This window comes from Pseudophryne corroboree, chromosome 1 (assembly GCF_028390025.1).
Source record: "Pseudophryne corroboree isolate aPseCor3 chromosome 1, aPseCor3.hap2, whole genome shotgun sequence".
Classification (NCBI taxonomy): Eukaryota; Metazoa; Chordata; class Amphibia; order Anura; family Myobatrachidae; genus Pseudophryne; species Pseudophryne corroboree.
Genome location: NC_086444.1, coordinates 553742446 through 553814534, shown reverse-complemented (window position 1 = coordinate 553814534; position 72089 = coordinate 553742446). Strand labels below are relative to the sequence as shown.

The window sequence follows — 72089 nt, the reverse complement described above, 5'->3', positions numbered from 1 at the left end:
GCCAGCAGGTCAGCCTCATAATATTTGTTAGTGTAATGGGCCCTACACACTGGCTGATTACACTGAAAGATATGAACGATCTCGTTCATTAATGAACAAGATTTAATTCATATCTTTCAGTGTGTAAGCACCCATGATGAACGATACGCAGCCCTGCGCTTGTTCATCGTTGGTGTCAGCTCTTTTATACCTGCAAGCCAATATGGACCATATTATCCGGGCTACGGGGGAGTGAAGAAACTTCCCTAACCCCTTCCCCCTCCTTCCCCTGCCACCGAGTCATCCGTCGGCCATCGGGCACCTTGTCGGCCAATCGGCCAGTGTGTAGGGCCCTTAAGATAGGCTGATTTGGAGTACTGCAGTGCAGCTAATAATTTTCTTGGCCTCTCTTTCAAGTTTAAGGTTTTCAACCGTTCTTGTTGTCAGGAATCATTGGCTTTAAATGTTGTATTATTTTATTTATATTTTCTAAACTAATCAATTGCAGACAATTTATAATGAAATAATTAATCAATCAATCAATCAATCAATCAATGCTTTACCTGCCTGCCACTACATATTCCACCTTTATTTCCCTGTACAGCCCTGGGTCCTCTTCTTGATTAATGAAAGCATTCTTTTTATGGGGTCGTATAGTTTATTAAACTGCCATCATTTTTGCCACTGCTGTGCCTCAATGTTTGAATAGATGTGTGAAATAATTTAAAAAAAGCTGCCACGTGTTTGTGCTGCTGCTCTGTTGCTTAGCTTAGTTAGCCAGCCTTTGGCCAATATCGGCAAACAATATTGGGTTCTGTTAGGTGGTCAAAATTGACTGGAAATACTGCAAATGAATGTTATTGAGGTTAGTAGTACTGTAGGAGTGGGATCGGTATGAGATCCCGCCGGCTGGGATGCTGAACATCAGCATCCCGAGCGGCGGAATGCCAGCAGGGGGGCAAGCACAACGAAGCCCCTTGCGTGCTCGCTACACTCGCCGTGCTATGCTCGCCACATTATTCTATTCTCCCTCTATGGGTGTCATGGACACCCATAGAGGGGGAATTACCTACCTTGCCGGTATATCGGTGGTGGTATGGTGGCCCTGTCAGGATCCCAGCATCTGTATTGTGACAGCAAGGATCCCGACTATCGGTATGCTGACTGCATACAATATGAGTAAATACAGGTCCAAATGACATGATTTTAGCTGTTTTTATCAATTTTCAAGAAATGTAAAACCAAATCCAAATCTACACTAAAACACTTGAAGGTGTTTTTTCCAAACTGAAAAAAATAACCAAAACACTGAGGGTGGTTTTGACAAAATCAAAAGCCAGTGGGTACTGCGCACACCTGTAATATAAGAGTCACAGTGCTCTATAAATAATGAAGTATATCTATAAATTGTGTACTAAACAGGAGGGGGGCTACTAGATGTGCAATTTCCACCAGCTGTGGATAGTCTGTGAGAAGGTTAATATAGTCTCTGCAGAAGGTTAGGGTATACGTGTAGGGATGCCTTTATGATCTGTTGGTTGTTGTTTTGAATTACTGATATGATGAGACTGCAGCAGGTAGTAAGTAATTCACAGTCATATACTTAACTGGGATTGAGGGAGTAAGTTAAATTTGCAGCGGTCTGGTGTCCTAAGAGACCAGTGTCCTGTGTCTCAGCTGACCACCATCTTACCCGATATCAACCTATGGGACTGTTTAGATAACCCCATCTCCTGGTGTTGCTCCAAAATTATTGACAGTGTTGACCTACAGGTTCCTGAGTGCGCTGATGACTGTGTCTCTTGTGATGGGGACTTTCATGGGAACTGTCCAAGTCTCTTCTTCCTGGTCCTTCAAATGGTGCCAGTGGTAACTGCAATGCTCACCAGATACGTCTGAGACTTCCTTGGAGCCCAAAGCATATTTTAGAGACTGGTCTCACCACTCAGTACAGTATTTCCCCCACTGGTGTATGTGTGTGAATGCATTTCGATGAAATAATAAATAGCAGGAGGAGTTTCATTAGGAGTGACTTCTGGGAAGGTGGAGATTAGTCAAGATATATAACCATGGAGCCCATATAGTAGAAGGTGTCTACTTGTCTTATAAATGGTAGCTTTCCTTTTCCATACAGGCATGAACCATATGTTGGATTTTAGTGATTTGAGTAATGAGCCAAGGATTTGAGTGATGAGACAAGGGGAGGCTGTCCCTGTTTCCATTATTAGACACTAGATCTATGTGAGGCTGGTTTTGCAGAGTGCTTGTCATCTTAGAGCATGTAGCAGAGAATGAAGGACAAGGGTTCCTTCCGAACGGCACATGGCATGATCAAGTACAGGAAAGAACTGACTTTTTCCCAAAAGAAGGATGTCTTTGGTCAAGACTATCACATATGTAGAAATGTTCTTGATTTTCAACAGCCATGTCTGCAGAGTTAGGTTACATTTTAGCAAGTTTGGTGTGAGGTACCAACTATAAAATGGAGCAGGTTTTCATCCAGGATGTCTCTGTACATTGATGCATATCCTGACTAGTCTTCCAGTTCCTGCCACTGAAAAACATCCCCACAGCATGATACTGCCATCACCATGCTTCACTGTTGTGATGGTATTGGCCTGGTGATGAGCAGTGCCTGGTTTCCTCCAAACATGACACCTGGCATTCACGCCAAACAGTTCAATCTTTGTCTCATCAGACCAGATAATTTTGTTTCTCATGGTCTGAGAGTCCTTCAGGTGCATTTTGGCAAATGCCAGGCGGGCTGCCATGTGCTTTTTACTAAGGAGTTTCTTCCGTCTGGCCACTCTGTCATAGAGGCCTGATTGGTGAATTGCTGCAGAGATGGTTGTCCTTCTGGAAGGTTCTTCTCTCTCCACAGAGGAATGCTGTTGCTCTGACTGAGTGACCATCGGTTTCTTCTTGGGGGAGAAGGGCCCTTCTCCCCCAATCGCTCAGTTTAGATGGCCGGCCAGCTCTAGGAAGAGCCTGATGGTTCCAAACTCCAAACATTTATGGAAAATGGAGGCCACTGTGCTCATTTGGACCTTCAAAGCAGCAGATATTTTTCTGTACCCTTCCCCAGATTTGTGCCTCGAGACAATCCTGTCTTGGAGGTCTACAGACAATTCCTTTGACTTCATGCTTGGTTTGTGCTCAGACATTCACTGTCAAGTGTGGGACCTTATCTAGACAGATGTGTGCCTTTCAAAATCATGTCCAATCAACTGAATTTACCACAGGTGGACTCCAATTAAGCTGTAGGAACATCTCAAGGATGATCAGTGGAAACAGGATGCACCTGAGCTCAATTTTGAGCTTCATGGCAAAGGCTGTAAATAATTATGTACATGTGATTTCTTATTTCTCTATCGTCCTAGTGGATGCTGGGGTTCCTGAAAGGACCATGGGGAATAGCGGCTCCGCAGGAGACAGGGCACAAAAGTAAAGCTTTCCGATCAGGTGGTGTGCACTGGCTCCTCCCCCTATGACCCTCCTCCAAGCCAGTTAGATTTTTGTGCCCGGCCGAGAAGGGTGCAATCTAGGTGGCTCTCCTAAAGAGCTGCTTAGAAAAGTTTAGCTTAGGTTTTTTATTTTACAGTGAGTCCTGCTGGCAACAGGATCACTGCAACGAGGGACTTAGGGGAGAAGAAGTGAACTCACCTGCGTGCAGGATGGATTGGCTTCTTGGCTACTGGACATCAGCTCCAGAGGGACGGTCACAGGTACAGCCTGGATGGTCACCGGAGCCTTGCCGCCGGCCCCCTTGCAGATGCTGAAGTAAGAAGAGGTCCAGAATCGGCGGCAGAAGACTCCTCAGTCTTCTAAAGGTAGCGCACAGCACTGCAGCTGTGCGCCATTTTCCTCTCAGCACACTTCACACGGCAGTCACTGAGGGTGCAGGGCGCTGGGAGGGGGGCGCCCTGGGAGGCAAATGAATACCTATTTTGGCTAAAAATACCTCACATATAGCCTCCGGAGGCTATATGGAGATATTTAACCCCTGCCAGAATCCGTTAAGAGCGGGAGACGAGGCCGCCGAAAAAGGGGCGGGGCCTATCTCCTCAGCACACAGCGCCATTTTCCCTCACAGAAAGGCTGGAGGGAAGGCTCCCAGGCTCTCCCCTGCACTGCACTACAGAAACAGGGTTAAAACAGAGAGGGGGGGCACTAATTTGGCGTTAGAAATATATAAAAAAGATGCTATAAGGGAAAACACTTATATAAGGTTGTCCCTATATAATTATAGCGTTTTTGGTGTGTGCTGGTAAACTCTCCCTCTGTCTCTCCAAAGGGCTAGTGGGTCCTGTCCTCTATCAGAGCATTCCCTGTGTGTGTGCTGTGTGTCGGTACGTGTGTGTCGACATGTATGAGGACGATGTTGGTGAGGAGGCGGAGCAATTGCCTGTAATGGTGATGTCACTCTCTAGGGAGTCGACACCGGAATGGATGGCTTATTTAGGGAATTACGTGATAATGTCAACACGCTGCAAGGTCGGTTGACGACATGAGACGGCCGACAAACAATTAGTACCGGTCCAGACGTCTCAAAAACACCGTCAGGGGTTTTAAAACACCCGTTTACTTTAGTCGGTCGACACAGACACAGACAGGGACACTGAATCCAGTGTCGACGGTGAATAAACAAACGTATTCCTTATTAGGGCCACACGTTAAAGGCAATGAAGGAGGTGTTTCATATTTCTGATACTACAAGTACCACAAAAGAGGGTATTATGTGGGATGTGAAAAAACTACCGTAGTTTTTCCTGAATCAGATAAATTAAATAAAGTGTGTGATGATGCGTGGGTTCCCCCCGATAGAAAATTATGGGCGGTATACCCTTTCCCGCCAGAAGTTAGGGCGCGTTGGGAAACACCCCTTAGGGTGGATAAGGCGCTCACACGCTTATCAAAACAAGTGGCGGTACCGTCTATAGATAGGGCCGTCCTCAAGGACCAGCTGACAGGAGGCTGGAAAATATCATAAAAAGTATATACACACATACTGGTGTTATACTGCGACCAGCGATCGCCTCAGCCTGGATGTGCAGAGCTGGGGTGGCTTGGTCGGATTCCCTGACTAAAAATATTGATACCCTTGACAGGGACAGTATTTTATTGACTATAGAGCATTTAAAGGATGCATTTCTATATATGTGAGATGCACAGAGGGACATTTGCACTCTGGCATCAAGAGTAAATGCGATGTCCATATCTGCCAGAAGATGTTATGGACACGACAGTGGTCAGGTGATGCAGATTCCAAACGGCACAAAGGTGTATTGCCGTATAAAGGAAGAGGAGTTATTTGGGGTCGGTCCATCGGACCTGGTGGCCACGGCAACTGCTGGAAAATCCGCCGTTTTTACCCTAAGTCACATCTCTGCAGAAAAAGACACCGTCTTTTCAGCCTCAGTCCTTTCGTCCCTATAAGATCATATCTGCCCAGGGATAGAGGAAAGGGAAGAAGACTGCAGCAGGCAGCCCATTCCCAGGAACAGAAGCGTTCCACCGCTTCTGACAAGTTCTCAGCATGGCGCTGAGACCGTACAGGACCCCTGGATCCTACAAGTAGTATCCCAGGGGTACAGATTGGAATGTCGAGACGTTTCCCCTTCGCAGGCTCCTGAAGTCTGCTTTACCAAGGTCTCCCTCCGACAAGGAGGCAGTATGGAAAAAAATTCACAAGCTGTATTCCCAGCAGGTGATAATTAAATTACCCCTCCTACTACAAGAAAAGGGGTATTATTCCACACTATATTGTGGTACTGAAGCCAGAAGGCTAGGTGAGACTTATTCTAAAAAATTTTTTGAACACTTACAAAGGTTCAAATCAAGATGGAGTCACTCAGAGCAGTGATAACGAACCAGGAAGAAGGGGACTATATAGTGTCCCGGGACATCAGGGATGCTTACCTCTATGTCCCAAATTTGCCCTTCTCACTAAGGGTACCTCAGGTTCGTGGTGCAGAACTGTCACTATCAGTTTCAGACGCTGCCGTTTGGATTGTCCACGGCACCCCGGGTCTTTACCAAGGTAATGGCCGAAATGATGATTCTTCTTCGAAGAAAAGGCGTCTTAATTATCCCTTACTTGGACGATCTCCTGATAAGGGCATAGTCCAGGGAACAGTTGGAGGTCGGAGTAGCACTATCTCGGATACTGCTACAACAGCACGGGTGGATTCTAAATATTCCAAAATCGCAGCTGATCCCGACGACACGTCTGCTGTGCCTAGGGATGATTCTGGACACAGTCCAGAAAAAGGTGTTTCTCCCGGAAGAGAAAGCCGGGGAGTTATCCGAGCTAGTCAGGAACCTCCTAAAAACAGTGCATCATTGCACAAGGGTCCTGGTAAAAATGGTGGCTTCCTACGAAGCAATTCCATTCGGCAGATTTCACGCAAGAACTTTTCAGTGGGATCTGCTGGACAAATGGTCCGGATCGCATCTTCAGATGCATCAGCGGATAACCCTATATCCAAGGACAAGGGTGTCTCTCCTGTGGTGGTTATAGAGTGCTCATCTTCTAGAGGGCCGCAGATTCGGCATTCAGGATTGGATGCTGGTGACCACGGAGCCCAGCCCGAGAGGCTGGGGAGCAGTCACACAAGGAAAAAATTTCCAGGGAGTGTGATCAAGTCTGGAGACTTTTCTCCACATAAATATACTGGAGCTAAGGGTAAATTTATAATGCTCTAAGCTTAGCAAGACCTCTGCTTCAAGGTCAGCCGGTATTGATCCAGTGGGAAAAACATCACGGCAGTCGCCCACGTAAACAGACAGGGCGACACAAGAAGCAGGAGGGCAATGGCAAAAACTGCAAGGACTTTTCGCTGGGCGGAAAATCATGTGATAGCACTGTCAGCAGTGTTTCATCCCGGGAATGGAAACTGGGAAGCAGACTTCCTCAGCAGGCACGACCTCCACCCGGGAGAGTGGAAACTTCATCGGGAAGTTTTTTCCACATGATTGTAAACCGTTGGGAAATACCAAAGGTGGACATGATGGGGTCCCGTCTGAACAAAAAACGGGACAGGTATTGCGCCAGGTCAAGAGACCCTCAGGCAATAGCTGTGGACGTTCTGGTAACACCGTGGGTGTACCAGTCGGTGTATGTGTTCCCTCCTCTGCTTCTCATACCTAAGGTGCTGAGAATTATAAGACGTAGAGGAGTAAGAACTATACTCATGGCTCCGGATTGGCCAAGAAGGACTTGGTACCTGGAACTTCAAGAGATGCTTACAGAGGTCTTATGGCCTCTGCCGCTAAGAAGGGACTTGCTTCAGCAAGTACCATGTCTGTTCCAAGACTTACCGCAGCTGCGTTTGTCGGCATGGCGGTGGAAAGCCGGATCCTAAGGGAAAAAGGCATTCCGGAAGAGGTCATTCCTACCCTGGTCAAAGCCAGAAAGGAGGTGACCGCACAACATTATCACCACATGTGGCGAAAATATGTTGCGTGGTGTGAGGCCAGGAAGGCCCCACAAAGAAATTTCAACTCGGTCGTTTCCTGCATTTCCTGCAAACAGGAGTGTCTATGGGCCTCAAATTGGGGTCCATTAAGGTTCAAATTTCGGCCCTGTCGATTTGCTTCCAGAAAGAATTGGCTTCAGTTCCTGAAGTCCAGAAGTTTGTCAAGGGAGTATTGCATATACAACCCCCTTTTGTGCCTCCAGTGGCACTGTGGGATCTCAACGTAGTTCTGGGATTCCTCAAATCACATTGGTTTAAAACCAGTCAAATCTGTGGATTTGAAGCATCTCACATGAAAAGTGACCATGCTCTTGGCCCTGGCCTGGACCAGGCGAGTGTCAAATTGGTGGTTTTTTCTCAAAAAAGCCCATATCTGTTTGTCCATTCGGACAGGGCAGAGCTGCGGACTCGTCCCCAGTTCTCTCCCTAAGGTGGTGTCAGTGTTTCACCTGAACCAGCTTATTGTGGTGCCTTGCACCTACTAGGGACTTGGAGGACTCCAAGTTGCTAGATGTTGTCAGGGCCCTGAAAATATGTTCCAGGACGGCTGGAGTCAGGAAAACTGACTTGCTGTTATCCTGTATGCACCCAACAAACTGGGTGCTCTTGCTTCTAAGCAGACTATTGCTAGTTGGATGTGTAATACAATTCAGCTTGCACATTCTGTGGCAGGCCTGCCACAGCCAAAATATGTAAATGCACATTCCACAAGGAAAGTGGGCTCATCTTGGGCGGCTGCCCGAGGGGTCTCGGCTTTACAACTTTGCCGAGCAGCTACTTGGTCAGGGGCAAACACGTTTGCTAAATTCTACAAATTTGATACCCTGGCTAAGGAGGACCTGGAGTTCTCTCATTCGGTGCTGCAGAGTCATCCGCACTCTCCCGCCCGTTTGGGAGCTTTGGTATAATCCCCATGGTCCTTTCAGGAACCCCAGCATCCACTAGGACGATAGAGAAAATAAGAATTTACTTACCGATAATTCTATTTCTCGGAGTCCGTAGTGGATGCTGGGCGCCCATCCCAAGTGCGGATTATCTGCAATACTTGTACATAGTTACAAAAATCGGGTTATTATTGTTGTGAGCCATCTTTTCAGAGGCTCCGCTGTTATCATACTGTTAACTGGGTTTAGATCACAAGTTGTACGGTGTGATTGGTGTGGCTGGTATGAGTCTTACCCGGGATTCAAAATTCCTCCCTTATTGTGTACGCTCGTCCGGGCACAGTACCTAACTGGCTTGGAGGAGGGTCATAGGGGGAGGAGCCAGTGCACACCACCTGATCGGAAAGCTTTACTTTTGTGCCCTGTCTCCTGCGGAGCCGCTATTCCCCATGGTCCTTTCAGGAACCCCAGCATCCACTACGGACTCCGAGAAATAGAATTATCGGTAAGTAAATTCTTATTTTTTTTATTTTTAATAAATTTGCGAAAATCACAAAAAAACTTTTTTTCACAATGTATTTATTCCAGTTTGGAATAAGGCTGTAACATAACAAAATGTGGAAAAAGTGAAGCGCTGTGAATACTTTCCGGGTGCACTGTATATAGCAGGCTTTTTCAACCAGTGTGCCGTGGCACACTGGTGTGCCGCAAGCAGTTGCAAGGTGTGCCGCGGAGCCAGAGCAGCTTCCTGCACCTTCAGAGTGATCTGTTGGCCCGGGCTCTTCTTAGAGGATTAGTCGTGCTGATATCATAGGTCACGGCCGCCACGTCTCACCAGCCAGCCAGCCAGCCCACCCGCCTACATACACATCTTCCAGTTCCTGCCTGCAGACACAGCTTTCCTTGCCCACCCACATCCACACCTGACTGACTGCCCACTGCTCAGTATTCGCAGCTCTCCACTATGAACAACCCCCACCACTGAGGGACAGGGAGGAGGACAGCTGACCAGTAGAGGCTAATATTTGTTATTTTATTTCTCCTGTGGGGAACAATAGGATTTATGTGGGGAGAATAAGGATTTATGGGGGGAACAATGTGAATAATTCATGTGGGGCGCAATAGGATTTATGTGGGGAGCAATGCTATTGTTTTTCTGTGTAGGCCAATGTATGTGTGGATTTTTTTTTACTGTGAGGGCCAATGTGTGTGTTTTTTTTTTGTGGGGAACTTATGGTGTGCCTTGGCAATTTTAAAATATTGTTCAGTGTGCCGCGAGTAAAAAAAGGTTGAAAATCACTGGTATATAGTGTAAGAGCAAATGGAATCTAGTAAGACTAAGCAATGATTACTGATAAGAACAGACAGTACATTATATAGGGCGGGATGTACTATTAGACATCGCCGCCCCTCGCCGCCTACCGCAGCGATACTAATCGCATATGTACTAACATATGCAATTAGTATCGCAATGTGGTATAGGAGGCTCCCAACGATGATGTCTGCCAGGGTCAGTGGGGGTCGGTGGGGGTCAGCGGGGGTCTCCGTCACCTCCCAGACTCGGGAGGTGACGTGTGCAGGGAGACCCCGGGCTCCTCCTCCCCCCCTCCCTGCAGCCGGAAGGAGACAAGGCTGTGATGCGGGGGAGAAGGAGGAGGGGGGCCACACCAGCAGCAGCTCAGGTATGCTGGGGGGAAGAAGGGGTCGTCGTGAGCGGTGCGGGGCGGTGGAGGGATGCGGCGGGATCCGGCGGTGGCGGTAAGAATCCCATAGACTTCTATAGGGTATCGCCATAAAAAGATGGCGATACCCTATGGTGCGAAAAACACAGCGATCGGGAGTTAGTACATATGCGAATGCGGTAAAACGGGGGTTTTACCGCATTTTCCCTTTAGTAAATCCCGCCCATAGTGAGAATAGACAAAAGCAAAAGAGCGAGGTCAGATAGTATTTAATGTATATATTATAAGTCAATATCTTATACAGCTGTTTTTGTTTTATTTGTGTGTGCGTGCGTCATACTTGCCTACCTGACCCTCTCCATGAGGGAGAAAATGCTCTGTTCCTGGACTTTCCTGGTAATGTTTGATTGCCATCACCTGTGGTGAGCTAGTTAATTGATAAGAAAGGTGTTTCACCACAGGTGATGGCAATCATACATTACCAGGAAAGTCCAGGAACAGAACATTTTCTCCCTCATGGAGATGGTCAGGTAGGCAAGTATGGCGTGCGTGTGTGCGTGCATTCGTTCGTGTGTATGCTGTGCGACCCAATAAAAATTTACTATAAAATAAAAAAAAATACAACAGCTCTACCCCAAAGTCCAATGCAAATAATAAAATAACAAGCCCTTAATATTTGAAGCTCCACCTTTAGAAACATGCAAGTCAGCAGCCACCCTGATTCGGAATAAGACACCCAAAATATAGTGTTTTAACGCAACACAGATATTAATAGGTTTCACATGCAGTATCAAAAAGGCTTCTCTTGCGTTTCTGACAACACCTTATACTGACTTTCAGAAATATTTTAGACACCTCATCATTTCATTTGGTAAAGCCGAATCTTCTGACTCAACATTCCCTTACATATCAAGTTTGGAAATAAAAAAAACCCGCATTATTCCCAACCATGGCCATTAAGACACACTCAATCTAGGTGTTAGTGATATCCATGCTTGAGCACAGATGGTATACTCAAAATAACTTAGGTACTAATTAAGTCACCTGTGCTCAAGTGTGGCTATCCTTAAAACCTGGATTGTTAGTGTACCTTGAGGACCATGGTTGGGAAACCCTGCAGTATGGTATGAGTTCTTCCAATAAAGCAGTATGATGCATAGAATCTTCATGAATTTAATTCAGAAGTCCTAATATACTATATTATTTTAAGATACTGCGTTATATTTATGGAGAGCTTAACACTTAATGTGAATTACGCATTACATTTTTACCTCAAATCTGCTTACAAAAGCCACCGCTTCATAAATATAGCCCACCATGATACCATTTTCCACCTATAAAATCAATTTTATGCCACATCTAGATATACTGAGGACAGAGGTGGATCAAGAGAGGTTAGGGCCCTGTGTAGTCTCTATGTTTTATTTAATTTTATTATTTATGCAGATGGAGGATTTAATTTAATTGCTACTTCCTCTAACTACTATGTTAATATGTTGTACCAATTACGAAGCATTTAAAATCATGCCCTAATATACCTATTTATTTACAAATACATAGTATTTTGATAATTATATTGACATTTAAATTAACCTGTTTTTCATTTAACGTTCCTAAAATTGTCTCTTAACATTTTTTTTGTTTTACAATTTATTAAAGAGATATGTATTAATTAAATGTGTTGTTGCTGACCTCAAGTGGTGTATTAAGAAATAGCATAAACACACAGAAAAGTGAAACTAGCATATTATTAGCTGAAATCTGGAGCATTAACCATATATTATCTACAATATAATACAATAATTGTATTGATCGGGAGATGCAAATTCATTGATGTGACATAACAAATTTTGTGCCCGTTATGGTGCCCATACACTTGTGAGATATCTGGTACAACCCTTTGATTTCGACTACATCGGTCCAATAAATCGCAGGATTGTATGCACATCGAATGTGTCCCCGATGCGATGCAAGGGCACGCTGGTCAAATATTGCATCTCAAGATATTATGTGCTGAGCTTAATATTTATCGGATCGCACGTGCGATCACATGCTGTTTTTACCACATTCGTTTTTTCACACTGCGATGTGTGTTTTCTGAGTTATTTAGCTCGCTTCCTGGACACTCCCCTCCACCCATTTCTGGTCACACAATTTCTGGTTGCAAGGGGCATGCGATAAATCGCAAGATTGTATGCGTATCAAATGCACAAAAAAAGCACTTTCGATGAGATTTATCACATGGGGAGCTTCAAGGGAAATCGAAGCGCAATATCGACACAGTCATTAGGTCAACATGAGTTTTTCAATTTTTTTTGTGTTTTTTTCTTTGTAAAGTGACTGGGAACCCCAATTAGTGCACCGTGTCCCCTTGCATGGCTCGCTTTGCTCGCCATGCTTCGGGCAAGGTGCATCTTTTTGCTACCGCTGTGCTCGCACAGGTTACTTTTCCCAATCATAGTCCACGTGGATCGTAAAGGATGAAAAAGTTAAAAAAATTGCTGTTGTTTTAAAAAAAAACCTCATGTCGACATTTTCATGTTTCGACCTTTGCCATGTTGATGTTGTGACCATGTTGACATAAAGATCATGTCGACCTAATGCATGTCGACCAATAGTGGTCAACCTAATGAGTGTCGACCTAAAGACCGGATATCCTGGATAGGTTCCCCACTAGATGGAAAGATACATTGAATATCCTCCATGTTACAAAAATTGAGAACAATGTTTTTTTCAAGTTTTAATAAAAATCTGAGAATATTAGGTCTTCTAACGTGTACCCATTAACACAGACTAATTAATGCTTTAACCTTACCTTTTTATTAAAAAGAAAATATCATTATGAAGATTTTACCATCAACATAAATTAAATTAGCCCAGTTTCACCCCTAATATGTAAACAATAATACCTATGACACTACACATTTTTTATATATATAGTCTGAATTGTGTGACTGGCATAGTTATATTACCCTTACACTAAGATACTGTATGTGTATTTGATATTGATTTGATATTGCTTTATTTATATAAATATGTATATATATATATATATATACATATATATATATATATATTATATAGTCCTTGTTTAAAATGTTGAAGAGAGGGTGCACTCACCAGTCTTGAACACAGAAGCTGTGGGTTTATTCAGGTAAGGTATATAGCAGGATAAACCACTATCTTTTATGGTGAAGACTGGTGAGTGCACCCTCTCTTCATCATTTTAAACTTGGGCCATTCTACCCCTCATATGAGTTGCCACCGCAGCAAGTTAAACATGGCCGAGTCTCATATTATGACCACTTTCTAATTTTTACTTCGGCAGCACATAGCCTGTGAAGTACGTCAAGTGTCTTGTGCTGGCTTGGTGGGTATATAAGTTGTGTGATAGGCCGTCTACAAACAAATCACTTGTTGCTATAATGGGTAAATGGGGCGAATAATCCGAGTTGCAAAAAGGGATGATTATCTGCTTTCCGGTCAAGGGTGGCAGTATTTCTGAAACAGCGCAGTTTCTAAACTGTTCGCTTGCTGCTTTGGTGAAGGTGTATTGTGACTGGACAAATGGCAGTACTGCAAATAACTGATGTGGAAACTGCAGAGCACCACATGCCACAGATATGAGAAGTGAACATCAGTTATGAAAGTGCATGAGGGCCGACTGAAAACGCTGCAGTGGAGCATCTCACCATCAAAATGTACCTGTGCCAACCTACCAGCACCTAACTGAGTCACTCCCAGCCAGTCTAGATGCTGCCCATGCTGTACACGGCGGTTACTCTGGCTGTTAGCTGGTGGTCATAATAATGTGACTCGGTCATTTATATATATATATATATATATATATACACACACACACACACATACTGTAGCAGCTTGGAGCTGCCACTCTAACCATTGTGGATCCAATGTGCCTGTGTGCCTTCCATAACAGGGGTATGATAACAACATACCGTCCAACTGTCCCGATTTCAGCAGGACAGTCCCGCTATTTGGGCACTGTCCCACAGGTCGCAGTGTCCCATGGGCGGTGGGGCAGTCAGGGGAGCCTTTGATCACCCACTGCTCTGCTCACAAAGCAGCGAGTGATCTCTGAATACATGCTGTGTGCACACGCACGGTATGTATTCACTGCTGGGAGGGGAGAAGGGGGCTGCCTAGCTGCTCGGGGAGCGATGGGCATGCCCCCAAAATGAAGAAAAGCAGGTCGGCGCCACGTGACCATGCCCACCATTGTAAGCCACGCACCACCCTCCAAGGTCACGTCCCCTTTTTTTGGGTCTCGCGCAAGCATTGAAAAGTTGGGAGGTATATAACAGCAATGAAGGAGGTGGCACTCTCGGATCTCAATATAATGCTTTCGGTGATGCAAACATGTACATATGCAGCTAAAGTGTCATCAAAGTTTCAGTTTTATTTTAAACTTTTGTCAGGATACAAAAACAAGTACGCAATCCTACTTTTATAGTGAAAGGCACCCAATGTGAAGAACCACCACTCCCTCATACCGGCTGTTGGGACAGATGACATCACAGTGCCTACAACGTGCACTTCCTGGCGCTACCCATGGTCCCCTGCAGTCGCCTGTGTAAGTGAAAAATACATTTCCATCACCACACACATGCTGTTAAGATCTATGACCACTAGATGGCAACATGTAATCAAATACAATATATGCTCACAATGCAGAGGCTCATGCAGAAAAATCATGTATAACAAATGGACAAAAATAACTATGTATCATAAGTGTAGACAAACAAATATTGCCATAGTGTTCATGGTTCAGCGCAACAAACACTAAAGATCTTATGCAATATTAAAGTAATGGAAAAACATAATGAATCATCAACAAAATATTGACCTATGCTGCAGAGTCTCAGCCCAGGGCAACCACATATGTAGCCAAATCCCTAAATGGATAAGTGAAACCAAAGGCAATGTGGAAAAATAAAAATAAATTCTTAAAATTATCAGAAGTATTCTAAAAAGCAACCACAGTTGTTGATCTCATTCAGACCATGGGTTGCAATGGTATTTATTGTGTATCCAGCGGGATTCTTACTTCAATAGTTGCTTAGCCTTATTGCCCCCTCTGATGATCTTGGGCACATGCAAGGGCATAGCTACCATAGGTGCAGAGAGTGCAGCTACTATGGATAGCAGTGGTGAATTTCCCGTTAGGCAGGTGAGGCACATGCCTAGTGGCGGCACTTGAGTGCTTGTGTTGGTACTGTCAGCCTGAAATGTACCAGTAACTGCAAAATATTTACACTGTACTGTACCATATGCCATCTTGAATGTATTGTAAATGGGTAGAACATGCGCATACTACCCCTGCAAGCTGTCCTGCTTAGTAAATAAATAAATAAATAAATAAATATATATATATATATATACACACACACACACACACACACACACACACACATGTCATGTCTGAGTATTGGGTTTGGCTTGAGCAGGCACTTGTGGATGGAGCTGACACAGAGATGGTGTGAATGAAACGAGGAGGCTGTAACCAGGTTTTGTGCATGGTGCTTGATACATGTACTAGAAGAATTGTTGGTGTTCTAGTAGTGGTAAGTCTGAAGGCGCACACTGGAAGTCCTGGAGAGAAGCAATAGTTCTTTACAGCAATGGAGACCAGAATGGAACTGGAACGGACTGGAGTGCTGACTGTGCTGAATCTGGAATCTTGACATTGGCGAGTCCTTGGAGAGATTGCAGAATACTTTAGAATTTACTAGACTGGAACTGGATCAGAGCAATGCAGAGTACTTACAAATGACCAGACTGGAATTGAATCATAACAAAGTCACTGGAATGGAAAAGCTCAGTACAGAGCTGTTACTTCCTAAGAAGAGACTGTTCTACTGGCGATTTCTGAGAGCCAAAGGCTGGAAGATATACCCCTGGGTTAAATGGGATACGCTGAATGGAATCAGGTGGTGCAGGGAAGCTCAGACAGTCACATGATTGGCTGTGCTGCAGTCAGGTGATCAGGTCTTGTCACAGCAGTAATCCAAGCTTAGGCACTGATGTGGATTGATTAGATGCTGTGATCAGCTGACGAAAGGAGCTCCAAGATTGGGCAATGAAGGATCAGCTCATGGAATCCAATATGGAAATGCCCATGTCCAGACTTAGAGGGAAACTCTGACTAGGCCCAAACACCAGGAAGTAAGCATAATGGAGAATGAACACTGAAACAATGAAATACAACGCTGTGAAGTGCTATGCACAGAGACAGCGGCCGCTGCAGGAGACCTCATGCAGAATCAGAGCCGGTGAACCTCTGGAAACGATATGTGGACACAGTATGCATGGACCTCTACACCAGCCAAGATACCGCATACTGTAGGTTAAAAAGTGGTTTTAAAAGTCTGAAGTGTGACAATACAGTAATTAAACAGAAAAAAAAATGTCAGTGCCTTTTTTTAATTAACTATAAAATTGTCTATCATCAAATGAGAGCTTATAACCAATCAATGAAAATAATAAAATTAGGCAAGAGGCTTCCTCATCAGGAATGCACGTCCTGCCACAGGCAATTAAAGGGGTACACTTGTATCTGGCCCCAAGACTCCTAGGGACCCTGATCCCCAAGAATTTCGAGAAATCAGTTCCTGTGTCCCCCTTGCCTGTGCCACTGCCACGTATTCAGTAGGTGAGACGTGAGCCCAGTCGGCCACTGGCAGGAAGCAGCAGGACAATAAAGTTTGTCTTGTGCTGACTCAGTGCACATAACATCATGATGTCACACTGCTGGACAGCAGAGGAGCCAAGCCACCTGCCTATGAACTGAAGACAGCACAGCAGAATCTGCAAGTATGAAGCAGGAGATAAGTGTGGTCTAGGGTGACATAGGTCTGGTGGTGGTTTGTAAGGCTTGAGATGTAGCAGCATGGAGAAATTTAGGGGGATGTATTGGAGAGACAGAGCATGATGGGGCTGAAAAACTCAGGGAGGGGAAGGCTGGGAGATACAGAGTGAGGCTACAAGACTGAGTGGGAGGATGAGACACATAGAGAAAGTCTGAGAGGCATAAGGACAGGCTGAGAGACACAGGAAGAGGCTGATAGACACGGGCAGGCTGAGAGACACAGAGGGAAGCTGAGAGAAATAGGAAGGGGAGATGGGGAAGCTAAGAGACACAGGTGGAAGCTGAGAGACACAAGGGGAGGCTGAGAGACATAGGGGGTATATTTACTAAAATGCGGGTTTTTAGAAGTGGAGATGTTGGCCATAGCAACCAATCATATTCTACCTATTATCTTCTAGAAGGTGCTGGATAAATGATTGTTAGAATCTGCTTGGTTGCTGTAGGCAACATCTCTACTTCTAAAAAGTTGCAGTTTAGTAAATTTACCTAATAGTGTGAAGGGGGAAGAGACTGAGAGACACAGGGGGTGAGACTGAGAGACACAGGTGAGATGAATGGATGGCTGGAGAGACACGGGGGATGAGGCTGGAGTGATATCGTTGAGGAGTGACAGGGTGAGAATAGAGAGAGACAAGAAGGGTGAGCCATTGGCCGACCATCCTAAACCTAAAGGCGAGGCATGAGGGGCCAAAATTTCTGTTGTCAGTCTCGCAGGAATTTTTCTGTATTGGGAGGCTGTAGAGATTAGAGGGTATATTTACTAAAAGTCGATTTAGGTCTATTTTGATATTTTGGTCCAAAAAAAATGGAACCATCCTGTGAAATTCGGGACATTTGGGAGGCATGATGATGGATGCTTATCACTATCAATAGATGACATTATATGCTGCAGATGTGCTATTAGCTGATAGGTAAAATGCTCAGAGTAGGAGAAGACTGAGATAATGCTGGACAAAGGAGTGGCTGCAGTAGATGGATTCTCTCTCACATGCTGCTGCTTATGGAGATTCTGGGTAACAATCCCAGTGACTATTGCAATTTCCTGTGTATGGATGCCACCTTCCAAGAGTTGCTGAGTCTGCTACTAGTACGGGCATCAAGTGGGTATGAACCTGTACAAGGTGAGCTCCTGCTAACAGAGGGTGGACTGCGGCTGTAGCAGGAGGTTATGACCCCGCTACCCACAGAAAGGCAGCAGGGAAGCGGCAGCAGGAGTTCCCGCTGATAACAGCAAAAATAGGGTAACCACGGCTGCGTGAGGCTGCGCTATGCCATGATGCATATGCATTGCGGGAACATCACAGTAAGCAGCCTCCTGCAACCAATATATATGAGGACACATCTGTATAAGGGATTCTTTAGCATTGTTCTGATGGCTGTGGCCAATGCCAAGTATGAACTATTTGTGGATGTAGACAAGAATGGTCATGCTTTGGTCATAGTCGGTTCTTAAAACAGACAATTTTGTACGAGAAGCTAATCTCCAAAACCCTTAACTTGCCATCTGTTGAGGAAACCAAGCACATACTTAATTTTGTGTTTGTGGCTGACGAGGCCATTGCGCTCCATGAGCACATTATGAAACCATATGTGCAAGGGTGTGGATCATAGGATCGACCACACTTAAGTCGATAGTTATTAGGTCTACCACTATTGGTCAACAGTGACTAGGTCAACACCTTAAATAGGTCGACATGGTCATTAGGTCGACATGAACAAGGTTGTCATGGAAAAGGTCAACATGTGGTTTTTTTTTTGGTGTCTTTTTCTTTGTAAAGTGACTGGGAACCCCAATTAGTACACCGTGTTCCCTCGCTTTGCTTGCTTTGCTGCAGACAAGGAGCCTCGCTCTGCTACTGCTGCGCTCGGCACAGGTTATTATTCCCAATCGTAGTCCACGTGGATCATAAAGTATGAAGAAGTGAAAAAATTGAAAAAAAATTGTGAAAAACTCATGTCGACCTTTTCCATGTCGACCTAATGACTGTTGAGCAAAGTGTGGCCGACCTAAAGACCGGATACCTATGTGCAAAGAGGACTGATGAAGAAGAAGCATATCTACAACTATAGGATTTCCAGAGCACGCTGTATTGTAGAGAATGCGCAATTGTCTGAGCAATTGCTTCAGAATCTTCCACACAGCCATCAACTTACGTGTGGACAAGATTGACTTGCTTGTCGTGGCATGCTGTGTCCTGCATAATTTTATAAGGTGCAAAACTCACCCACAAAGGACATCAAGCACAAGTATGCCAGATATCCCAGACCACCCAGAGGACATGGGGGCTGATTCAGACCTGATTGCTAGGCTGCAAAGTTTGCTGTACTGCGTTCGGATAGTCACCGCCTCCAGGGGGAGTGTAAATTCGCCATGCAAGTGTGAGAACCCATGTGTACACAGAGCTGCAAGAATACACTTTGTGCAGTCTCTACGCAGCCCAGGACTTACTCCTACAGGGGATAATTCAGAGTTGATCGCAGCAGCAAATTTGTTAGCAGTTGGGTAAAACCATGTGCACTGCAGGTGTTTTAGATATAACATGTGCAGAGAGAGTTAGATTTGGGTGGGTTATATTGTTTCTGTGCAGGGTAAATACTGGCTGCTTTATTTTTACACTGCAATTTAGATTTCAGTTTGAACACACCCCACCCAAATCTAACTCTCTCTGCAAATGTTATATCTGACCCCCCCTCTGCAGTGTACATGGGGGGTAATTCCAATTTGATCGCAGCAGGAATTTTTTTAGCAGAGAGATAGATTTGGGTGTGGTGAGTTCAATCTGCAATCTAATTTGCAGTGTAAAAATAAAGCAGCCAGTATTTACCCTGCACAGAAACAAAATAACCCACCCAAATCTAACTCTCTCTGCACATGTTATATCTGCCTCCCCTGCAGTGCACATGGTTTTGCCTAACTGCTACAAAATATTCTGCTGCGATTAACTTGGAATTACCCCCATGGTTTTCCCAACTGCTAACAAATTTGCTGCTACGATCAACTCTGAATTACTATACATTTATTTGTAATAATTTTTAAAGTGTTTTATTTTTCTAAATTAAGTTTGAATGATATTGGGGGTCATTTTGGTTTGGCTGCACGTGTGTCTATAATTGCACTTCCCTGCTTTGGCATCCAAGACATTAATGCAGTTTGGGTGCTGCTGCTTCCTGCTTTGCCTCGGTAAAGAGGTGAAGCAGGACGCATTATCCCCACTTGATAAGTCCATGCATTATACATTCCCCCCTATGGTTTTAATTCAGATGTGGTTGGAGGGTGCATCGCTTACTTTGAAACAGTAGCTATGCACATATAACTTAATGCAGCAGGAGGCATTTGATATAAGTAGATGCTTCCTGAATGCATTTGTGATACAGTGATGCATTCTAGGGTGCAGCATCACATTACCTGCAACACAATCAACCAGTTCTGTCACTTAAGCTGGCTGCTGCAGCTCCTACAAAGAGGCCAGAAATCTCTGTCTTCAGATGCATATCCAGGCCTCAGCTCTCCCTCAAAATGGAGGCAATATGCCTCCATTTTGGGAAATGGCTGCCATCACCACCTCCTCCCTGCGCAAAAAAGGTTGCAGATTGTCAGTCTACTGACATCTGCAGCCATAGTGCATCCAATGTAGCAGGAACCATACTGTGCAAGTTCATTTTGTGCCCCACCATAGTTCCCTAGTTCATTTTTTTAACTGTAATAGTGCCCTAGTTAATGTTATTCATCATAATACTGGCCTACTGTAGTTCACATATTTCCCCACATTTTGCACGTTTCCCCTGTTTATATTATATCATATTGTAGTGCCAAATATTAATAACATGACACGTTATACTGTCACCAGTACACATACCACATAGTGCCCTCAGTTCACATCGTTCAGTGGACAATTCCGTGAATCTAGTAGGCAACTGTATGACTTGGATGAGTTGGACTACACACCCTAATTCTAAACATAATAAGAGGTGCAACTATGCTGAGACTTGTAGTGCCACAGAAAATATGAGAAAGTGCAGGTGCACACTCTAAGTGCAAGAGGACTGCTGATAACAACAATTATAATAAGCACTGCAGTTTAACATTGAGTAAAATTTAGGTTTCACCATACTTTTGGGCAAAAATATGTGCCCACTTACCATGACCAGGTGACCTCATCAGGTGGTTCCATAACTTCCAAATATTCAAGTCAAGAGCATGGGAACCCTCGGTCCAGCACAAACCAACCACCCAAAGGCATCACTGTAGTAAGAAGTAACAGTTTACGTGTTGGAAAGTGTTACATTAATAAGAAGTAGTACCTACTACTAGCGTCTGGGCTTCAGAGTAGTGGCACTCCCTGCAATCACTATAGCTGCGCCCATGTCAGTAACCACTTTTACTAAAAAGTAGCAATTTGTCTAGTTCAAAGGTTGTCAAACTATATTGATAAATAACCACTACTGCCAAGGAAAAGGTTTAGAGGACCCCAGTGAATTACTGCAGAACAGTGACCCAAACAACAGTACAAATCCATGCTAATTATCAATAGTAATATAGGGTCTATATCAATTTTGATAAGTTTATGTTTTATTTTGATGATGATACAAAATTTTTCACAGAATGACCTGACAAGTGCTGATTGTATGCCATTACATATGCTCCTTAGAATTCATTAGACATCCACACATGATCCTTATACTGTATACCATCACGCACTCCCAGAGATCCCTAATATACTCTCAGATATCGCTACATATGCCTTACATGCCATAAAATTGTCCACCATGCCCATTATATGACATCAGACCTGCCCCATATCCTCATCTCCCCACATGCCTCTTATATGAATTCAGACAACCCTAAATACCATTTACATGCTATTAGCAGGGCTGTAACTAGAGAATTTAGCGCTATGTGCAAGAAATGGTATCGGCTTCCCCTTTATTTAAAATAGGGCCAGTGTGCGCCATAGGCATGCACCAAAAATATAGGGGAGTAGCTTCATGGGGATGGGGTGTGGCCACCAAATAATACCAATTCATATTATGCTGCACAGTAGTCTCCATTATTCAAATTATTCTGCACAGTACTGCCACTACACCAGGTAGAGCCCCTTTTACACATGACATCAGGTAGAGTCCCCTTTTTACACATTAGACAGGCAAAGTCCCCTTTTTACAAATTACGGCAGGCAAAGTCCCCTTTTCACACATTACAGCAGCAGAGTCCCCCTTTTTACACATTACGGCAGACAGAGTCCAATTTTTACACATTACACCAGGCAAAGTCTCCTTTTACACATTACGGCAGGCAAAGTCTCCTTTTACACATTGCGACAGGCAGAGTCCCCTTTTTACACAATACAGCAGGTAGAGTCCCCCTTTTTACACATTACGGCAGGTAGAGCCTCCTTTTACACAGGAACATTAGGATGTCACAGGGTGGGAAGGGAGTGCAGGAACATTAGGGTGTCACACAAGTAATATCCAGAGTGTGCATCAGGCAGTAACATTAGAAGAATACTGGGTGTACAGGTGTCAGGCAGTAGTATTAGTGTGTCACAGAAGGTATCAGGTGTGTGGGAGTCAGACAGTAATATAAAAGGGTCACACAACATCAGAGCCAGCCCTAACCAATTTGATCTTCTAGGCAAGATTTTGGCTGGTGCCCCCTAGCACCACCGCTAGTTCCACCTCTAACTTACTGGAGGTGTGTCTGGGTGGGGGGCAGGTAACTGACCTGCGTGTTTCACTTAATACTGGTCTTCCTCAGGGTCATGACAATGTATCTACAGAGTGACACATATAAGCACTGGTCGCTTATGGATAGTGGAGTTTGAGCATCAAAATAATACCTTTCATGTATGTTGTTAACAAAGTGATATTTCTAAAGTAATGTTTCATTTTTAAGTTTGGTAAGTTATATAATTGCGCTTAAATAGTTGCTATATAAAGGTCTGTTAATTTTTAGAATCTGTATCCATTCAATAAAAAATTTTTTTTTTTTAACATGAATATTTTTTGGCAGTTTTTAGTCCATACAGAAAGCAATCCATTTGACAATGGACATACATACACATGTTGCATTTAAAACACAAGGGACACAAAAACAACATTGGGGGTAATTCCAAGTTGATCGCAGCAGGATTTTTGTTAGCAATTGGGCAAAACCATGGCCCTCATTCCGAGTTGTTCGCTCGCAAGGCGATTTTAGCAGAGTTACACACGCTAAGCCGCCGCCTACTGGGAGTGAATCTTAGCTTCTTAAAATTGCGAACGATGTATTCGCAAGATTGCGATTACAAACTACTTAGCAGTTTCAGAGTAGCTTCAGACTTACTCGGCATCTGCGATCAGTTCAGTGCTTGTCGTTCCTGGTTTGACGTCACAAACACACCCAGCGTTCACCCAGACACTCCTCCGTTTCTCCAGCCACTCCCGCGTTTTTTCCGGAAACGGTAGCGTTTTTATCCACACGCCCATAAAACGCCGTGTTTCCGCCCAGTAACACCCATTTCCTGTCAATCACATTACGATCGCCGGAGCGAAGAAAAAGCCGTGAGTAAAAAAACTATCTTCATAGCAAAATTACTTGGCGCAGTCGCAGTGCGAACATTGCGCATGCGTACTAAGCAGAAAAACGCTGCGATGCGAAGATAATTACAGAGCGAACGACTCGGAATGAGGGCCCATGTGCAATGCAGGGGAGGCAGATATAACATGTGCAGAGAGAGTTAGATTTGGGTGGGGTGTGTTCAATCTGCAATCTAATTTGCAGTGTAAAAATAAAGCAGCCAGTATTTACCCTGCACAGAAACAAAATAACCCACCCAAATCTAACTCTCTCTGCACGTATTATATCTGCCTCCCCTGCAGTGCACATGGTTTTGCACAATTGCTATCAAAAATCCTGCTGCGATCAACTTGGAATTACCCCCATTATTACCACATATCAAGATCTTGGGGGAACGCTTGACCACTTAAAGTCAGCTCCTGTATATATGCACATCTATAACCAGCAGAAGTGCCAATACACATTAATACTGCTTCCCATTAAGAAAGAACATACAGGTTCAGGTAAATTAATAAAACAGTTAACATAATAAAACAATGCCAGAAAATATTAGTATCAAATATTCACTCCTATGGATAGTCCAATGCTGTCAATAAAAGTTGTTCAGTGTCTGCCATGGAGGTAGCAACTAGAAACAAATGTTGCAATTAGCAGTAAGGTTGTTGCCATTTGTAAAAAGCACCAAAATTAACTGTCACATGTCGCTAAAAAACCTTTTATACTTAATTTAACTTACTTTTATTTGTGTGACTGGCTGGAGGCAGCTGAGTTGCTCCAGGGTCACAGCTTCCTTCTTCATACGGCCCTCTTCTCTGTGTGCTGCTGAGCTCTCTTCAAGCATGCTGATTACTTGACTGCATGGTCTACCTGGAGCAGCTGTGTGTTGGGTACAGGTTGTAGGGCCATGCTGGCTGTGTGGGGAGGAATCGATGATGAATAGAATGCCCTTCAGGCACCAAAGAATATTGAGGCCCTGCTGCTATGTGTTGACTCTTCCAGGCTCCGCCTCCACATAAGCAGAGACATCATTATTTGATGACGTCCCTCCAGGAGTCTAGAAGGCGGCGCGATGAAAGAAAGAAGGTGAAATCCATGTACAGCAGGGGCCGGGTGATGCTAGCATATAGCAGCAGCTGTCAGGATGAGGAGCAGCAGCTGTCAGGATGAGGAAAGCCGGGGGTGCTGCACATATCTATGTGTTATTCGCTGCAGCAGGCGGTCGGACTGGCAATGCAAAGGCTGTTCTGGAGGCGCTGCTTGAGGTTGATGTGGCTTGCCAATGCCCACTGTCTGCTCCCCACTTTCAACTGCATGCTGGGCTAGCCAGAGCAGCAATCCAAGCGCACCAAAACTGGGCTGATCCCTTCCTCGATCTCCACCCAGGGCCGGATCCCTGGGGCTCTCGTGCTGCAGCTGACTGCTGGGGACTCAAAATCCTGGAAGTCCTCCTCCTCGCCCATGCTGTTGCCATCCTCCCCACAGTCACCGGGGTAGATGCTACCCTCTGATTGGGCAGAGGCTGCTTCTAATCCTGGCCTGGGAGTGGGAGCTTGGGGCTGCGGGTGCTACGGCTGGATGCTGCAGAGCGGCGCACACAGGGAAGCAAGAGGAGCGGCTGTCATCGGAGCACTTGGGGTCTAGGCGGCCAATTGGGGTGGATGCGGATGGTGCGTCCACAGAATAAATGTGCTGTGTTCTGAACACCATCTGCCCACACCTAGTTACGGCCCTGGCTATCAGAACCCTCCATATGCCCCTACATGCCATAAGACCCCTCCACATGCCCATTACATGCCACCAGGTCCCACAACATGCCACTTATGTGCCCCACAGATCTCCAACATATCATTATATATCCAAACTTTTTCCTTATATGCTCATCATAGCTCTCTACCATTTGCAGATGCCGATCAGTGGTGTCGAGAGAGGGGGGGGAGAGGGTACAAATGACCCGGGCCCAGGTCTGATAGGGGGGCCCAGTAAGGGCCCAGTGGAGGCCCTGGGCCCCCTCCCCTTACCTGGCAGCAGCAGCTGCAGCTCCTTAGCCCAGCACATCCTGCTGTGTGCTGAGCTGCAGTGTGGCCATGGAGGCGCTTAAAATACAATTTTTTCAGATTTTTTTTCTAAGAGTTCATGACCACGCCTTCTATGATTAGGCCACACCCCTTGAAAAGTACCTGGGCCAGGCCAGGCTCTCTGCTGCCCTGTTGCCGATGGAGCCCCTGCAAAGAGGTGGACATAGAACACTTTTCTTTTCCTCTGACCCTTATTGTGCACTGACAGTGACCTCTCTGTGCTGTGAAAAGGAAGTTACCGCAGGTCCTCCTCTCAGTCACCGATGTGATGGTGCAACACTGCCTCTCCTCCCAGCTAGAAGCCAGTTGCGACTCATGCTTTGAGAACCACTGCTCTAGTTATACCATTTGTAACATACTGTAGTATGAAGAATAAGAAAATCAAAACAGGTTTTTGAAGTAGCATGAAGTCCCTAATAATTCTGTTTTTTTTTTAGACAAATGCATTTTAAACAAACAAAAGCTCAGCAATTTAGAACTTAGGCCCAAAATTCATCACTTTATACATACAGATAATAAAGCCAATTGTTATATGTAAAATAAGTATTTAGAACACAACATTGATAAATTATGCATTTGCATTTGCTAAAGTGATTTTGCCAATAATAAGGATTTGTTTGCAATTATACACTGCTAAGCTGTGCTGTCACCATTGTTCCCTGTGCACTGTTCTAGTTATATGGTCTATAGGCTTTAACATCATTCTGCTGCTTCCAAATTTATTGGGACAGTTAGTTCCACGTTGGATTTAACACAGCAGCTAAAGTAATATAACACTAATTTCACTTGCTGTCAGTACTGATTCACTTTGAGGTCTGCTAATTTGATGAATACTGCCTTTGAAGACTTCAGTTCTGCTTTATATAAGTCAATGGTGTGCTGGCAACACTGCCTGTTTCCAAATATGCATGGTGTTTGACCCCGATTTTACCAAGTCTGACTATCGTTAAAGCCTCTCAATATATTGTATATTGGGGGTCATTCCGAGTTGATCGCTCACTAGCAGTTTTTAGCAGCCTTGCAAACGCATAGTCGCCGCCCACGGGGGAGTGGATTTTTGGTTTGCAGGAGTGCGAACGCCTGTGCAGCAGAGCACCTGCAAACACATTTTGTGCAAAGCAAGACCAGCCCTGTAGTTACTTCTCCTGCGCGGTGATTGCTGTGACAAGTGACACGGTAATGACGTCAGATACCCGCCCAGCAAACACCCGGCCACGCCTGCGTTTTTCCAAACACTCCCAGAAGATGGTCAGTTGACACCCATAAACGCCCTCTATCTGTCAATCTCCTTGTGTCCGGCTGTGCGATTTGAATTGTCGCAAGAACCAGTACAAAATCACAATGGACTTCGTACCCGTATGGCACGCATGCGCATTGCGGTGCATACGCATGCGCAGATTAGCCTTTTTTTCACTGATTGCCACGCAGCGAACCAGCAGCTAGCGATCAACTCGGAATGACCCCCATTATTCAATATGTACATCATGTGTACAAGAAGAAAATATACTATAAGTTTATCCGAATAGACAAATTCCAGTTCTGTTTCAAAACAAAAATATGGACCAAAATATAAGCATGCATAAAGATAAGTGTATAATGCAATGATAGAGTTTCTACCAAGCAGGACTTCATCAGTGGAATAAAACATTAAGGGGTATATGCAATTGCGGTCGAATTCCCGAAATTGTCGAATTTCGGGTCATTTTCGACCAAAAAAAAAAATCGCCTATGCAATTCAGTGCTTTCCGACCAAAAAACGGACTTTCAAAATTCGACTTTTTGAAATTCGAATTTTTGCAAATTCGACTTTTCTGCAATGATACAAGTGCTGCAATTCGACCAAAGCATATTCAATTCAAGTTTGGAAATTCGACAGCAGTGCTTTTAGACAGCAAATTCATCATTTTCAATCCGCCACACTTTGGAGGGTGAAAACAAATAAAAAAAAATTAAACATGTTTTTTTTTGTGTTTTTTTGGGGGGAATAGCAGATCTATTTATATTAGAAGGGATTAGGTACTTTTTTTTTTTTTTTTGGAGGCACAAATATTATTTATATATTTTTAAAAATATTATTATTATTTTTTTTATTTTTTTATGCTGGAACGGTGAAATCATAAAAAAAAATGGCGTGGGGTCCCCCCTCCAAAGCATAACCAGCCTCGGGCTCTTCGAGCTGGTCCTGGTTCTAAAAATGCGGGGAAAAATTTGACAGGGGATCCCCCGTATTTTTAAAACCAGCACCGGGCTCTGCGCCTGGTGCTGGTGCCAAAAATACGGGGGACAAAAAGAGTAGGGGTCCCCCGTATTTTTAACACCAGCATCGGGCTCCACTAGCTGGACAGATAATGCCACAGCCGGGGGTCACTTTTATGCCGTGCCCTGCGGCCGTGGCATTAAATATCCAACTAGTCACCCCTGGCCGGGGTACCCTGGGGGAGTGGGGACCCCTTCAATCAAGGGGTCCCCCCCCCCCAGCCACCCAAGGGCCAGGGGTGAAGCCCGAGGCTGTCCCCCCCCATCCAATGGGCTGCGGATGGGGGGGCTGATAGCCTTTTGTGATAATAAAAAGATATTGTTTTTTCCAGTAGTACTACAAGTCCCAGCAAGCCTCCCCCGCAAGCTGGTACTTGGAGAACCACAAGTACCAGCATGCGGGAGAAAAACGGGCCCGCTGGTACCTGTAGTACTACTGGGAAAAAAATACCCAAATAAAAACAGGACACACACACCGTCGACAGTAAAACTTTATTTCATACGTCGACACACACATACTTACCTATGTTCACACGCCGACATCGGTCCTCTTCTCCATGTAGAATCCACGGATACCTGAAAAGAAAAGATCAATATACTCACCTCAGCCATGGTCCAGAGATAAATCCACGTACTTGGCAAAAAAACAAACCGAACACCCGCTCCATGCCGGACTGAAAGGGGTCCCATGCTGACACATGGGACACCTTTCCACGAATGAGACCTGTCAGTGACAGCTGTCACAGAAAGGTCTCTAAGCCAATCAGGAAGCGCAACTTCGTTGCGCTCACCTGATTGGCTGTGCGCTGTCTGTACTGTGACAGCACATCGCAAAGCCGCTCCATTACTTTCAATGGTGGGAACTTAGCGGCTAGCGGTAAGGTCACCCGCCGGTCAGCGGCTGACCGGCGGGTGACCCCACCGCTACCCGCAAAGTTCCCACCATTGAAAGTAATGGAGCGGCTTTGCGATGTGCTGTCACAGTACAGACAGCGCACAGCCAATGAGGTGAGCGCCACGGAAGTAGCGCTTCCTGATTGGCTGAAGGGACTTCAGTGACAGGAGTCACGTGATGTCCCGGCATTCGGGAGAAAGGGGTCTGATGTGAAAGCATTGGACCCCTTTCTAGTCCGGTATGGAGCGGGTATTTGCGTTTTCTTTTTTTTTTACAAGTACGTGGATTTATCTCTCCGGACGTGGATTTATCTCTGGACGCTGGAAGGTGAGTATCATTTTTTCACAGGTACCCTCGGATCGTCGGAGACCGTGGCAGTCGGCGTGTCAACATAGGTAAGTATGTGTGTGTCGGTAGTGTGTAATAAAGTTTTACTGTCACGGTGTGTGTGTCCTGTTTTTTTTGGGGTATCTTTTTCCCAGTAGTACTACAGGTACCAGCGGGCCCGTTTTTCTCCCGCATGCTGGTACTTGTGGTTCTCCAAGTACCAGCTTGCGGGGGAGGCTTGCTGGGACTTGTAGTACTACTGGAAAAAACAATATCTTTTTATTATCACAAAAGGCTATCAGCCCCCCCATCCGCAGCCCATTGGATGGGGGGGGGACAGCCTCGGGCTTCACCCCTGGCCCTTGGGTGGCTGGGGGGGGGACCCCTTGATTGAAGGGGTCCCCACTCCCCCAGGGTACCCCAGCCAGGGGTGACTAGTTGGATATTTAATGCCACGGCCGCAGGGCACGGCATAAAAGTGACCCCCGGCTGTGGCATTATCTGTCAAGCTAGTGGAGCCCGATGCTGGTGTTAAAAATACGGGGGACCCCTACTCTTTTTGTCCCCCGTATTTTTGGCACCAGCACCAGGCGCAGAGCCCGGTGCTGGTTTTAAAAATACGGGGGATCCCTGGCCAATTTTTCCCCGGATTTTTAGAACCAGGACCAGCTCGATGAGCCCGAGGCTGGTTATGCTTTGGAGGGGGGACCCCACGCCATTTTTTTTCCGGGTTTTTCCCGTTTTTTCCCGTTTTTTAAAATCGCGGCAAAATCCGCCAAATCGGCCGATTTTCGCCCGCGACTCTGGCGAATCCGTTTTTCATTGAATATGGTGAATTCCGGAAGCCACCTTCCGGAATTCACCTGGCGAATTTAGTCGAATTAAAAAACGGCGAAAAATTGCCGCGATTCGCCGTGAATTGCATATACCCCTAAGGGGTATATGCAATTGTGGTCAAATTCCCGAAATTGTCGAATTTCGGGTCATTTTCGACCCCCCAAAAAAATCGCCTATGCAATTCAGTGCTTTCCGACCAAAAAACGGACTTTCAAAATTCGACTTTTTGAAATTCGAATTTTTGCAAATTCGACTTTTCTGCAATGATATAAGTGCTGCAATTCGACCAAAGCATATTCAATTCAAGTTTGGAAATTCGACAGCAGTGCTTTTAGACAGCAAATTCGTCATTTTCAATCCGCCACACTTTGGAGGGTGAAAACAAATAAAAAAAATTTTAACATGTTTTTTTTTGTGTTTTTTTTGGGGGGAATAGCAGATCTATTTATATTAGAAGGGATTAGGTACTTTTTTTTTTTTTTGGAGGCACAAATATTATTTATATATTTTTTAAAATATTATTATTATTATTTTTTTTTTATGCTGGAACGGTGAAATCATAAAAAAAAATGGCGTGGGGTCCCCCCTCCAAAGCATAACCAGCCTCGGGCTCTTCGAGCTGGTCCTGGTTCTAAAAATGCGGGGAAAAAATTGACAGGGGTTCCCCCGTATTTTTAAAACCAGCACCGGGCTCTGCGCCTGGTGCTGGTGCCAAAAATACGGGGGACAAAAAGAGTAGGGGTCCCCCGTATTTTTAACACCAGCATCGGGCTCCACTAGCTGGACAGATAATGCCACAGCCGGGGGTCACTTTTATGCCGTGCCCTGCGGCCGTGGCATCAAATATCCAACTAGTCACCCCTGGCCGGGGTACCCTGGGGGAGTGGGGACCCCTTCAATCAAGGGGTCCCCCCCCAGCCACCCAAGGGCCAGGGGTGAAGCCCAAGGCTGTCCCCCCCATCCAATGGGCTGCGGATGGGGGGGCTGATAGCCTTTTGTGATAATAAAAAGATATTGTTTTTTCCAGTAGTACTACAAGTCCCAGCAAGCCTCCCCCGCAAGCTGGTACTTGGAGAACCACAAGTACCAGCATGCGGGAGAAAAACGGGCCCGCTGGTACCTGTAGTACTACTGGGAAAAAAATACCCAAATAAAAACAGGACACACACACCGTCGACAGTAAAACTTTATTACACACTACCGACACACACATACTTACCTATGTTCACACGCCGACATCGGTCCTCTTCTCCATGTAGAATCCACGGATACCTGAAAAAAAAGATCAATATACTCACCTCAGCCATGGTCCAGAGATAAATCCACGTACTTGTTAAAAATAAAAAAACGCAAATACCCGCTCCATAACGGACTGAAAGGGGTCCCATGCTGACACATGGGACACCTTTCCACGAATGAGACCTGTCAGTGACAGCTGTCACAGAAAGGTCTCTAAGCCAATCAGGAAGCGCAACTTTGTTGCGCTCACCTGATTGGCTGAGCGCTGTCTGTACTGTGACAGCGCATCGCACAGCTCCCTCCATTATATTCAATGGTGGGAACTTAGCGGCTAGCGGTGAGGTCACCCGCCGGTCAGCGGCTGACCGGCGGGTGACCCCACCGCTACCCGCAAAGTTCCCACCATTGAAAGTAATGGAGGGAGCTGTGCGATGCGCTGTCACAGTACAGACAGCGCACAGCCAATCAGGTGAGCGCCACGGAAGTAGCGCTTCCTGATTGGCTGAAGGGACGTCAGTGACAGGAGTCACGTGATGTCCCGGCATTCGGGAGAAAGGGGTCTGATGTGAAAGCATTGGACCCCTTTCTAGTCCGGTATGGAGCGGGTTTTTGCGGTTTTTTTTTTTTAAACAAGTACGTGGATTTTACTCTCTGGACGTGGATTTATCTCTGGACGCTGGAAGGTGAGTATAATTTTTTCACAGGTACCCTCGGATCGTCGGAGACCGTGGCAGTCGGCGTGTCAACATAGGTAAGTATGTGTGTGTCGGTAGTGTGTAATAAAGTTTTACTATCAAGGTGTGTGTGTCCTGTTTTTATTTGGGTATTTTTTTCCCAGTAGTACTACAGGTACCAGCGGACCCGTTTTTCTCCCGCATGCTGGTACTTGTGGTTCTCCAAGTACCAGCTTGCGGGGGAGGCTTGCTGGGACTTGTAGTACTGCTGGAAAAAACAATATCTTTTTATTATCACAAAAGGCTATCAGCCCCCCCATCCGCTGCCCATTGGATGGGGGGGGACAGCCTCGGGCTTCACCCCTGGCCCTTGGGTGGCTGGGGGGGGGGACCCCTTGATTGAAGGGGTCCCCACTCCCCCAGGGTACCCCGGCCAGGGGTGACTAGTTGGATATTTAATGCCACGGCCGCAGGGCACGGCATAAAAGTGACCCCCGGCTGTGGCATTATCTGTCCAGCTAGTGGAGCCCGATGCTGGTGTTAAAAATACGGGGGACCCCTACTCTTTTTGTCCCCCGTATTTTTGGCACCAGCACCAGGCGCAGAGCCCGGTGCTGGTTTTAAAAATACGCGGGATCCCTGGCCAATTTTTCCCCTGCATTTTTAGAACCAGGACCAGCTCGATGAGCCCGAGGCTGGTTATGCTTTGGAGGGGGGACCCCACGCCATTTTTTCCCCGGGTTTTTCACGTTTTTTTACCGTTTTTTAAAATCGCGGCAAAATCCGCCAAATCGGCCGATTTTCGCCCGCGACTCTGGCGAATCCGTTTTTCATTGAATATGGTGAATTCCGGAAGCCACCTTCCGGGATTCACCTGTCGAATTGAGTCGAATTAAAAAACGGCGAAAATTGCCGCGAATTCGACCGCAATTGCATATACCCCATAGTCAGATTGTAGATTTCAAATGCAGATGACAGCAGCACTCAGGGATTAATAAAGGAGCCACTGCTAACAGGTTGACTGTTTGATTAATCCCTGAGTGCCGCCATCATATGCATTTTTATGTACAATATATTCAGTGCCTATAGAAAATCATCATATGCTGTCCAAAGTCTTACCTTTTGTTACATTACATCCTGAAAAATAAATTAAATCATACTTTTTCCAGCTTTATTTACACATTGTGTCTTACAACATTCAGCTAATACAAGAAGGCAGGTTTGAAAATTAGTAAAACATGAACAAGTAGAATAACAGGGTTGGAAAAGTAATCGGTTACATGATGTAATACTTTGTAGAGCTACCTTTGTGCTGCAATTATAGCCATCAGCCTGTTTGGATATGTTTCTGCCTGCTTTGAGCACATAGGGGAAATTCAATTGTTTTTAGGCATGTTAAGTAATGGGCATCTATGGGCAATAATCATTTGTTATGCAGATAGATACAGGTGCCTTGGGTGCCCATTACTTATTGTACTTGTCACACCCAAATGCACCAGGTTTAGATCTATTACGCCATTAAAACCATGCAAAGTATTGGCTGGACTGCAAAACACCAAAAGCCTAGTTTTCATAGATTTCTGCTTGAAACCTCAGAAGGGTGCATGCAGAATTAATGGGCCCCCACAGAATTTGCAGCCATCAGCACAATTGAATAGCTCCCTTTATTTTAAATGAGAGCTGCGGGAACCCAAAACAATTGAATCCCCCCTCCCCCGCCCCATAGATTAAGGAATATTTCCCATTCTTCTTTGCAGAATTGTTCAAGATCAGTCAATGTTGCAGTAAGTGGCAATTGAGTGCTCTAGAAGCGCACAGTTTTTTTCTTCAAGAACTTTGGTGTACTTGGTACATCTTCCCTTCAATCCTGACCAATATTCCAGTCCCCGCTATAGATAAACACCCCTACAAAATAAGTTGCCACCACTGTGCTTCACAGTAGGTATGGTATGTTTTGGATAGTCTGTACTGTTTGGTTTTTGACAACATATATGCGCATGAAAAAAGGTCCTATGCAGAACTAAATCTTTGCTCTATGTTCATCTGCTCAACCCAGCTGGATTAAGTTTGTATATAGAGTGCCCACCCAGCAGGCGATGCCACTTTCATCAGGGACAATACAGGTTACAAAGGAACACATCTATATACCCCGCCCCCAATGGAACTCCACCACCTGTGCAAAGGATCAAATCATAACACAGCCAGGTGATAGAAAACTGCAAGGACAAAAACACATACTGGCTCTGTATCCACAACAATGACAATTAATGGATGGTACCTGTATGCAAAACCTTAACATCCATTACCAAGATCAAACAGAAATCTACATATAATATAAACAGTACCAACACAAACAACCACATAACCATAATATAGCAATAAAAGAATAAAAATAATTATATGACAATGAATATAACGTTAGTAACATTAAAAATCACACATAAATTGAGTTACAATTACCTGACACTCATTACAAAATAATTAACCAGCTTTATATAAAAAAAATACTTAGCATATCTCAGAAGGAGAATTGACATAATCAAAATGTATCTAATACTGAACCTGTAACAAAAGCTACACTATTATAGCAAGCAACTGTATACTTGACCCAAATAAGAAACATAGGGTTTATTCACTACAGGTCTATTTTGGGTGATTTTCTGTTAGATTTGAAAACCATCCATTTATTAAGTTAAAACCAATGGAAAACTGACCAAATGACTAGAGATGAGCGCCTGAAATTTTTCGGGTTTTGTGTTTTGGTTTTGGGTTCGGTTCCGCGGCCGTGTTTTGGGTTCGACCGCGTTTTGGCAAAACCTCACCGAATTTTTTTTGTCGGATTCGGGTGTGTTTTGGATTCGGGTGTTTTTTTCAAAAAACCCTAAAAAACAGCTTAAATCATAGAATTTGGGGGTCATTTTGATCCCATATTATTATTAACCTCAAAAACCATAATTTCCACTCATTTTCAGTCTATTCTGAATACCTCACACCTCACAATATTATTTTTAGTCCTAAAATTTGCACCGAGGTCGCTGGATGACTAAGCTAAGCGACCCTAGTGGCCGACACAAACACCTGGCCCATCTAGGAGTGGCACTGCAGTGTCACGCAGGATGTCCCTTCCAAAAAACCCTCCCCAAACAGCACATGACGCAAAGAAAAAAAGAGGCGCAATGAGGTAGCTGACTGTGTGAGTAAGATAAGCGACCCTAGTGGCCGACACAAACACCGGGCCCATTTAGGAGTGGCACTGCAGTGTCACGCAGGATGTCCCTTCCAAAAAACCCTCCCCAAACAGCACATGACGCAAAGAAAAAAGAGGCGCAATGAGGTAGCTGACTGTGTGAGTAAGATAAGCGACCCTAGTGGCCGACACAAACACCGGGCCCATTTAGGAGTGGCACTGCAGTGTCACGCAGGATGTCCCTTCCAAAAAACCCTCCCCAATCAGCACATGACGCAAAGAAAAAAAGAGGCGCAATGAGGTAGCTGTGTGAGTAAGATTAGCGACCCTAGTGGCCGACACAAACACCGGGCCCATTTAGGAGTGGCACTGCAGTGTCACGCAGGATGTCCCTTCCAAAAAACCCTCCCCAATCAGCACATATAGACATATAGCTAATATAGACTGGTTGATAAAGAGATGTCGTAGTATGTATGTATAAAGAAGAAAGAAAAAAAAACCACGGTTAGGTGGTATACAATTATGGACGGACTGCCGAGTGCCGACACAGAGGTAGCCACAGCCGTGAACTACCGTACTGTACTGTGTCTGCTGCTAATATAGACTGGTTGATAAAGAGATGTCGTAGTATGTACGTATAAAGAAGAAAGAAAAAAAAAACACGGTTAGGTGGTATACAATTATGGACGGACTGCCGAGTGCCGACACAGAGGTAGCCACAGCCGTGAACTACCGTACTGTACTGTGTCTGCTGCTAATATAGACTGGTTGATAAAGAGATGTCGTAGTATGTACGTATAAAGAAGAAAGAAAAAAAAACCACGGTTAGGTGGTATACAATTATGGACGGACTGCCGAGTGCCGACACAGAGGTAGCCACAGCCGTGAACTACCGTACTGTACTGTGTCTGCTGCTAATATAGACTGGTTGATAAAGAGATGTCGTAGTATGTATGTATAAAGAAGAAAGAAAAAAAAACCACGGTTAGGTGGTATACAATTATGGACGGACTGCCGAGTGCCGACACAGAGGTAGCCACAGCCGTGAACTACCGTACTGTACTGTGTCTGCTGCTAATATAGACTGGTTGATAAAGAGATGTCGTAGTATGTATGTATAAAGAAGAAAGAAAAAAAAACCACGGTTAGGTGGTATACAATTATGGACGGACTGCCGAGTGCCGACACAGAGGTAGCCACAGCCGTGAACTACCGTACTGTACTGTGTCTGCTGCTAATATAGACTGGTTGATAAAGAGATGTCGTAGTATGTATGTATAAAGAAGAAAGAAAAAAAAACCACGGTTAGGTGGTATACAATTATGGACGGACTGCCGAGTGCCGACACAGAGGTAGCTACAGCCGTGAACTACCGTACTGTGTCTGCTGCGACTGGATGATAAATAATGATATAAAAAATATATATATATCACTACTGCAGCCGGACAGGTATATATTAGAGATGAGCGCCTGAAATTTTTCGGGTTTTGTGTTTTGGTTTTGGGTTCGGTTCCGCGGCCGTGTTTTGGGTTCGACCGCGTTTTGGCAAAACCTCACCGAATTTTTTTTGTCGGATTCGGGTGTGTTTTGGATTCGGGTGTTTTTTTCAAAAAACACTAAAAAACAGCTTAAATCGTAGAATTTGGGGGTCATTTTGATCCCAAAGTATTATTAACCTCAAAAACCATAATTTACACTCATTTTCAGTCTATTCTGAATACCTCACACCTCACAATATTATTTTTAGTCCTAAAATTTGCACCGAGGTCGCTGTGTGAGTAAGATAAGCGACCCTAGTGGCCGACACAAACACCGGGCCCATCTAGGAGTGGCACTGCAGTGTCACGCAGGATGTCCCTTCCAAAAAACCCTCCCCAAACAGCACATGACGCAAAGAAAAAAAGAGGCGCAATGAGGTAGCTGTGTGAGTAAGATTAGCGACCCTAGTGGCCGACACAAACACCGGGCCCATCTAGGAGTGGCACTGCAGTGTCACGCAGGATGGCCCTTCCAAAAAACCCTCCCCAAACAGCACATGACGCAAAGAAAAAAAGAGGCGCAATGAGGTAGCTGTGTGAGTAAGATTAGCGACCCTAGTGGCCGACACAAACACCGGGCCCATCTAGGAGTGGCACTGCAGTGTCACGCAGGATGGCCCTTCCAAAAAACCCTCCCCAAACAGCACATGACGCAAAGAAAAAAAGAGGCGCAATGAGGTAGCTGTGTGAGTAAGATTAGCGACCCTAGTGGCCGACACAAACACCGGGCCCATCTAGGAGTGGCACTGCAGTGTCACGCAGGATGTCCCTTCCAAAAAACCCTCCCCAAACAGCACATGACGCAAAGAAAAAAAGAGGCGCAATGAGGTAGCTGTGTGAGTAAGATTAGCGACCCTAGTGGCCGACACAAACACCGGGCCCATCTAGGAGTGGCACTGCAGTGTCACGCAGGATGTCCCTTCCAAAAAACCCTCCCCAAACAGCACATGACGCAAAGAAAAAAAGAGGCGCAATGAGGTAGCTGACTGTGTGAGTAAGATTAGCGACCCTAGTGGCCGACACAAACACCGGGCCCATCTAGGAGTGGCACTGCAGTGTCACGCAGGATGGCCCTTCCAAAAAACCCTCCCCAAACAGCACATGACGCAAAGAAAAAAAGAGGCGCAATGAGGTAGCTGACTGTGTGAGTAAGATTAGCGACCCTAGTGGCCGACACAAACACCGGGCCCATCTAGGAGTGGCACTGCAGTGTCACGCAGGATGTCCCTTCCAAAAAACCCTCCCCAAACAGCACATGACGCAAAGAAAAAAAGAGGCGCAATGAGGTAGCTGTGTGAGTAAGATTAGCGACCCTAGTGGCCGACACAAACACCGGGCCCATCTAGGAGTGGCACTGCAGTGTCACGCAGGATGTCCCTTCCAAAAAACCCTCCCCAAACAGCACATGACGCAAAGAAAAAAAGAGGCGCAATGAGGTAGCTGACTGTGTGAGTAAGATTAGCGACCCTAGTGGCCGACACAAACACCGGGCCCATCTAGGAGTGGCACTGCAGTGTCACGCAGGATGTCCCTTCCAAAAAACCCTCCCCAAACAGCACATGACGCAAAGAAAAAAAGAGGCGCAATGAGGTAGCTGACTGTGTGAGTAAGATTAGCGACCCTAGTGGCCGACACAAACACCGGGCCCATCTAGGAGTGGCACTGCAGTGTCACGCAGGATGTCCCTTCCAAAAAACCCTCCCCAATCAGCACATGATGCAAAGAAAAAGAAAAGAAAAAAGAGGTGCAAGATGGAATTGTCCTTGGGCCCTCCCACCCACCCTTATGTTGTGTAAACAAAACAGGACATGCACACTTTAACCAACCCATCATTTCAGTGACAGGGTCTGCCACACGACTGTGACTGATATGACGGGTTGGTTTGGACCCCCCCCAAAAAAGAAGCAATTAATCTCTCCTTGCACAAACTGGCTCTACAGAGGCAAGATGTCCACCTCATCTTCACCCTCCGATATATCACCGTGTACATCCCCCTCCTCACAGATTATCAATTCGTCCCCACTGGAATCCACCATCTCAGCTCCCTGTGTACTTTGTGGAGGCAATTGCTGCTGGTCAATGTCTCCGCGGAGGAATTGATTATTATTCATTTTAATGAACATCATCTTCTCCACATTTTCTGGATGTAACCTCGTACGCCGATTGCTGACAAGGTGAGCGGCGGCACTAAACACTCTTTCGGAGTACACACTTGTGGGAGGGCAACTTAGGTAGAATAAAGCCAGTTTGTGCAAGGGCCTCCAAATTGCCTCTTTTTCCTGCCAGTATAAGTACGGACTGTGTGACGTGCCTACTTGGATGCGGTCACTCATATAATCCTCCACCATTCTATCAATGTTGAGAGAATCATATGCAGTGACAGTAGACGACATGTCCGTAATCGTTGTCAGGTCCTTCAGTCCGGACCAGATGTCAGCATCAGCAGTCGCTCCAGACTGCCCTGCATCACCGCCAGCGGGAGGGCTCGGAATTCTGAGCCTTTTCCTCGCACCCCCAGTTGCGGGAGAATGTGAAGGAGGAGATGTTGACAGGTCGCGTTCCGCTTGACTTGACAATTTTGTCACCAGCAGGTCTTTCAACCCCAGCAGACCTGTGTCTGCCGGAAAGAGAGATCCAAGGTAGGCTTTAAATCTAGGATCGAGCACGGTGGCCAAAATGTAGTGCTCTGATTTCAACAGATTGACCACCCGTGAATCCTTGTTAAGCGAATTAAGGGCTGCATCCACAAGTCCCACATGCCTAGCGGAATCGCTCCCTTTTAGCTCCTTCTTCAATGCCTCCAGCTTCTTCTGCAAAAGCCTGATGAGGGGAATGACCTGACTCAGGCTGGCAGTGTCTGAACTGACTTCACGTGTGGCAAGTTCAAAGGGCATCAGAACCTTGCACAACGTTGAAATCATTCTCCACTGCACTTGAGACAGGTGCATTCCACCTACTATATCGTGCTCAATTGTATAGGCTTGAATGGCCTTTTGCTGCTCCTCCAACCTCTGAAGCATATAGAGGGTTGAATTCCACCTCGTTACCACTTCTTGCTTCAGATGATGGCAGGGCAGGTTCAGTAGTTTTTGGTGGTGCTCCAGTCTTCTGTACGTGGTGCCTGTACGCCGAAAGTGTCCCGCAATTTTTCTGGCCACCGACAGCATCTCTTGCACGCCCCTGTCGTTTTTTAAAAAATTCTGCACCACCAAATTCAAGGTATGTGCAAAACATGGGACGTGCTGGAATTTGCCCATATTTAATGCACACACAATATTGCTGGCGTTGTCCGATGCCACAAATCCACAGGAGAGTCCAATTGGGGTAAGCCATTCCGCGATGATCTTCCTCAGTTGCCGTAAGAGGTTTTCAGCTGTGTGCGTATTCTGGAAAGCGGTGATACAAAGCGTAGCCTGCCTAGGAAAGAGTTGGCGTTTGCGAGATGCTGCTACTGGTGCCGCCGCTGCTGTTCTTGCGGCGGGAGTCCATACATCTACCCAGTGGGCTGTCACAGTCATATAGTCCTGACCCTGCCCTGCTCCACTTGTCCACATGTCCGTGGTTAAGTGGACATTGGGTACAACTGCATTTTTTAGGACACTGGTGAGTCTTTTTCTGACGTCCGTGTACATTCTCGGTATCGCCTGCCTAGAGAAGTGGAACCTAGATGGTATTTGGTAACGGGGGCACACTGCCTCAATAAATTGTCTAGTTCCCTGTGAACTAACGGCGGATACCGGACGCACGTCTAACACCAACATAGTTGTCAAGGACTCAGTTATCCGCTTTGCAGTAGGATGACTGCTGTGATATTTCATCTTCCTCGCAAAGGACTGTTGAACAGTCAATTGCTTACTGGAAGTAGTACAAGTGGGCTTACGACTTCCCCTCTGGGATGACCATCGACTCCCAGCGGCAACAACAGCAGCGCCAGCAGCAGTAGGCGTTACACGCAAGGATGCATCGGAGGAATCCCAGGCAGGAGAGGACTCGTCAGAATTGCCAGTGACATGGCCTGCAGGACTATTGGCATTCCTGGGGAAGGAGGAAATTGACACTGAGGGAGTTGGTGGGGAGGTTTGCGTGAGCTTGGTTACAAGAGGAAGGGATTTACTGGTCAGTGGACTGCTTCCGCTGTCACCCAAAGTTTTTGAACTTGTCACTGACTTATTATGAATGCGCTGCAGGTGACGTATAAGGGAGGATGTTCCGAGGTGGTTAACGTCCTTACCCCTACTTATTACAGCTTGACAAAGGGAACACACGGCTTGACACCTGTTGTCCGCATTTCTGGTGAAATACCTCCACACCGAAGAGCTGATTTTTTTGGTATTTTCACCTGGCATGTCAACGGCCATATTCCTCCCACGGACAACAGGTGTCTCCCCGGGTGCCTGACTTAAACAAACCACCTCACCATCAGAATCCTCCTGGTCAATTTCCTCCCCAGCGCCAGCAACACCCATATCCTCCTCATCCTGGTGTACTTCAACACTGACATCTTCAATCTGACTATCAGGAACTGGACTGCGGGTGCTCCTTCCAGCACTTGCAGGGGGCGTGCAAATGGTGGAAGGCGCATGCTCTTCACGTCCAGTGTTGGGAAGGTCAGGCATCGCAACCGACACAATTGGACTCTCCTTGTGGATTTGGGATTTCAAAGAACGCACAGTTCTTTGCGGTGCTTTTGCCAGCTTGAGTCTTTTCAGTTTTCTAGCGAGAGGCTGAGTGCTTCCATCCTCATGTGAAGCTGAACCACTAGCCATGAACATAGGCCAGGGCCTCAGCCGTTCCTTGCCACTCCGTGTGGTAAATTGCATATTGGCAAGTTTACGCTTCTCCTCCGACAATTTTATTTTAGGTTTTGGAGTCCTTTTTTTACTGATATTTGGTGTTTTGGTTTTGACATGCTCTGTACTATGCCATTGGGCATCGGCCTTGGCAGACGACGTTGCTGGCATTTCATCGTCTCGGCCATGACTAGTGGCAGCAGCTTCAGCACGAGGTGGAAGTGGATCTTGATCTTTCCCTAATTTTGGAACCTCAACATTTTTGTTCTCCATATTTTAATAGGCACAACTAAAAGGCACCTCAGGTAAACAATGGAGATGGATGGATTGGATACTAGTATACAATTATGGACGGGCTGCCGAGTGCCGACACAGAGGTAGCCACAGCCGTGAACTACCGCACTGTACTGTGTCTGCTGCTAATATATAGACTGGTTGATAAAGAGATAGTATACTCGTAACTAGTATGTATGTATAAAGAAAGAAAAAAAAACCACGGTTAGGTGGTATATACAATTATGGACGGGCTGCCGAGTGCCGACACAGAGGTAGCCACAGCCGTGAACTACCGCACTGTACTGTGTCTGCTGCTAATATATAGACTGGTTGATAAAGAGATAGTATACTCGTAACTAGTATGTATGTATAAAGAAAGAAAAAAAAACCACGGTTAGGTGGTATATACAATTATGGACGGGCTGCCGAGTGCCGACACAGAGGTAGCCACAGCCGTGAACTACCGCACTGTACTGTGTCTGCTGCTAATATAGACTGGTTGATAAAGAGATAGTATACTCGTAACTAGTATGTATGTATAAAGAAAGAAAAAAAAACCACGGTTAGGTGGTATATACAATTATGGACGGGCTGCCGAGTGCCGACACAGAGGTAGCCACAGCCGTGAACTACCGCACTGTACTGTGTCTGCTGCTAATATATAGACTGGTTGATAAAGAGATAGTATACTCGTAACTAGTATGTATGTATAAAGAAAGAAAAAAAAACCACGGTTAGGTGGTATATACAATTATGGACGGGCTGCCGAGTGCCGACACAGAGGTAGCCACAGCCGTGAACTACCGCACTGTACTGTGTCTGCTGCTAATATATAGACTGGTTGATAAAGAGATAGTATACTCGTAACTAGTATGTATGTATAAAGAAAGAAAAAAAAACCACGGTTAGGTGGTATATACAATTATGGACGGGCTGCCGAGTGCCGACACAGAGGTAGCCACAGCCGTGAACTACCGCACTGTACTGTGTCTGCTGCTAATATATAGACTGGTTGATAAAGAGATAGTATACTCGTAACTAGTATGTATGTATAAAGAAAGAAAAAAAACCCACGGTTAGGTGGTATATACAATTATGGACGGGCTGCCGAGTGCCGACACAGAGGTAGCCACAGCCGTGAACTACCGCACTGTACTGTGTCTGCTGCTAATATATAGACTGGTTGATAAAGAGATAGTATACTCGTAACTAGTATGTATGTATAAAGAAAAAAAAAAACCACGGTTAGGTGGTATATACAATTATGGACGGGCTGCCGAGTGCCGACACAGAGGTAGCCACAGCCGTGAACTACCGCACTGTACTGTGTCTGCTGCTAATATAGACTGGTTGATAAAGAGATAGTATACTCGTAACTAGTATGTATGTATAAAGAAAGAAAAAAAACCACGGTTAGGTGGTATATACAATTATGGACGGGCTGCCGAGTGCCGACACAGAGGTAGCCACAGCCGTGAACTACCGCACTGTACTGTGTCTGCTGCTAATATATAGACTGGTTGATAAAGAGATAGTATACTCGTAACTAGTATGTATGTATAAAGAAAGAAAAAAAAACCACGGTTAGGTGGTATATACAATTATGGACGGGCTGCCGAGTGCCGACACAGAGGTAGCCACAGCCGTGAACTACCGCACTGTACTGTGTCTGCTGCTAATATATAGACTGGTTGATAAAGAGATAGTATACTCGTAACTAGTATGTATGTATAAAGAAAGAAAAAAAAACCACGGTTAGGTGGTATATACAATTATGGACGGGCTGCCGAGTGCCGACACAGAGGTAGCCACAGCCGTGAACTACCGCACTGTACTGTGTCTGCTGCTAATATAGACTGGTTGATAAAGAGATAGTATACTACTAATATTATATACTGGTGGTCAGGTCACTGGTCACTAGTCACACTGGCAGTGGCACTCCTGCAGCAAAAGTGTGCACTGTTTAATTTTAATATAATATTATGTACTCCTGGCTCCTGCTATAACCTATAACTGGCACTGCAGTAGTGCTCCCCAGTCTCCCCCACAATTATAAGCTGTGTGAGCTGAGCAGTCAGACAGATATATAATATATATAGATGATGCAGCACACTGGCCTGAGCCTGAGCAGTGCACACAGATATGGTATGTGACTGACTGAGTCACTGTGTGTATCGCTTTTTTCAGGCAGAGAACGGATATATTAAATAAACTGCACTGTGTGTCTGGTGGTCACTCACTATATAATATATTATGTACTCCTGGCTCCTGCTATAACCTATAACTGGCACTGCAGTAGTGCTCCCCAGTCTCCCCCACAATTATAAGCTGTGTGAGCTGAGCAGTCAGACAGATATATAATATTATATATAGATAATAGATGATGCAGCACACTGGCCTGAGCCTGAGCAGTGCACACAGATATGGTATGTGACTGAGTCACTGTGTGCTGTGTATCGCTTTTTTCAGGCAGAGAACGGATTATAAATAAAAGTGGTGGTCACTGGTCACTATCAGCAAAACTCTGCACTGTACACTACTGAGTACTCCTAATGCTCCCCAAAATTAGTAAATTAAGTGTCTAAACGGAGAGGACGCCAGCCACGTCCTCTCCCTATCAATCTCAATGCACGTGTGAAAATGGCGGCGACGCGCGGCTCCTTATATAGAATCCGAGTCTCGCGATAGAATCCGAGCCTCGCGAGAATCCGACAGCGTCATGATGACGTTCGGGCGCGCTCGGGTTAACCGAGCAAGGCGGGAAGATCCGAGTCGCTCGGACCCGTGAAAAAAAACATGAAGTTCTGGCGGGTTCGGATTCAGAGAAACCGAACCCGCTCATCTCTAGTATATATATTATATAATGACGGACCTGCTGGACACTGTCTGTCAGCAGAATGAGTTTTTTATAGAATAAAAAAAAAAACACCACACAAGTGAAGTCACACGACGAGTGTTTAACTTTTTCAGGCAATCACAATATAGTATACTACTAACTATACTGGTGGTCAGTGTGGTCAGGTCACTGGTCAGTCACACTGGCAGTGGCACTCCTGCAGCAAAAGTGTGCACTGTTTAATTAATTTTAATATAATATGTACTCCTGGCTCCTGCTATAACCTATAACTGGCACTGCAGTGCTCCCCAGTCTCCCCCACAATTATAAGCTGTGTGAGCTGAGCACAGTCAGATATATAATATATACATAGATGATGCAGCACACTGGGCTGAGCAGTGCACACAGATATGGTATGTGACTGTCTTGTACTCCTGGCTCCTGCTATAACCTATAACTGGCACTGCAGTGCTCCCCAGTCTCCCCCACAATTATAAGCTGTGTGAGCTGAGCACAGTCAGATATATAATATATACATAGATGATGCAGCACACTGGGCTGAGCAGTGCACACAGATATGGTATGTGACTGAGTCACTGTGTGTATCGTTTTTTTCAGGCAGAGAACGGATATATTAAATAAAACTGCACTGTCTGGTGGTCACTGTGGTCAGTCACTAGTAAACTCTGCACTCTCTTCTACAGTACTCCTAAGCTCCAGTAAATCAGGTCAATCTCTCTCTCTCTCTCTCTCCTAATCTAAATCACTGTACTCCCTAACAGCTGCTCCCCGTCCCCAATCCTCCCCACAATTATAACTAAGTCACTCAGTCTTTACTCTTTTCTACTATAACGGAGAGGACGCCAGCCACGTCCTCTCCCTATCAATCTCAATGCACGTGTGAAAATGGCGGCGACGCGCGGCTCCTTATATAGAATCCGAGTCTCGCGAGAATCCGACAGCGTCATGATGACGTTCGGGCGCGCTCGGGTTAACCGAGCAAGGCGGGAAGATCCGAGTCGCTCGGACCCGTGAAAAAAAACATGAAGTTCGTGCGGGTTCGGATTCAGAGAAACCGAACCCGCTCATCTCTACAAATGACTGACTTTAGCACATTTTAGAACATCAGACAACTATCAATGCCACAATAATATATGGTAATGTTTTGTGTTTTTTCTACACAGGGGATTCTGGCTATGGCTGTTGCTTCTGACTTCTGAGACAATTGTTTCTTCCTAAGACTCCTGCTGAGCATAAGTATACGGAAGCACATATATTCACTTGGTCAGTGATAGAACACACCTTTGAGCTATTAAAATCTAGGTTCAAGTGTATTGAGAAATCTGGAGGGATTTTGCTATACAATCCTACCAAAGTGTCTGATATTATGCTCTGCCATTGTCTATTTTATAATCTGGCATAGAAACAACCCCCAAAACCAGAGTAGGCTATAGACAGTGAGCAGGTAGATGTCCTGTTACCATCAAGAAACTCGCTGACCGCAGACAGAGGAAGGGCAGATTAGGCAAACACTAATGACCTTTTTCCTCTGTCTGGGGAATCCGTCGAGGACTAATTTAAATCGGAGAAACGCGTTATAGAGAGCCTAAACCGAGGGAGACTGTGCAGCAACACCAGATAATATATGGTGACAGGAGAGTGCCTATCGATCCAGGAGTTCCAATTCCACTAGCGCTGCAATCATAGGTGAAAGCCAGCAGCAGTGGGTAAGAGGAAAAGACTGGAAGTGAATCCTGACCACTAATGTCTAAAACACCAGTCCCCTAAATGGATACAACAATTATGTGTGAATAGAGATTGCATTAAAGTCTCTAGATTTTTACAGGAACTATACATGTTTAGACTATCTTAACCTTAATTCAGCCTGGAAAAAGCACTTTAGACATGCAAATTATGACTGATATATAGGTCCACTGGTAATTGCCTGTTATATTGTAATGCCTCAATAACGGATAACACATTATTTGGAAATCTGCTGTTTTGGAAACCACTGCTTATTGAGAAGCAGATACAATCAGTTCATTGGCCACATTAATGGAGGAAACAACAGCTTTCTATGTATAATGGACTGATAAGTCTGATTTGCTATTTTGTGATTTATTATCTGAATCTAGTATTAGTGTACCAAGGGGGATTTGAATGCTTGCTAGATTAATTGATTTAAATTGCTCTTTCTCATAAGCATTGTTGTTATTGGAAATACTTTTTTATACATTGTATGTGCGTATTCTTCTAAAAATTAAAAAGTGGAATTATTTTAAAAGGTATCTGAATCATATATCTCTATAGAAATAATATATTGGTGAGTGGTGCTTCTTTTTTGGGGTTAAAATCCCATAACTTGGTTTGTTTTTACATATAAGTAAACTAAAACATTACCGCACATATAGGAGAGTTGGTTGCTGGATATCTCCCCTGATAAATTATTATAAACTTAACAAACTACAGAAAGCTTTGCAAAAATAAGATTTACTCTGCCTTTGTCCCAAATCAGCATACCACAATTAATCAACATTAACAACACAAGTTGTTTATGCTTTAACAATTTTCTCCATGTAAGGAAAAAATAAACTGAACCACATCAAAATAGTAAGTATGCATACTAAATAAGTTGAAGCATAGCAAGTAACTGGCTACTATTTCTTCCTTTTAGGAAATGTGGCAGGGGATGGGTCATAAGGGATTGGCCCTGTGAGGCCTTCACAATGCCGTAGGCCACACTTGGGAGGAGTAGACAATGTAGTGCTTTGTAGTGGTGTGCTACTAACTGAAGATGATTCTCTTCTTTCCATTTAGCAGGACAACAATTGTGCTCCTAAGGAGGCAATATTGCTGCTAAGTTCACATATAGCATTTGTCTGCGCCTCATGTAGTGTACATGTTGTACTTACTGGGCAGTACGGATGGTGTAATGGTTAGCATTACTGCCTCACAGCACTGAGATCATGGGTTCGATTCCCACCATGGCCCTAACTGTGTGGAGTTTGTATATTTTCCCCGTACTTGCGTGGGTTTCCTCCGGGTACTCCGTTTTCCTCCCACAATCCAAAAATATACTTCTAGGTTAATTGGCTCCCAACAAAATTAGCCCTAGCGTGAATGTGTGTGTACGTACGTACGTACGTACGTACGTACGTACGTACGTACGTACGTACGTGTGGTATGGAATATAGATTGTAAGCTCCACTGGGACAGGGACTGATGTGAATGGCAAAATATTCTCTGTAAAGCGCTGTGGAATATGTGTGCGCTATAGAAATATCTAATAATAATAATAATAATAATAATAATACTGAATTTAGAGACCTTGCAGACATATAAATTGGGAAGCGGAGATGATGGGGGGACATCACAAGACTGCTCTCCTTCATATTGCCGTGTTGGGGAGATAGCCACTAACTGTAGTGTCACCATTTCATTCGGCTCATTGCCATCATATTCAGTAACAGCACATGGTGTATCTTCATCCACAAAAGCAATGTCCATTTTGGAGGAATGAAAATACAGGTATTAATGTTTTTGAATATAATGTTGTGTGTTATGTAGTGTAAAACATGACTGAGTTCTGTTTTAAAAACAACTGAGTTCCATGTCAGATGAGGAGCATGATTCTAGCACCACAATCAGCTGATGCATTATTTATAAACTGCTCCAAGGTTAATCTTACTGCTGCTGCAATGCATGTGCCTTGTTACAGCATATTTGTAAGAGGGTGTGTAGGGATTAACTCCATGGGGGTCATTCCGAGTTGATCGCTCGCTCGCTAGTTTTAGCAGCGTGCAAATGCTATGCCGTCACCCACTGGGGAGTGTATTTTAGCTTAGCAGAAGTGCGAACTCATGCCTCTGCAAAAAAAGTTTGTGCAGTTTCAGAGTAGTTCTGAACCTACTCAGCGCTTGCAATCACTTCAGCCTATTCGTGTCCGGATTTGACGTCATACACCCGCCCAGCGAACGCCCAGCCATGCCTGCGTTTTTTCAGACACGCCTGCAATTTTGCAAACACTCCCTGAAAATGGTTAGTTGACACCCAGTAACGCCCCCTTCCTGTCTATCTTCTTGCGACCGCCAGTGTGAAGGAAAACTTTGCTAGAACCTGAGCACAACCACAAAGAGCTTTGTACCCGTACGTCACGCGTGCGCATTGCGGGGCATACTCATGCGCAGAAATGCAGTTTTTTCACCTGATCGCAGCGAAAATCGTCAGAGAGCGATCAACTTGGAATGACCACCCATTTACGCACAAATGACTTTATATTTTTTATAGCATTGAGGAAAATGCAGCTGGATGTAATATTGCCTCTCTAGCGGCCTCTCTTGCTGTTGTTACTGCTGTTGTGGGCATACAGGGTTGAATACTCTGAACACTTGATGGACTTTAAAACCCCCCCACAATATTTCTTATATGCAAGATATGGTTTGTTTTCATTTTGTTTTTTGTGCAGTATGTCAATTAAATAAAATATACCTGCACTTCATCCTCGTCTCATATTGTGACCCTGGCTTGCACTTTTCTCCTAGGCTGATCTGAAATCAAACAGGACATCTATATTAACCACAGTTATATATCTTTTTTTTTATCTTTTATATCCATATTTAGGAACATTTAACCCCTCTAAAAATTATAGATACTTCATCATGTAATAATACAATTTATCACAAGGTGGAGCTAAAGGTCCAGTAAACAAATTCCACAGACCACATATTCTACTTACATTTTCAGTGAAAAACGTAAAATATATTCTTAAGGTAATTACAGATGATTTAATTAAGCCTGCATGATATTGGTGTAACAAATAATGTACCCACTCAATATCCTAAATATATGCTTTAATCTAGTAAAAAAAAGAAAGAAAGAAAAGTAATATAAGGCATCGGTTCCCAAAGTTTTTGGAGCCACAGCACCCTAGAGTATATAATTTTTTTCACAGCACCCCTAGGGCAAAAGTGTCTTATTGAGAAATCAGAAACAAATATTAAATTAAGTAAATTTTGTTTATATGTCATCCTTAACTTCAGTCATGTGGTGAGGGTCAGAATTCCCTTCTGTTTGTCACCTATTTTATGACTGGAAGTCACAAGCACTGGTTTTGTCTATTGTACTGACCATAAATAATTTGAGTTGGTCCTGGACCAACAACCTGGGTCATCCCAGGGTGCCACGGCACCCAGTTTGGGCAGCACTGATGTAAGGGAATACTTTTTATTTCTACAATTTGCTGTGCTTACATCTGAGCTTTGTTTCAAAGATAGCAAGTACTGTTATGGTTACTATACATGCTTCTTAGTACACATGGCAGAAGAAAGGTAGATGTGGTGTAAAGTTTTCAGAGTTCATAAATAAAAAAATGATACACTTTACCTAATCATAATATAGTATATTATCTACAAGACATTTTTGTACTTGGAATACAGTTAATCACAACTGGTGCTCATTATCGTTGTCTTAATGGTATTGTAGAGCTGTCCTGCATGATGTCTCTCAGGAATTGTACAGCTACAGTTAATATATTCATTCCAATTATCACAAGACAACACAAAAGGATCCCTCTGTTTTACCACTAGAATGTAGCTAATGGTTTTCCCTCTGCAACTTATTTGCAATAAGCAGTGACCATGGTTTTAATTGTTCCTCCTGAGAAGATAAAGGGACTGCCACTAACCAGCAACAAGGGGCTTCAGGAAGATTCTCTCTCTAATGCTTTAAATTCCCCTTGTGAGCAATGTTTTGTTTTTTTCATTCTGACCTTAAAATAATATTATGATGTGATCTTGTAAGTACTTACTATAACTAATAAATATTCCATGCTTATTATGTGCAAGGACTTTCAAAGGAAAGCAATCAAAGTAGTTACAGTAATTAGAAGTCTTTTTATTTTAGTTTTGACTTTTGGCAACTAATAATTAATCAATATATGGGTCATTAAATATCATGTGATCCAATGCAAATTACCATACAATTACTATTATAAGACAGTGCCTCAAAAAAAAAAAAAAAAATCCTTGCAAAAATATCCCTTTAAACCACAACCACAGAACCTGTGTAATACCCCTTTCACACTGCCAATGCCGGATCCCACCCGGGAATTGGAAGCGGGTCCTTCTCGGGTGGGTTCCGGCATTGGCAGCTGCTGCTGGCTTCCTCGATCCGGCAATAAGCCGAGCGGGTTGCCATTGCAGTGGGGGGGCGGAGCCGGCGGCGGGGGCAGCGCTGGGAGATGAGCTCATCTCCACGCCGCCTCTCCCTATCTAGTAAACGGGTCCCGTGTCGTGTCGACCCGGGAGCCCGTTTACGCAGCCACTGACCTGGTATTCAACCCGGGTATAACACTGCTTTATACCCGGGTTGAATTGCCGGGTCAGGCAACCTGCGATTTCGGCAATGCCCCTTTCACACCGCTTGCCGGCCCGTGTCGACCCGGCAATATGCTGGGTCGATACCGGGTTATTTGTGCGGTGTGAAAGGGGTATTAATCACAGGTTTTACGACTGATGGCAAGCTGTTATGGAAAATGTAATTAAAGTACAATATTGGCATTTGTGAGAATACATAACTTCATTTTGTCATGCAAGGACTGTGATATAAACAAATAATAATACCGAAAACAATTTGTTTGGTAAAAAAAAGGCTTTAATTAATATACCACATGTCTAAAGGTGCATACACATGGGGCCTAAGTCAGACCTGATCGTAATGCACAGGCGCGTCGGACTGAATAGTGTGAAAGAACCGAACGCTCGGGCGTTCGCAAGGTAATTGACAGGAGGAGGCCATTTGTGGGTGACATCTGACAGTTTACAGGGAGTGTCTGGAAAAATGCAGGTGTGTCCAAGCGTTTTCAGAGAGGGTGTCTGACGTCAGCTCCGGCCCCGATCACCCTGTTCTCATCGCACTGTGGGCCTAATTCAGAGTTGATCGCAGCAGCAAATTTGTTAGCAGATAGGCAAAACCATGGCCCTCATTCCGAGTTGATCACTCGCTAGCTGTTTTTAGCAGCAGTGCACACGCTAGGCCGCCACCCTCTGGGGGTGTATCTTAGCTTAGCAGAAGTGCGAACAAAAGGTTAGCAGTTCTGCTCTGCTACTAAAATATTTCATGCAGTTTCAGAGTGGCTGGATACTTACTCCTAGCTTGCGATGACTGCAGTCTGTTTAGTTCCTGGTTTGACGTTGTAAACACGCCCTGCGTTCGGCCAGCCACTCCCCCGTTTCTCCAGCCACTCCTGCGTTTTTACCTGGCACGCCTGCATTTTTAAGCACAATCCCTGAAAACGCTGAGTTGCCGCCCAGAAACACCCACTTCCTGTCAATCAAACAACGAACATTCGAGCGACTGAAAAGCGTCGCTCGAGCTTGTGTTAAACTACAAAGTTTTGTGTGAAAGTACTTAGCACATGCGCGCTGCATACCATGCGCATGCGCAGAATTGCCATTTTTCAACCGAATCGCTGCGCTGCGAGCGATCAACTCGGAATGAGGGCCCATGTGTACTGCAGGTGGGTCAAATATAACATGTGCAGAGAGAGTTAGATTTGTCTGAATTAGTCCCATGGTGCGATATGTGCTTACCATTTTGACTATGTAGTCAAAATCGTAAGAAAAGTTAGCACATATCGCACCATGTGTATACAGTTTGTGATACCGATGCACGCTTCCGCGGGGTCGGTATTGCTTGAAAAAATGGACTGTGCAGGCATGGCAATTTGACTATGGGGTATATACATGAAGCAGTGAAAGTGTGGAGATGTGAGCCAGTGGAGAAGTTGCCCATGGCAACCAATCAGCTGCTCCATACATTTGTAAAGTATGCAAATTATAAATGTTACTTCAATGCTGATTCGTTGTGATGGGCAACTTCTCCACTAGCTCACTTCTCCACACTTTTCACTGCTTCATGAATAGACCCCTTTATTTAGGGACCAATGCTCCTGCTGCCCTAAACAAGGAGGGGAAGCCGGTGGAACTTAGTGGGCATGGGTAGCGGGGAGCAATGCTACCCGTAGTTACAGGTAGTTTATTGTAGAGCCATAACTAGACTTTTTGGTGCCCTGTGCCAAAAAGAGAATTGGGCCCCACATTTTCAAAATGGGGACAGTGTTTGGCAAAAATATAGAGGCGCATCTTTATGGGGAAGCGGCATGGTCACAAAATAATACCAATACATATTACACCGCACAGTAGTCTCTATTATTCAAATTACACCACACTGTAATACCACTTATACAAGTTACGCCAGGCAGATCCCCCTTTTACACAGGGCCGGTGCTAGGTTGTTCAGCGCCCCCCTGTAAACTATAAATTTGCGCACTCCCATACTTTATAAAATGAACAGTGTGCGTCAAAAAAGGGGTGTGGTCTCACAAGAAAGGGGTGTGACCACACAATAGTACCCCTATATAAAACGCCCCTAGTAGCGGCGCTGCTTACTCATAACGGACCATATAGTAGTGCTGCTTATACATAACGACCCCAGTAGTAGTGCCGCTTACACATAATGACCCCAGTAGTAGCTCCGCTTACACATAACCATCCTAGTAGTAGCGCCGCTTACACATAATGACCCAGTAGTAGCGCCGCTTATGTAACATCCTGGTTTATTAAAATGTCCAAGACAACAGTGATAATATACTGTGTAGATAAGACAGAAGAGGTATAGGGGATTGTTATATATAAGTATAGTGTCGATGTGGAACCCTCACAGAGGGAGAGATAGCCTGCAAGGTATTCCCTTCACAGAAGGAAGCTCGAGCCAGTGACTGCCTCGCGGTGCAAACAGGGGAGAAAGACTCGCGGGCAGCAGCGGCACCCGAACTGAGTGACCAGCGCCAGCTCGATCTGGGACTCACCAGCGGCTCGTGGGAGAGCGGTTGAGGAGCCGCGGGTGCCGCTGAAGAGGAGAGGAGCTGCATAGGCGGCTCGAGAGCGGCTGATCGGCGGTGACGGACGGAAGACGGCGCGGACGGGAGCGGCGGCTGAGGTCTCCAAGATTAGTATAAGTCGGAGAGGAGGGACCGGAGGCGGACCGGAGGCACACACCAAGGCGGAGCTAAAAATCTGAGTGTCAGAGCAGCCATATCGCCCTTGCATTGAGTGACAGCAAGGAGGCGGGGTGGACAACCTTGGATGGACACAGTAAATTATGCATAGCCGCACCCACTGGGACAAGGTATAAGAATGAATGGTCCCTATTAAACTTCATGTGCAGGCCACAATGTTATATATTAATCTCCTGCGCATTATTAACAGTATGTGACACATAGATGAGGTAATAAAGGAGTTCCCCTGCAACTTCTGAAAGGACCATAAATATATAAATCCATCCGGTGAAATAGCACAGGGGCCACTCCAAGTCACTAGTTACATCGGCAGACGATTACAGGCGCACCGTCTAAAACACCATACACCGTCCCTACGGAAATAGCCTACAAGTCGTTATTAGAAATTTAGCTGTATTCACCGCTGGACAATGCATAGTATAATACAGCACTTACACCAGTAAGTTGTGACACGGCAAAAGTTCCGTAAAGGCTAATACCCTCAGACTCGGAGTTAGGCGCCCCGTACCCCGCTAAGTAATACCGGCGGGTGTGATTGTTGCCACTCACCAGCCCTGTACCGGGTTTATAAACATTCCCATAGCATACCGTGGGATAACTATCCACCTATATTTCTAACAGTGGCAAGTCAGCTAAGAACCTACTTAGAAGAGGAAAGGAAACGTAGTGTAAACGTCGCCTTCAAGTCAACTAGTACCATCCCCAAGCCCGGGCTTGCTACATTCAAGTTCGACCGTCAGTCATCTCGGATTTCACGTAGACAGGAGGCAGCGACATAAACTATTTAGCACAGAAATAATAGCGTTACCTTCACCAGTTGTGGAAAGGAGAACTACAGGTTGTAGGAACTACAGCGACACATTCTTAAATTAATTGCAGTTCTGCATAAGTATTTAAGGCATAGCCTTCTGACAGTGCCTGGCCAGCACTAAAGGGGGGTACTCACGGAGCGATATTCTAAGCAATCTGACTAGATTGCTTAGAATATCGGCAGGATCGCTCCGTGTGTAGCCCCCTCGGCGATAGCGATGCGCGGCCCCGCACATCGCTATCGCCGCTGCTAGATTGGCCTGCATGCAGGCAAATCTAGCGGGTCGCTCACTTCACCCGCTGGGTGAAGTGAGCGGCCCCCCCGTCTCCCCCCGCACGCTCAGCACAGATCGCGCTGTGCTGAGCGGCAGGAGAGATGTGTGCTGAGCGGTTCGCTCAGCACGCATCTCTCCTTGATCGGCCCGTGAGTACTGGGCTTTAGAGTTGAGTTATAGTGAGATAATCCTTCCCTAAAAGTATTGTTTATCCTGTGTGTAATAGATACTAGTGCTTTTAAGTGAATAATTAACAGTGATTGTGTAACCATCCTAAGTGAATTATTTCCACAGAACAGTGAGAGGAGGTTCCAGTATAATAAATGTTATTTTCACTATCCTGCGGATAGGGTATATTATAGGGTAATTCAAATGTACTTGATTCAGTGTATTTTAACAATTAATACAGTGTATATTGCAGACACACTGGTTTGGACCGGATCATAATCCGTAGGAAAGCAATAAAGCATTTTTCCACAATAACAGTGTGAGCCAAATATATCTGGGTTATAAACTTACACATAATAAACCCAGTAGTAGCGCTGCTTTCACATAACTCCCCAGTAGTAGCACAGCTTACACGGAACACCCTCAGTAGTAGCGCAGCTTACATGTAACATACCCAGTAGTAGCACCACTTACAATTTGCCCCTCAGTAGTAGCGCCGCTTACACATAATAAACCCAGTAGTAGCGCAGTTTACACATAACACCCCATTAGTAGCACAGCTTACACGTAATGCCCCCAGTAGTAGCGCAGCTTACACATAATAGAGCCAGTAGAAGCGCTGCTTACACATAACACCCCAGTAGTAGCGCAGCTTACCCGTAATGCCCCCAGTAGTAGCGCCACTTACACGTAACGCCCCAGTAGTAATGCAGCTTACACATAACGAACCCAGTTGTAGCGCAGCTTACCCATAATGCCTCCAGTAGTAGCACAGATTACACATAATAAACCAAGTAGTATCGCAGCTTACACATAATGCCCCAGTAGTAGCGCATATATTTTTTGAAGAACTGTGGTGATGTTGATTTGTATTTTATATTTTAGGCATAACTAGGCATAGCATAATATCTCTTTAAACTGGGGCACTCATTAATTACACAGATACTGTGGCTGGCTTAATTCAATCCAGCATTTCACCAAGTTTTAGTTAGGCATAGAACCTGTGTAATTCATGAGTTCCTGGTTTAAAGGGATAGTATGGTAAGGCTAGGTATAGTGGACTTGGGAATAACTAGCAAAGAAGTCATCTCTTTTGACTAGAGCAGTTTGTAAGCAGGGCCGTCTTAACAGCAGTGTAGGCCCCTGGGCACAGTAATGCACTTAGGCACCCCATCCTCCAACGGTAGGTGTGGGGGGTGCTATCAGCAGCAGCTTTGATGTCCTGCTGGCAGTAGGGGGTGTACTATCTTCCACTCAGCATGTAGGACTTGGAGCAGTAGATTCTGCTAATTACTCCGTTACTGCAAAGATGGGGCGGGAGGGAGAACACTAAACTGTAGAAGGGGTATTGGGCTGAATGAATGGGCCCCGGTACATGACTTCCAGGTTGGTAGGGGTTTTTTAATACGTAGGGGAGGGGTGGATTGTGGAGTGGGCTTAATATTCATCATTTTCTGGTAGGAGGGCAGCTTTCTTGACTGCAGATATCTCCAGTTCCTGGAAATCGATTTCATAGCATTCAATGGGACAAAAAAAAACTGGAGGGTCCCACCTTTCAGAAGGTACTGGGGACCTGGAGATCAGAGTTCAGGAGCCAGAGCAATCCACTGACGAAAATATAAAACTGCATATTAGGTGTGTGGAGCTGGAGTAGGGACCAGTTGCTTAAAGGCTGATATCTCTTAGTCTGGGCATAATAGAGACAAGCTGCCAGTGTCCACTGACAGGGGAGAGTCCCAGCTTTTGGAGTATACCCTCAGAAAAACTCTAAGTCAGACAGAGCCTGAGATATCTGGCTGGGAAGAGCAATTAACAGACTTGGATAGGGACCACTGCTTTGACATCAAATATCTCCAGTTCCCATTGGCCGATTTTCAAAAATCTGGTACCCCTGGAAAGAGGGGACCCTCAGCTATCAGCCTATGGCCCTTATACTCCTGGGGCCTTTGGGCAAGTGCCCATTGAGCCCATACGAAAAGACGGCCGTGTTTGGAAGAGCCTATGCTGGGGTTGCCTAGGAGGGGAGCAATGCCATGTCATGTTTACCCCACCCTACATTAACCCCGAGTCGTGCACCGATAGACTGGTTGCTGGTTATCATTATACAAGGAACATCATGCTGCTGGTTCCTTGATTATAGTGTCAATTGGCCTAGAGTGAATCTGGGCAGAAATTAAATTTGTAGTGAAGTTCTAACCCCCAAATCATAAAAAAAGATACTGGGGATTTTCAGGTTTGTTAGCAACCCAAAAAAAGTACACTAATGGTCAAAACCATGCTGCACTGCAGGTGGGGCAGATATAACGTGCACGGAGATTTAGATTTGGGTGGGCTATGTTGTTTCTCTGCATGGTAAAGGCTTTATTTCTACACTGCAAATTAGATTTCAGTTTGATTTCAGTTTGAACACACCCAACCCAAATCTAAATCTCTCTGCACATGTTACATCTACCCTACCTGCAGTGCAGCATAGTTTTCCCCATTAATGTGCTTTTTTGGTTTGCTGACAAACCAGTATAAGGCCCACTATATTGAAATCTTTATATTAGAAGTACTTGGCGGCCTAAATAGGAGGACCTGGTCTATCTTTTTCAACTTAACTGGCACTATAAAATAAGGAATTGGCATCATATTACCTCAATGCAAACATTCTCTACTTTGTATGTGTAGTGTTTACATTTAAGGCTAGTTTGGTATGCAGGGGCTGTCCAGCTATTTGGAACATCACACCAGACATCTATTTATATAGTGCTGATGGATTTTCTCACTAATTAATATGGATTAGACATAAGTGCAGACAGGGGGGGATTGGGCCACCAGGCAGTCTGAAAATTTCCCGCAAAGCTACAAATGCGGGCTGATTTAGAGCTGCTGTGATTGAAGCACAGGTCTAATCAGGTAGCATTCAGAGCTTCTGTACATACGCAGAAGCCCATTGCAGGGTTAATATAAATGGCAGCCAGGGCATTGCTTATTTGTGGCTGGAATCTCCCACCAAGCTCAGAGTGAGCCGAGTATATCAGACTAGCCCTCCACTTCCTGCTCCTCATCTAAGTCACTGGACTGTCTGCCTGTGCAGCCCCCTCTCACCACACTGTCCCTGGGCCAGCTCACTGCTCTTTACAGGAAGAAGCAAGAAAGCTAAGTTGGGGCTATGCTTACTGGGGATAATGTGGGGGAGGGGGGACTGTGTTAAGGCAATGTAATATAGATATTGTGTGTACTGGGGGTAATATGGAGGAGGAGGCTGTGTATAATGCAATATAATATTGGTGCTGCGTGTACTGGGGTAAAATTGGGAAGGGGGGCTGGGTATAAAGCAATGTCATATTGGTGCTATGTGTACTGGAGGTAATATATGTGTGTAAAGTAATGTAATATAGGGGTGATGTGTGTACTGGGGGTAATATAGTAGAGGGGGCTGTGTATAATGGAATGTAACATGGGGGTGCTGTGTGTACTGGGGCAATATACGACTCTATGGGCTATTTCAGACACAAATTTTGTCCACATGGGAAAAAAGTGTATGTTTTTGCCATGCATCCAGTTGCTTTCATGTGCCACGGTTTTGTGCCGCTTGAAATGTTAATGCCGTGTGTTTTGAATCTGTTTTTAAACTGTAGGCATACACAGCAGCAGCTCAGTCACTCACAGGAGCAGATGGAGTGGTTACACACACAGGCTCATTGCTTGGGCAAATCAACACTTGAGCATGAATCGCAAACATTGCCGGTCCCGCATACCACACCTAGTCCATCTCCTCATTACTTCCTTGCCTGTAACAATGCCAACCAATAAAAATATAAGTACTTTCAATTTTATTTATTGTTTTAGCAAAGAACTAAGGAACAAATAGGTTTGATAATACCAGGGTAAAAATAGGGGCAGACTAGATGAGCAAAATAGTTTTGATGTGCCATCAAATTGTATGCTTCTATGTTACTTCAGAAATAATATATAAATATATATATATATATATATATATATATATATCATTTTTCTAAATAATCAATTTAGTGTATAATTAAACATTAAATAATGCTATGAATACAAATTGATTATAGGTTGTATTTGTTATTTTCAGATATCTGGCAAGGGGTGTGCTTTCACCGATCTACACTGTATGTACAGAATTGGAATTTCAACAGCAAGCATGATAGTAAAAGAAGTATGCAGAGCAATTTGGTCAGTCATGCAATCGGAATGTCTACCTACTAGAGATGAGCGGGTTCGGGTTTTACTCTGATTTATTTGGTTCTCAAAACGGCATCTTATTGGCTATCCAAAACAAGAGACATCCGTGAGCCAATAAGATGCTGTTTTGAGGGGATCAGAATGAAATCCCGCTGGATGTGATCCCGGCGGTCAAAATACCGACACCGGAATCCCGAACAGCAGAATCCTGACAGGAGTGGCGAGCGGAACGCAGCCCCTTGCGGGCTCACTGCGCTCGCCATGCTGCGGGCACGGTGCTTTGCTACGCTCGGCACACTATTTTATTCTCCCTCTATGGGTGTCGTGGACACCCACAGAGGGAGAATATGTCGGGATTGTGCCGGTCGGGATTCCGGTGTCGGTATTTCGACCGCCGGGATTCCATCCGGCAGGATCTTGACCGCATACCATTTTGAGAACCGAGTAAATCCAAGTAAAACTGAGTAAAACCGAACCCGCACATCTCTACTACCTACACATACCATAGAACAGTGGCAATCAATTGCAGAGGATTTTTCTTAAAAAAATGCCAGTTTTGCCACATTGCTTAGGAGCAGTTGATGGGGAAACCAAACAAGACTGATTTGTCCATCCAGCAGCAGTTCAATGTTCTACAACTACAAAGATTATTATTTTGTAGTATTATTGCAAATGACAGATTCAAAGTACTGGTTTATTTATGTAAATACAGGAAACTTTGGGAAAGACTGCAACTATGCTATTTGGAAAAAATGTGGACTGTGGACATCAACTGCAACAAACTGCCAGACAACAAATGTCTTACTGGAACAGAAAGTCCTAAAGTGTCATATGTCTTTGTTGGAGAGGAGGCATTCGCACTTCATAAACATCTGTTACGACCTTATGGTGGCTTAAACCTCACAGAAAACTAAAAATATTTAACTATCACCTGAGTAGGGCTCGTAGATATGTTGAATGTTCATTTGGCATCCTAACTAATAAGTGGCTCATTCTCCATCGCCCAATTAATGTGGATCCAGATTTTGCAGTTGACATTGTCAAGGCTTATATTATTCTAAATAATCTTCTTCGGGATGGAGAAGGAATACTGATTGATTATACTACCACAATAACAGGCTTGGAATATTTACCACGAGAACCAACAGCATGAGGAGGCTTATCTGCAAACAACATTATATTTTGGGACTATTTTGTAACATACATTGGAGTTGTACCCTGGCAAATGTCAAAAATATAAATAATGGAAGTTACAGAACAGTGTCCAATAGCTTCTAAAAAATACTATTTGATCAACATAGGGTTGTGGGAACCTAAAGGATAAAGCAAAGGGGCAGACTAGGTGGGCCAAGTGGTTTTTATGTGCTGTCAATTTCATTGTTTCCATGTTTCTGTAAATGGGTTTGTAGTGTACACAGTTGTAAAGTTTGTACACAGACAATATTGCAAAACATTACTAGTAGAAATAAAACTACTTACCAAATATATATTTTGTCATCTTTACCAAATCATTGAAATCTTCTTTCAATTCCATCCAGACTTCTTGCCATGCCTTTGTAATGGCATATAAGTCTTTGTAAATCTCCAGAGTTTTGTCATATAATACAGGTCTAGCCTGGATTATAGAAGTGAGTATTTCCACATCAATATTCATGCTTTCACTCATGGTACCCCAAAATACTGACTATGCACGGCTAGAAGGGCAAAGAACAACTAAAACCATTGTGAGTGAAAGCATCAATATCGTCATGTGCTTCACTATGTTATGGAGACTGCACAGCAGCCATCCTTGCTAGTGGTTATTCATGGCTGTTACACAGCGGCCGTGTTCATGTTGTCTGAAAGCATGCATGCATTTCTAAGCTTGACTTCAAACACTCTACGGGTAAAACAAATAGAGTGTTTTTTCCCATCTGAGCAAAACTTTTTTGTCTGAAATAGACCTTTGCCTGTATTATGTTGACCGCTGCTGACTGTACCTTGTTTATGTGATATCACTGCCTCAGCTGTATCATATTTGTATGTCGCCTTTTATGCCAATAACTCAATAAAACAGTTCTTTAAAAAAAAAAAAAAAAAAATTTCTAGGTGGTCATCAGTCATATCAGTATATACATTAAAAAAAAATGGTGGATAAAAAAAAATCTGAAAACCAGAATACCTGAACAGTGCAACCACAAAACACACGCCATTGTAATATTTTATGATAAATTAACATAAGAATGGGATGTATACTATCTAGCCCTTAATGTATTGTTATATTTAAAAAACAGGCATACAGCACAAATGAATTTTAATGAATATTTGTTTAACAGCCATCAAACAAAGGTGAATTATCAGACAGGTATTATCCTGTATACCCTAGAGTATCTTTGGACCGTGAATACTGCAGCATCATTAAAGTGCCTTAATCAGTGAAAGGTAATTGCAGGTATCTGCCCATGAGTCTCTGTAGTGTATCGCTCTGGGATGTCTGCAATTAGCGCCATCATTTTCTCGGCAAACATAAAGAAAACAGAAAAGTAGTGAACATTTCTATGGGAACTGCTTGTTCTAAAACCCATCTTTCTGTATCCCTGGTGTGACTACCATGAAAGGGAGTTAGGAAGGGAGTTTTCTAGCGTTGTTTTCAGATTTTGCTGCTTAAACTCTACAGCCAAAATTATTTTTGTAAGTGTCCCTTCTGGCAGTGACATAAATGTCCACTGTTCTGTAGCAACATGTTGAGGATCTATATCGTCTGCCTTCTGTCCCCATAATGGGAACAAACAGCATTTAAAAGTGAACACTGTACGGTCCATTTAGATTTTGCAAATACAAAACATACACATAAAATTAATGACACAAAAATGGTGGGTGCATTTACAGTTGCACGTATCTTAAAATTTGAGCATCTCAAAGTAGTACAGTACGTTTAATACATCCCAATGAAGATATGTTTAAGCATATACAGACATGCTTTAATCGTGATCTGATATATTTGAAACACTATTCATGATTATCATCAACTTGGTGATGATAATTGGCACATAAAGGCAGCAATGCAATCCTAAAAATGTGTGACTTTTTCTTAAGATAAGCACTGTAGCAGTCTATAATAAAAATCTGGGTAATTATCATTTTTCTTTGGTTTGTTTCTTCAACTGTCTACAGAGTAAATGTCACTACCATAGCAACCACAGTAAAAAAAAAGATTATGATGTAGTTTGCCGGAAAACTTTGGACCACAACTTTTAGCTCTGTCTGCACTGAGCATTGTAAGATTTTCCCTCTTCTCTTACGTCCAGAGGCGGATTGTCCATAGGGTTCACAGGGAAGATTCCCGGTGGGCCGATGCACCCGCGGGGGCCTGTTTTGTTTGAGGACATGTAGTCCTTTTTATAGACATAATGAATAAGATGCTATAAAATTTGCATATATGAAAATTACTTTGCCACTTAGCCTGTGATTGCAGATGATCTAGTGTATGCTCTGTCTGCCTGCTTGGCTGACATATAAGATTGAGTAAATAGTGATTGGGATACGGTTGGTGTAATAAGCAAGAAAATATATATTTCTAAAGAATGATATAGTTTCCTAACTTCTAAAGGTGTATCATATAATGTGCTCATAATATTTAATTTTATTTCTTTTTAACTTCTCCCTTGATGGTGGACATGCCCACTAACTGGAAAGTTTTGGGGGGAGGGTGCTGCTGCCATGGCCCATGGCTACACCTTACACCTCTGGTGCTGCCCATGTGGGGCTACTAGTACAAATTTTTCCAGGGCCGCTTTTTGTTCCCAATCCGCCCCTGCTTACGTCTGCTTATGACATGCTGGGGGGAATTCAATGTTTGAAAAGTCGGTTGGGTGATTGTTTTTTCCTGTCTATGAGATAGGAAAAAACAGACACCCAACTGACTTTTCAAACAATTAAATCTCTCCCGCTGTGTCAGAAATGTCACTGGAGATGGTGACATTCAATTAGTCCCCCTCGAATGAAATAAAAATTCATGGCCTTGCGAGAAGAGTGCGTGGGTTTACGGCTCAATCCCATTTTCATCACTACGGGGGTGTAAGCCCTATTCCCGGAGATGTTCGGATGCCTCTAGAGACTTGTATGCCTGTACTTACCACTTCTACTCTGTGACAGGAGCCGAATGCTGTTCGATAATGTCACAGTGCAGCACTCGACTCCCTGTCATTGAGGAGGAGCCAGCATTTTGGTGTCACCTCTTGGAAGGTGACATCCGGATACGGTCAACACCCCCTGCACCCCCCTTGTGACACATCTGTGCTGTGCGTGTTTCAGTTATACTAGACATCCCTCTAAGCATGCTTAATAAAGGTACTTTACTTGTGTGGGTTCTCATTGCAGAGTGTAATTCTGCCCCATTCACTTCACCTGGGCCGGAAATCCCCTAGCTGGAATAATTCTAGAGATGTGCGTCGGGCACTTTTCGTGTTTTGGTTCTAATTCCCCGCTCGTGTTTTGATTTTGGGTTGGTTTTGCCAAAACCACCCTTTCGTATTTTGGTTTTGGATCTGGATGATTTTTGAAACCCCCCCCACATAAAAACAGCTAAAATCACAGAATTTGGGGGTAATTTTGATCCTACGGTATTATTAACCTCAATTACATTCATTTCCAGTCTATTCTGAACACCTCGCAATAATGTTTGTAAGCTAGAAGGTAGCTGTATGACTGACTAAGATAAGCAACACAAGTGGGTGACACAAACACCTGGCCCATCTAGGAGTGACACTGCGGTGTCAGACAGGATGGCAGTTTTAAAAACTAGGCCCCAAAGAGCTAAAATAACAGAATTTGGGGGTAATTTTGATCCTACGGTATTATTAACCTCAATAACATTCATTTCCACTAATTTCCAGTGTATTCTGAACACCTCACACCTCACAATATTGTTTTTAGGCCTAAAAGTTGCAACGAGGTGGCTGTATGACTAAGCTAAGCATCACAAGTGTGCGGCACAAACACCTGGCCCATCTAGGAGTAGCACTGCAGTGGCAGACAGGATGACAGATTTAAAAAATAGGCCCCAAACAGCACATGATGCAAAGAAAAAAAGAGGTGCAATGAGGTAGCTGTATGACCAAGCTAAGCGACACAAGTGTGCGGCACAAACAACACAGGAATGCTGGAATTTGCCCAGATGTAATACACGCACAATATTGGTGGCACAGGATAGCGTACCCCTAAACCAAACACACACACGGCAAAGCCTGTAAAATTAATTTGGATAATAATAACCCCTTTATTTGAAGCTATTATAATAATATGCAGCACAGGATAGCGTACCCCTACACCACATAGGGCAAACCTTATAAAAATTATTTGGATTAAATATTAATAACCCCTTTATTTGGAGTAAATAATATACAGCACAGGACAGCACCACTGAACTTATATGGCAGCACCACTGGACTGGACTTATACAGAATTATATGTACTTATATGGAATTATACGGCAGGATCACTGTAATTATACGGCAGGATCACTGTAATTATACGGCAGGATCACTGGACTTATACGGCAGTACCACTGGATTTATACGGCAGTACCGCTGGACATATACGGCAGTACCGCTGGACATATACGGCAGTACCGCTGGACATATACGGCAGGATCACTGGACTTATACGGCAGGATCACTGGACATATACGGCAGTACCACTGGACATATACAGCAGCACATGAACACCACCACCGGACTGATGCAGGAGAACACAGCACCACTGCAAAGGACTGGACTTATACAGCAGAACTAGACATATGGCAGCAGAGGACACCACCACTGTGACTGGTCACTGGACTGACTGATGCACAGGACACTACCACTAGTCTGATGCAGGACAACACAGCAACACTGTAAGGGACTTGTTGTTATTATACAGCAGCACTGGACATATGGCAGCAGAGTACACCACTGTGACTGAAATGATGTAGCACAATACACCACCACTGAACTGATGCAGCACAACACAGCACCCTACACAGCAGCACTAGACATATGGCAGCAGAGGATACCATTGTGACTGGACTGATGCAGCACAATACACGGACACTGAGGACACAGAGAATGGAGACACGTCCTCTCTGTACACTCTCCAATGCCGGAGTGAAAATGGCGGTGACGCACGGCTCCTTATATGGAATCCAAACCCCGCAAGAATCCGACAGCTGGATGATGACGTTTTGCCTCGTTCTGGTTTCCGAGTCAGGTGGGAAATCCTGAGCCTGACTCGGATCTGGGCTTCTCTGAGAACCGAACACGCTCATCTCTAAATAATTCCAAATGAAAATAAAGATAATAAAAAAAATAACGTGTATAGTGGGACACAGTTGTGTCAGTGAGGTTCATTGATTAAAACGTATATTTGAAAAAAGTTCGAGCTTTCACAAATTCTAATTACACTGATTCCTCATTGCCAATTTAGAAGAGATGCACGGGATGGGCAGGATGTACTAACTGTGCAGTGTACATCCTGCCACACATCGCAATCGCATATGCGCTAACATATGCGATTGGCTGTCCCTCGTGATTAGTGATGTGCACCGGACATTTTTCGGGATTTTGTGTTTTGGTTTTGGATTCGGTTCCGCGGCCGTGTTTTGGATTCGGACGCGTTTTGGCAAAACCTCCCTGAAAATTTTTTGTCGGATTCGGGTGTGCTTTGGATTCGTTTTTTTTTTACAAAATACCCTCAAAAACAGCTTAAATCATAGAGTGCAGCTGGGTGATGGGGTCAGCCTTGCGCTATCTAAATTAATTAGGCTCCAAGTTTCAGACACACAAAGTACATCCAACACTTTGAAAAAACTGACATATAGGAACAAAAAACAAATGGTCTGAAACTAGCGCTGTGCAGAGGGTGAATCTGACACTCTAGATATAACTTGTACCACCAATACAACAGAGGAGTGTATATGATCCTTCTCAGGAGAAACTAAGAGACACCGTGTTCTTTACTTCATTGGAAAGGAACTAACATTTAATTCCTTTCCCGTGTGCACGTAAAGGTATCTTTAAACACTATCCTCTCTTCTCTGGTGGGAAATATTGCTGTGCAGTATGGAAAGATAAGACACTTACATGAAATTTCTGTCCCGCATACACGTAACAGGTTCTTTTAAAATCCTTCGATCCCCATAAAACTGAAGTCCTCCACAATCTTCACAAACAGGTTTATTCCACAGTTCACATAAAACATAGACAGAAAGAAACAGGGGTAGACAATCTCCCGGTGCACCTGGGAAGCAAGCAGGATGGAAAACGGACTGGCACCTCCGTCCCGGCTGCAGTCACAGGATCGTGGTGCAAAAGCTGGATACAGTCCTAGCGGTGTCTCCCAAATGTCTCTCCGGTAAAAAGACAGTCCTCCTGTACCGAACGGCTTCAACGCGTTTCTGTGAATACTTTCACCTTTGTCAAGAAGTGCCGTTCTGTTACTAGTCAGGGGTTTTATCCCTCCCCAATCACATCACATGACTGATTTAAAATACACCTGTGTGGCTGGATTAAACCACACAACTAAAAAACATTACATTCAAATAAAACAAAGGCCACTAATAAAACAGCCGACTTTTAGATCCAGGTATTATAATCCAGCGTAAAAATTGATAAGAATTAAAAATGCCCCTATATGAAAAAAACATCGGGTGTAATGGTATCCCATAACAAATGGAGACCGGAGTCCCAAAAAGGATCAGATGTATCAACATCTATATATGTCACTAAGTACATAACCCCCGATCCTGAAGCTGCCAACTTTAAAAAAACGCTGGTAAAAATGAGCCATACACACTGAATGTAAATGTCGGCTTTACAATGAATTTTATCACCCGTGGTTACACAACCCGTCCGAGAGAACAATAAAAATCCGAAGGGGAGTAGTATCAAATATAGGAGGGTAAGATACTCTCCGCAGATACTACATCAACTGGGTAAAAATAATTTATCACATCCAGTATCCCATCAAACTGCTAAGACAATGGAACAAAACATATCAATTAAACCACTAATAAACAGCTGGTTTTAGGTCTCATCTTCTTTCCCTTTGAAACATGTCCCCAAATTGCGTCCAATCCTATAGGTCCACTGATCCATCACTCCTGTATTTAGTATCCGGTGGGTATCAAGTCCATCAATGATAGTGAGATCTGTATACACTCAAAACCAGTACAGACATACATAGAAAAAGAAGAAAATTAGTGTATGATATTATAAAAACCACTTGGTTTCAAAATCCATATTTAACCCTAATGGTGTTAAAGTTTTCAGCTGGTAAATGGTTTGCATTTCTAATCTGGCCAAGGTTTCCTCCACCCCTCTTCTCCTCCAATTCCCTTTGGCAATTTTAATCCCGCAAAAGCTTGTAAGGTCTCTAATATCACATGCATGTTTTTCTTTAAAATGAAGCGATACACTGTGTAATTCAAAACCTTTTTTGATGTTTCTGACGTGCTCACTAAGACGTTCTTTGAGCATTCGCCCTCTTCTCCCCACATATTGTGATCCACATTTACATTCTAGCAAGTAAACGACATTCCTGCTTCCACAGGTAATGAATTCCTTTATAGGGAAACTCTTTTTGGTTTGATTGGAGGTAAAATGGGTAACCTTTCTCTCTGTACTACAATGTTTACACATGGTGCACATCCCACACCGTTGAAAGCCCTTGGTAAGAACCCGGGTCATTCTTTTCTCAACTGGGAGTGCACTCTTTACCAGACTATTTTTCAAATTGTCTGCCCTCCTATAGACAAACCTGGGCTTCTCAGATATATGTTCCTGTAGCAATGGATCTTTGGTTAAAATTTTCCAATGCCTATTGATTATTTTTTCTAGCTGTTCATACTGTGATGTATATTTCGTGATGAACATCACCCCTGCATTGGATTTCTTTATTACTCGGCTGCAACTACTAAGAGTTGTAGCCCTATCCATTTCATGGCTGGTTTGTCTCGCTGAAGATACCGCCTGCCTGTCATAACCTTTACTGACAAATTTTTGTTCCATAATATCGGCATGTTTGTTAAAAGCTTCTATGTGTATGCAGTTCCTTCGAAGACGCTGGGACTGACTTTTTGGAATACTTCTAATCCAATTGGTGTGATGGTTACTTTCAAAACTTATATATGAATTACAATCAGTGGGTTTGATGTAATTCTCAGTGCATATCATATCTCCTGATGGGTATATTTTTAAATCCAGGAAATTAACCTCAGAGGAACTAATTTGGAATGACAATTCAATATTTTTATTGTTAGAGTTGAGGTATTGGCAAAAGGAGGCTAAGGTCCCTTGTTCTCCTTTCCAGATAAATATGATGTCATCTATATATCTGGCCCAGAGCACTAGGTTGGCATCCCACTGGTGTCCGGTCCATACGGATAGGTCCTCCCAGTGTGCCATAAATAAATTAGCATAACTGGGTGCCAACCTAGTGCCCATCGCTGTTCCAAGGAGTTGTAAGAAGAAGTCCCCCCCATACCAAAAAAAAATTATTTTGGAGAATGAACATAATCCCCTCTTTAATAAACTCAATCTCCTTCTCACTGTGTTCTTCTTTCCTAAGGTGATAATCAACAGCTTCTATTCCCACATCTGATCCTTTTTGGGACTCCGGTCTCCATTTGTTATGGGATACCATTACACCCGATGTTTTTTCATATAGGGGCATTTTTAATTCTTATCCATTTTTACTCTGGATTATAATACCTGGATCTAAAAGTCAGCTGTTTTATTAGTGGCCTTTGTTTTATTTGAATGTAATGTTTTTAGTTGTGTGGTTTAATCCAGCCACACAGGTGTATTTTAAATCAGTCATGTGATGTGATTGGGGAGGGATAAAACCCCTGACTAGTAACAGAACGGCACTTCTTGACAAAGGTGAAAGTATTCACAGAAACGCGTTGAAGCCGTTCGGTACAGGAGGACTGTCTTTTTACCGGAGAGACATTTGGGAGACACCGCTAGGACTGTATCCAGCTTTTGCACCACGATCCTGTGACTGCAGCCGGGATGGAGGTGCCAGTCCGTTTTCCATCCTGCTTGCTTCCCAGGTGCACCGGGAGATTGTCTACCCCTGTTTCTTTCTGTCTATGTTTTATGTGAACTGTGGAATAAACCTGTTTGTGAAGATTGTGGAGGACTTCAGTTTTATGGGGATCGAAGGATTTTAAAAGAACCTGTTACGTGTATGCGGGACAGAAATTTCATGTAAGTGTCTTATCTTTCCATACTGCACAGCAATATTTCCCACCAGAGAAGAGAGGATAGTGTTTAAAGATACCTTTACGTGCACACGGGAAAGGAATTAAATGTAAGTTCCTTTCCAATGAAGTAAAGAACACGGTGTCTCTTAGTTTCTCCTGAGAAGGATCATATACACTCCTCTGTTGTATTGGTGGTACAAGTTATATCTAGAGTGTCAGATTCACCCTCTGCACAGCGCTAGTTTCAGACCATTTGTTTTTTGTTCCTATATGTCAGTTTTTTCAAAGTGTTGGATGTACTTTGTGTGTCTGAAACTTGGAGCCTAATTAATTTAGATAGCGCAAGGCTGACCCCATCACCCAGCTGCACAGTATATTCATTTCAAACATCCAGGTGTCCGTCTTGCTGCTTTAGTAATTTTCTACACATCGATTGTTAGTCATGTTTAAACATAGGAAAACTAGACGTGACCGTTTACATGATCTATTCGACGGGGGAGATAATCCCACCAATATTAAAGATCATGATTTAGAGAGCGCTATGAAGAAGGTAGAGAAATTGTTACTTAAGGAAGGGAATTTCTGGTGGGAAATAGCCACCCTAGAACAATATATTAAGGAAGGACTTATTCCCAGAGGTCTTCGTTTAGAGAAAATTCCCTCCTTTGATACAGAAACGGATAGTTTTATGAAAGAATGGTATAAAACACTCGATACATGTTCCACCAAACTAATGGAACTCATTATTAAAGAAAAGAAAAATAATCTTATTACCATTGAACAAGAAATTGATACAATGGAAACACTCATTAGACCCTATGTAGAACTAAAAGAATATAAGGAATTAGAGGAACAGACCCGCATTAGAGTGGAAAAAAATGAAAAGGACTTAATTTTTAAAAAACAGAAAAAATATCATAGGGATAAAAAAGATTTTGCAGAGAATAATATTCACCCACTGAAAAAAGGTGTGATAGAGTTGGATCCTCTAAAAATAGGAGATGAATCCCAAAACCATTTTAATGGGAATAAATATAATCGGCCCGTGAGGAATCAATTTCAATTGAGAGATAGTAGGAAATTATATGAACCACATACAGGTGATTATAAACAGAGGTATGTATCCCCCTCATGGAGAAGGAACAACTATCCAAACAATAATTATCGATATAGGGATCAGTATAGACAACAAGAGAGGCCCCTCTCGTCTAGGAGAGAAAGAGGCAGACCATTCCAACCAAGGGATTTTACGCCCTATAAAGAGAGAAGGACCCCCTCCCCTTATGATAGGGAATCGAATAGAGGTGGGAACCTGCCCCTAAGGTCAGATTATGACAAAAAAGGTGAGGGACATTTTTTAGGAGAGGGACAACATCGAAGGAGGTATATGTGATTGGGGGTAAACCACGAGTATCACAAAGGAGAGGCTGTAGAGCGGGCAAATATTTGGGTATGTCCAAAAATAAACGCTTAAAAATAAAAAAATCCATGAATGAAGGGCCCTCTAATGAAAATAAGTCCGGTGAGAGTGTAGATGTCCCCACTCCAGAAGCAGACTCAGAGTGGAAAACTAAAATATATAATTTAAGTGATTACCAACTAACCAAGGATGAACAGGATCTTCTTGAAAAGGGTTTAAAATTTGCACCCACTAGTAAAGTCAACCAGTTTGAGGTTTTTGTGGATTTACAGAAATTCGTAAGGAAACTATGTTTGAAACGTTTTTTTGCAGAGAAAGATGGGCAAGAGGACAATATAGATGGTCCTCCAGATCATATCAAAGTTTTTAAAAAGAAGTCCACTTTCTTCCCGAAACATAAGAAAGGATGTTTCATTGAGACTTTTGAGCGTTTAGTTAAAGAAGATCTAGAAACCACTAATTTTAGACCACCAAAGAAAGGTAATCTCTCCACCCTGCAGAAGAAAGCTATGAAAGAATTACGTAATAACCACAAAATCGTTATTAAACCTGCTGACAAGGGGGGGGTCATTCTGAACAGGGATGACTACCACTCAGAGATCCTACGACAACTGTCAGATAGTACCACGTATAAGAAACTTAGAGGGGACCCCTCTGTCAACATTCAGAAAAAACTGGATGTTTTTTTGCAACTGTATACAGTGGGAGGGATCCTTACTGAGGATCAGAAAACCTACATTAAGTTGGATAATCCATCCATTCCTGTACTCTATGTGCTACCTAAAGTACATAAGAGTCTGGAATGTCCCCCTGGATGGCCCATAGTGGCAGGGACAGGTTCTATTACCTCTAATCTATCCGAATTTCTTGATTATAGGATTAAACCATTAGTGGAAAAAACCAGATCACATCTGAGGGATACTGTTTCAGTGATAAACAAATTATCTTCCATTAAGTGGGAATCGGATTTCCTCCTGGTGACCACAGATGTAAAATCACTGTACACCATTATTAGTCATGATTTGGGAATAGAAGCTGTTGATTATCACCTTAGGAAAGAAGAACACAGTGAGAAGGAGATTGAGTTCATTAAAGAGGGGATTATGTTTATTCTCCAAAAAAATTTTTTTTGGTATGGGGGGGGACTTCTTCTTACAACTCCTTGGAACAGCGATGGGCACTAGGTTGGCACCCAGTTATGCTAATTTATTTATGGCACACTGGGAGGACCTATCCGTATGTACCGGACACCAGTGGGATGCCAACCTAGTGCTCTGGGCCAGATATATAGATGACATCATATTTATCTGGAAAGGAGAACAAGGGACCTTAGCCTCCTTTTGCCAATACCTCAACTCTAACAATAAAAATATTGAATTGTCATTCCAAATTAGTTCCTCTGAGGTTAATTTCCTGGATTTAAAAATATACCCATCAGGAGATATGATATGCACTGAGAATTACATCAAACCCACTGATTGTAATTCATATATAAGTTTTGAAAGTAACCATCACACCAATTGGATTAG

At 44.1% G+C, this 72089-nt stretch overlaps 2 long non-coding RNA genes across 2 annotated transcripts; one reads left to right on the top strand and one right to left on the bottom strand.

Annotated features, from left to right (window-relative positions):
* Window positions 1–14506: 14506 nt before the first annotated feature.
* Window positions 14507–53456, bottom strand: LOC134898820 (uncharacterized). Its single transcript, XR_010172516.1, has 3 exons — window positions 53262–53456; window positions 48884–48942; window positions 14507–14610 (listed from the first exon to the last, which is right to left on the bottom strand). It is a non-coding gene; the product is annotated as an uncharacterized LOC134898820 (long non-coding RNA).
* Window positions 53457–53498: 42 nt separating this feature from the next.
* LOC134898809 (uncharacterized) lies at window positions 53499–60403 on the top strand. Its single transcript, XR_010172505.1, has 2 exons — window positions 53499–53581; window positions 58809–60403. It is a non-coding gene; the product is annotated as an uncharacterized LOC134898809 (long non-coding RNA).
* Window positions 60404–72089: the final 11686 nt, after the last annotated feature.